General features: G+C 46.0%; 2 protein-coding genes across 2 annotated transcripts; one reads left to right on the top strand and one right to left on the bottom strand.

Annotated features, from left to right (window-relative positions):
* The first annotated feature begins 29,969 nt into the window (after positions 1-29,969).
* DELE1 (DAP3 binding cell death enhancer 1) lies at positions 29,970-50,013 on the top strand. Its single transcript, XM_050905385.1, has 12 exons — positions 29,970-30,069; positions 30,231-30,352; positions 30,582-30,702; positions 31,054-31,197; positions 37,840-37,895; positions 39,515-39,608; positions 40,328-40,470; positions 41,232-41,390; positions 42,286-42,378; positions 45,825-45,981; positions 46,237-46,501; positions 49,950-50,013. Exons 1-11 carry the CDS (start codon positions 29,970-29,972, stop codon positions 46,491-46,493), a joined length of 1,446 nt encoding a protein of 481 aa, XP_050761342.1. The 3' UTR covers positions 46,494-46,501; positions 49,950-50,013.
* Positions 49,962-59,790, bottom strand: PCDH12 (protocadherin 12). Its single transcript, XM_050905384.1, has 4 exons — positions 56,875-59,790; positions 56,264-56,358; positions 54,840-54,991; positions 49,962-50,326 (listed from the first exon to the last, which is right to left on the bottom strand). Exons 1-4 carry the CDS (start codon positions 59,788-59,790, stop codon positions 49,962-49,964), a joined length of 3,528 nt encoding a protein of 1,175 aa, XP_050761341.1.
* Positions 59,791-64,253: the final 4,463 nt, after the last annotated feature.

The following is a 64,253-nucleotide window of genomic DNA, read 5'->3' on the forward strand; positions in this document are numbered from 1 at the left end:
GCAGTGCAGAATATTTCACCCCATATGGTTTGCCTGAAGAGGCTGTTTCAGATAATGGTTCTCATGTTGTTTCCATGGAATTTCAATATTCCCCAGAAGACACTCGCTGGAGCACTCCAGAGCAACCTTGTGTCATTTGGTGCCGCGTGAACTAGCAGAATGCCGGGTACTTACAATTAAAAGTGGATTACAGAAAAATAATAATGAAGTTCAAATTTGAAAAAAAGGGAGCATGAAATGTTTTCACTGGAATCAGGTTAGTAAACCTGACTTTCAACATAATTTTTTTAATGGAAAGTGTCACTCACAAAATAATTTTATGTACATGGATAAAATTAATCAAAATCACTGGAAGAAAAGTAGCGCAAGATTAAGTATCCACAAAATATGCCTAGGCACCAGAGATCTCTTGGCAGGAAGGATGGAAGGAAAGAACTGGGACTCATGCTCCATCTGCTAATAATGAAAATGAAGAGATACAGTGGTGCGAGTACAAGAGAAAGGTTCACTAAGGAAAAGCTCTTCAGATTGAAAGTGCTGTAACTGTAGTTATGAGAAAAGAAAGCCACTGGGCTTTAAGGTACAAAGAACACAAAAACCATCCTACTCGGGCAAATCAAAGGGCCATGGACTCTCTCTGCTCACATTTTGTGACCTGTAGTGGGTGCTATGGAAAAACCTTACAGCATAGGATAAATATATATTCTTTTCCTGGATAATTTTCTGGATTGTCAGTTAATAGCCTGTGGTCACTGAAATTTACAGTCCAAAGCAAACACAAGTGAACAGAGGGAGAGGATACAGCACTACGGCAGGGCTTTGTTAGTCCATGTAGGAGTAGCTGCATGCACGTATCTCTACATGAATGTATTCTGCATGTTTACCTGCCCATATACTCCATCCAGGGACAGCAGAGCGGTGTGAGGAGGCTGGTGTGAACAAGAGATAACAGCTTTGATAAAGGAATGAGGATCTCTGACATATGGTGATAAAGCACAAGGTATACGAGAGTCTGGGGAGCATGAATAGCTTTTGAAAGAGAGGGCAGATTTGCCACCTGAACTTCAGTGATCATGCCATAATCTGTAAGCCCTCTTTTACTCCTTGCCTTACCTCCAGCCCTGCTGACGTTGTATCAGGATGCCTCTCCAGATGGAGGGAGCACAGGTAGCCCTGCCTGGACAGAGCTCTTCCCCAGATACTGCTGCTGAAGAAGACAGCATTCTGGTATCCTCATCCCCTTCTGTGGCCTGGCATCTACAAATAATGAGGTTACTGATAACAGTATGATGTTGTCATCCTTTATAAAGACCTTAAGTAGACTGAGTCTGAACACACACACTGTGCCGGTGGTTTCATATATTTGCTGCCAGACCTGCACAGGAGGCACTGCGTGGAGCTGGGCTCCATTCCACGGTCTCAACAGGCAACACGCTTGAACGAGCACCAATCTTTCCACCTCTATCCTGTAGACTTTCCCTGGCCCCACTTGTGCCTGTCCAGCTATTTTTGCTTCTCTTCCTACCTTACATCTGTTTACCTTCTAAGTCCTCCCACCTGCCTTGCTTCTGAGGTCTGCCGGCACGTACCGGCTCCTCTGCTGTGTGCTGCAGGTAAAATCTTGCTCACGCCTGAAGCCAGGAGTGGTGCTTGTTGTTGGACAAGGTCTCTGTGGAATACATAGCTGAACGCTGGCAAGTCTCAGCTGAACATACATGGACTGACATGGTGAGAGACTCAGGACATGTCAGATTTCAAAGGAAAAGAAAAAACGCACATCTTTCACCGCTGTTATTCCTTTCCTAAATTTCAAGCCCTTAATTCAAATATTAAGACTCTAGCTTGTCAAAAGTGGACTATATGGCATTGTTATTGGGGTTTTTTATTTTTATATATACATATTCAATATTAAACATACATTACAAAGATATATGTACGTATTTAAAACATTGGGAAAATGGTATCTTTTTCCTAATTCTTTTGCCATTTTACCTGACACTTTAAAGAATGTGAAAAATATCAGGCTGAGTCAGACACTCAACACAAAATCTTGAAACAATTGACTCGCGTGGTTAAAGTTTGGTAGTGATACCAGGAAAGAAAAACAAAGACAGAAATGTCAAACACTAGTACTGCATATAACTAGCTGTAAATCAATAGCCAGGAAAACTCCTGACCTACATGAACAGAAGCACGAAACAAAGAAACCTCAGAATAAAATCCATGGCTGACAGAGCTTAGCACAAGAAAGTTGTGTTTGCAAAAGAAATCCTAGCAACAGTACGGGGTCACTGCTCAGTGCAGACAGGAGAATTGTGAAGGATTATGCAGAAAATGCAGAAGTGTTCAAACAGACTTTTATTCGGTATTTGGAAAGAAGGATGATTTGCTTTCATTGCTTGAAGATGATGAAATACTTTCCAGTCTATTAGTAACTGAGAGAGATGTTAGAATCTATCAGCAATGAACATTTTTAAATCAGCAGGCTCAGAAGCTCCAGCATAGTTGGCAGAGAAGCTCTCGGGTCCACTAACATTCAATGTTAATAGCAGCAGATCTGTAAATGCCCAACTTATAAAAATCTATTAAATGCGAAGGGAAGCAAAGGGAATCAATGAACCATCAGAGGAAAGAGCAACTCTGGGTCAAAGCAAGGGAGGGTTTTTTCCCATCCTATCTATCGTTAGGACGGTCAAGGGTAACACGGAGTCCAGTTCTAACACACTGGAGCTATCATCTTTCCCAGGCTCACTTAACCTGATGGCTCTGAGGCACAGAGTTGTCACTCGGTAGTCACTCGGACAAAAGTTTTCTTCTTGGTAAGAAAACTTCGACTTCTGGGTCAGCTTGAAACCTTCTGCTGGAGTTAAGAGAGTCAAATGAAAAAGGATAAAGAGATACGGGCTCAAGCCCTGCTCCCTGTTGTTGCCCACATGCAAGGTCAGATAGTTTTCTAACCAGGATGTAGGTTTCTGTGAAGCTTTTCCTTAGGTGTGTACTTCTCCCAGTGACTGTGCATGAGAAGTGGCTGGCTTGTGGCCATGAAATGTCCCAAATGGGCACACAGAAGCTCAGGGAGTAGCACTCAGGAGTGCAGCACCGCGATGTGGCTCTCCGAGCCAGGAGCCCTACCTCTCCCAAATCGCACAGGCATCCACGCCTTTGCTGGCTTCAAGTGCCAGCAAGAGACCTACTTTAAACAAGCTTGACTCCCTCTTCTTTGTAACGAGTTGCAGTTAGAGGTGAAGTGAATTAAATCAGTGTATACTTTACACCACTGTGTAAGCTAATTCAAACAACTGAATGGGGCTAGAAAGCATTATCAGGTACTAGAAGCCATTACTGCCTCAGGATAGTACCAAAATACATTATACATGCCCAGCTGTGCACAAAACTTTGTCTTTGGAACTTACTGACGCTTTCAACCCCCAAAAAAGTGTTACACTAAACAACCTAGTGCACAGTGGAAGTTGTAATACACTCTGTTTGATCTCCCATTTAATGTAATGAGGCTTCACTGAAAAAAGAAGAGCAAAAAAAAGATTAATCAAAATCCTATGTGAATTTATTTACGGATCACAAAAAATGTTTCTAGAATATCCAAGACATGGTCGAGGGATAAAGTTAGATGAAGTTAGGATTTATCTCGATTACCTAACCTGGCATTAAAATCCTTTCCACTGATCAGCAAACAGAGGGATAAAAAGATTTCAGAGACATTATGTAGGTCTGGAATAATTCCCAGTACGAGTTCCTATAAGAAGAGGAATTGTGGGAGGAATACAAATATTAATCAGAAGAAAAGGTTCTAAATTGGGAAACTGCTCTGGCAATGAGACAAAAGTCTAAGTCATTAGTGTAACAACCTCTAATCCCTATCAGAGCAGCCAGTCTCATGACAGAGATGGACGTGAAATGGCTTTCTCCATAAATATTTCAGTTTTGATTAATTCTAACATTCTATGTCTGGACATAACAAATATGTTGTGAAACGTATCATGAAAAAACAGAGACATTTGGCTGAACAATCCAAAACCGTGTAGAAAACTCATTTTCTAGGAAAGAGAAACAAATTTTAAAGCTGTTTTCTTCTTAACTCAATGCAGAAAATTCCCCAGTGTCCAACTCTTCAAAATAACTTCTCCCCAAAAAAGCAGCCGATCTAATTAAGTCCAGAACCATGCTACCATTTTGACCCTGATTTCCATTGGCAACTCCCTGACAGGCACCAAAATACCTTATTAAATTTTTCCAGGGATAGCAGTTCTGATTTATAAAAAATAAGTAAATATTTTCTAGGTCAGAAAAGGCAAGAAATGCTAGGAACAGTCCTGTGGACACAGGATTCAAACGGAGCATCACGCAGTAAGCTCAAAGTCCTGCTATGGTGACAAGTACTCATGTAAAGCAGATCATCCCTATCCAGAGACTAAAGAACATACATATGCATACCAAAGCTCTGAGATTACTCAGAGCACTCTCTTTCTTGCGTGTAATTACAAATCTTTTCCTTTCAGAGGCTGTGCCAGTATAAGAAGCTCCTGTGACAGCCCCAAGGTTGTGACAGTACAACTGTGTTGGGGCTACATACAGAAGTGGATCAAGGTGGATCCCAGTAAGAATAGCCCTGTTTTGGGAAAAGTATTTTTTAGGCAGCCCCATTCTCTGTTCCAGGTTCCAGGGCAGCCTCATCGTGATCAGAAGGGATTAGGGACAAGAATGGGGTGCGAGCTGCTGAAGTCTCATGCTGGCACTGGAAGAAACGCACTTGTAATCACGGTCTTTGGTTGAGGTGCTTAATAAAGCAGGAATTTCATGTAGGAGCAGGAGGCTGCAGTGTTTTTCTACCAGGCTCATGGACATGAGGCTCAGGCCCTTGGGTTGTTCTGGAAGAGGATGGTACTTCCTCAATCAGCAACAGCAACTCCCACCAGAACTCACACATTCTTGCAGTAAGTTTCATTTGGAGCTGATGAATAGTTCCCGACTTTAAAAAAAAAAAAAAAAAATAATGAAATCCCCAAAGTACTAATGGATTTTACCATGTTGCAGCTCGGCATGCTTTACAATAAAGGATATAAAAGTTGCCATCAAATTTACCCTCATTTAAAGGTTTCCACTTCTGATGTTATTATGGGCTTCTTGTGTAATACTGAAGTGTATTTTAAAGACAGCTGCATTAGATTCCAATTTTGCTTTTAAGTAGTGCTACCAATCTAATTAAATCATCATTCTCCGAGTTTGCACCCTGCAGATGAGCAATACTGCTTTCCAGAGTACTCCGAGTCCTTCTGAGGTCTGTGGAGACTCATGGCTGCCTAAGCATACAGAAAATACCTGCAACCGTTTAAGAGCCAGGTGGAAATACCCTGGGGACAGCTGGCAGAGCAACTCAAAACAGAAACAAGTATTTTTCTAACACACAAAATGAATGATGAAAATATATCCAAACAAAATGGAAAATGAAAGCTGGATTGAAAGAGGTAAGTTTGGAACCACTATCCACAGCTTTATACTAAACTAATCTACAGTGGTAGCCACATTCATAATTCAGTTCTCCCCCGTATCAGAGAGCTAGAGATGTTCTCCAGCCTTACTCTCCACAGCCCTGCATATCTTGTTAGCTATTCCTCTGCGACAATCCATCCAAACTGACCATGTTTGGGTCATTATTGATTGCCTTCGGGATCCCATCTGCAACTTCAGTAATGACTGAAACACCACTGGTCAATGAAACCCAGGGAGTTTGGACAGAGTGAGATAAGCTGAGCTGAATGTGGTTGTTAGCAATTTAAGTCTTCAAAAACCACTAGAGCATTGGTCTAGTAAAGACTAGATTTAGCAAGTGAATTCTAGTACCTACATTTCAAGCCCCAGGCAGGAGCGTAACCAGCCAAAAGCCCTGGGAACAGCTGTACTGCTAGTGGCTTCTAGGATTTTCTTCATTCAGTCAACTCTGAGGTGCTGAAGATCATGAGCTACGAACACTGCTTCTTGTTTCCATGTTCTGGAGATTACCTATGCTAATGGCTATTGGTTTATGGCTATCATCAGTCTCCCTCATTTTCTAAAATTTCTGCACAGGATTTCTCTCCCTCCCTTTCCCTCTCCTTCCCCAAAGTCTACGCTGGAGTATACCACACTTTCTACTCCTGAGATCCCAGTCGTGGTTCTCTCTTCTTGGTGTCCCACCGACCACAAGAAGAGCTATTGGTGGGGTGCACACCAGTTTCTCGCTCACGGTCTCTGTTCTGGCCTAGAAATTGCCTTTATTGTCCTACTTAGCTGCCTCGGAGTCCCTCCCATGTACCTCTACCGGGCTTTCGACAGTTGAATGAGCCTTTGTAATTCTGTTTGGCAGGACACTGACTTCCCATCAGCCTTCCAGAAATTCTTAGTTCATTTATACTTTTGACCTACACAACAGCCTCTGGCAATAAGTTCTACAATTTAATTATAAGTTATATGAGAATGTATGACTTTCTGGTTTAAACCTGATGCCTCATAATTTCATGGGGTATCCTTAACTTCTCCTATTCTTAAAAATAATAGCCATCCCCTCTTCATTGTTTCCTAGCTAGCTAGGAGATCTCAAGATCTCTGTCCCATGCCTGACTATTTTCTCTGTCCTGATATGAAAACCATTCCATCCTCATCCACTTTCTGTGGGTCGAATTCAGACTAAAAAGCTTTGATTTAGTGTTGGAGTTTAGATATCTACCTCATAGATTGACACCTACAGGTAGAAACCTAAATTTAGGTGTCTAAATCTCTGAGCTAAATAACTCTCACCCATCCTTTTTAGTTCTATTTTATTCTTTATGAAGACAGGATGAACAGAACTGCACATATTAATCAATACGTGGGTTTGCCAAACATTTATACAGTGACATAATCACATAATCGTGTTTTTCTTTTCCTTTTTTTCTTTTCTAAAAATTTCTCTCATTCAGTTTGAATTTTTTATTGCCGTGGTCACTGCATCAATGTTTTCACAGAGTTATCCTACAACAGCTCTATTTCTGAGTGATAATAACATAATGTTCAATCCGTAATTGAGTAAGTATAATATATAATTGAATATGTATATTCCCAGACAAACTACTTTGCATTTATTAGCATTGACTTTCACATGCCGTTTCTGACACTGTCCCTCACTGCCATGAGAACCACCTGCCTCTCTTCTCAGGGTCAGCTTTGACTATCTCAGCTAATTTTGTGTCATTCACAAACCTCGTCACTGCAATATTCGTCCCCCTTTCCAAATCATTTATAAGGATATTGAAAAGCACAGGTCCTAAATCAAACAGTGGCATGGCTAAGCTATAGAGCTCCTTTCACTGGGAAAACTCATCTTTTCTCCCACTTTTTGTCCCATTTTGTCTCTGTCTTATTTACTTACAAGAGGACATCTTATTATCTCAGCTTAACTACTTTAAGAGTCTTTGCAGAAAGACTTATTGACATTTGTTTGGAAGTCTGTACACACTTTATCAACTAGATCAGCCTTACCTACAAGCTTGTTGACATCTTCAAAGAGTTCAAATAGATTTATGAGACACGGTCTCCTTCTGCAAGAACTGTAATGACTTTTTCCAAATAAATCACATTTATGAAATTGTCTACTGGTTCTCTTCTTTATTATTGTAGTTTTTACCCACTTATTCAGTTTGGAAGTGAGATTTACCGATCTGTGGTTTTCCACATTTGTCCTGGAGTCCTTTTTCTCAAGGCTGAAGACACATTTGCCACTTTCTGTCCTTCTTGCAGTGTGGTCAACTTAAATGACACTTTTCATGCTACATTTAGCTTGCTCTTAATCTAGTGTTTGAGGTCTTTCAGAACTCTTGATTGAGTATCATCTTATCTTGGTGCTTTCTTACTGTTCATTTTATTGATTTGTTCCAAAATGTCCTCTGCTGAAACTTCATTTAGGGACAATTCCTCATACTCTCCACTGCTTCACCACTAATGTACCCCTTTCCAGCCTTCCTCTGTAATTTGTTCCCTATTATTGCAGTTTCCTACCCTTCTGCCAAGTTTCTGAGGCATTTATTATGTCAATAACTTCCCTTAAAATCAGACAATCTAGTTCACCTCTTTTAGGCTTCAGAGTTGCAGCATTTGTATAGATATATTTCTACATTTTTTATTGATCTAGTTGCCCATTTTTCATGGGGCCTGCTTAGCTGGGACTTTAATTGCTGAGACCATTCTTTGCTATTTCCTCCCTCAATGTTATTGATTTCAGTTCCTTCCATTTTTCTAAATTACAAGAATTTTCTTATTTCTCTTGAAGAGGGGTTGCGATCTTGAACCACGTGCTGTTGCTTATTTGGTGAGTTTCCACAACTGTCAACTATAAAAATACCTCATTGCTTTTGAATGTTAAAACCTAATTTGCAATCTAGTTTCACATTGATTTATATAGATTATCTCTCTTGTAAAAACTACCTCACCAACGACTGAGAATCTGCTTGTCTGGTACTGTGACAATCTATAACACTGTGATCCCACTTTCAAAATTTCTTTCCTATTCACTCCTCTGTCATCGGTACCCACATCATTCACAACACCAGCTCCCTCTAGCACTAAGTGTGGACACAAAAGTCTAGCAAAGGCCTCAACAGCACTGCAGAAAGTGAGACTTCCTCCCATGTTTTAATAATACATTTCATTAACATCTCCCAGTATGAGACTTCCGTGATTGCTCACTCATGTTTAATTTTTTATTTTCTCCAATTCCCATATCTTTTCCTGGCATGCTTCAGGCAGTCAGTTATACCTTTTTTTATATTTTGGTATTTGTTTCCTCTTTCATAAATGTGACACACAGCACTTGTTTCTTTTTATTTCATACTGTTGATTTCTGATTCACTTTCTCCAGTTTCTCAAGATCATTAGAAGTCTGATCCTGACCTTCAAAGTGCATCTTGGTTTATCCACAAAGTTTATGAGTGAGTTCTTTGTTAAATCATATAGGTCATTAATTAAAAAACTGAACAGAACTGGGCCCAGGACATACGCCAGCAGGACTCCAGTCAAAATAACCTCCCAGTCTGACAGTGTACCATTGCCACCCACATTACAGTAATACCACGTACCTTCTAAATGATGAACCTCAAGCTATGAACTGCACGGGGCCTGCCAGGACAATGAGTTTGGCTGTGGTCTCCCTCACTCCTTTCTGGATCTAGACTAGAGCCCACAGGGAGGAGGGCTGCCCGCTGGATGGACTATTTTGAGTACGCTGCGGGCCATCTTTGCTGGGAGCCCATTTAGTGCCTCTGATCGTGGCAGTATGTGAATCTGTCTGCACATATGCAATAAATCTCATTGCCCCAGGAAGCACTGGCTTTTCTACGCTTGCACAACACAGTTATGCATTAGACGAAGGGCTGCAACATATGGTCTCTCCCTTATACAGAAACAAGGTAAGTGTCTCACCCAGCCAGAAATACTGGGCACACTGATACAGACCATATTTCTTTAGTCTGCTTCTGAGAGAATCATGTGGAACAGTTTCAAAAGCTTTCCTAAAGCAAAATATGTCCCATCTGCTGCCTCCTCTTCATCTACTAGACATTATTTTCTCAAAGAAGGAAATTAGAGTAAGATCGCATGATTTATTCTCGGTAAATCCATGTCTTTTTTTTTTTCTTTTTATCTTCCATTTGCTTTAAACTGATCATGTAATATTTTTTCAGACTTATTTCCGGGAAGAGTGGTCTCTAATTCCCTGATTTCTCTTTTTCAAAAGAGTAAACTGTGTTTGCCTTTCTATAGTGCTCAGCGATCTTACCTGCCTTCCAAGAGCTTCCAGGGTAGTCACTAATGCTTCAGTAATTGCTTCAGCTACTGTCTTCATTGCCCACATGGCTCTCACAGCACATACCCAGAGCAGTTTGAGGCCAGAGCTTCTAATCTGGAGAAACAAAAGCGAGAACAAATACAAGGCACAAAAACAGTGTAAAAGGACATGAAGGACTAGGCCAAGCTCAGACTTCTTGCTCACCACTCGCCTTTGAGGAGGCTCAGCCTCCTCTCACAATGGATAGTTTAGCATAGCATAGAATTGCATAGCATAGCACAGAATTGCATAGCATAGCACAGCATAGTATTAACATAGCAGGAAGCTGCCTTCCAGCTGAGGAAAAGCAAGCTGACAACTCCAGGCAGGCTATATCTGAAAATACATTTCCAGTTGAGAATTTTGGTCTACTGTGCTGACAGGAATTTAAGTACCAGGAGCATACCGGCAGCTGCACACGTGATGACAGATTTGCTGACTTACAGGCAGAATATGAAGGGGTCTTTTATAAGACACCTAGGTGGATGCTAGAAAGTGCTGGGGAGGAGCATGAGGTCCTACTGCATGTCACAAATTTTAAAGGGAAATGCAATTGAAGGATCCTGGAAGGCAAAGTCAGACTGCTGGCTAGAAGATTTAGCCCCAGGGTACTGTTGACAGTTTCTCTGAAATCCTTCCAGTTATACACACAACTCCAATTAGGCAGAGGGGAAGAAGACGCTATCCAGAGACGATGGTCTCCATCAAAAGTCAAAAGTGAAATCAGACTTTTCACAAGGAAACCATATATGATGTGTTTAATTAAGTGGGAGCTGGGGGAAATCTGTCATGAGCTAAGGCAAACAGATTGCTAAGGGTTGGTAAAACAAAAATACTCTGTGTATCCAGCTAGTTCAGAGAAAAAGCTTAGTACAGGGATAGGAACAGTTCATAGGTGAAATTCTATTATATCAAAATGATATTGGACTAAGAAGCTAAACAAAGGTGCGCCCCAAATTAAAAACTATAAATGCATGTCTATAAAAACTTTTTTTTAATTAAAAAAAAAAAAGCTAGATGAAGTAAAACACAGGTAATAAAATCAGATCTTGACACGGCAGAAAATAGTAAATCCCAGTGACAAAACCAACGGTATACCATAGTATGTGGCCATAAACTACAGAAAACAGAGTATAAGTCATAAAAGTGAAAGGATTTTTTTTATATCAAAGAAAATGTTTTAAGGAATCTAGTCAGACTGAAATTCTTACTGGAAAAGACTATACGCTGAAACTGTCTGGCAGTAAGAATGTAAATATATGAGTAGAGTTATCCCATCAGTCACCAGAGAAAGAAGACTGAGTGCTTAATGTTGAGAGGTGAAACACTAAACATGGGGACCTCTATTATGCATAAATAAATCGATATAATGCCACAAAGGAAAAAAAGGTTAGAGAACCAATTTATAGAAACACAGTATGACTGCTTTTCAGAACTATTAGATCCTGAACATCCAAGAAGAGGGCTGCTCTCTACTTAATATTATGCAAGGTACAAGAGGAGTAAGTTCAAGAAGAGGCAGTCAATGAACCAACAGAGAATATGGGCTGCTCTTACAGAACAGAAAACTCTATCTTGGAGTGCAACGGTTATGACTTAGGAGGTCTTAATGGGCAAGGAGCTCACCACAAACGCTCAAGGTAAAAGCGTGATAAAATGGGAGAAGTGATTAGAAATAAGGAATCCGTTCAACCTCTGGGTACAGCATCATTGAAACCACTAGTATATCTAATTCTGATGTTCACATTTAAAGCTGTTGAAAGATTAGATTGGGGGCAGAAAAGAGCCATAAAAAGTATATGAGGAGAGGAGAACATGTAACTGGGAAACTTAAACAGCTCAATTGTGGGGCGATTCGATAAATACTTTCACAAGGGGAAAATATCAACCAACACTTTTTAATCTAGCAGAGACAGAAGAAAGACTAAGGGCTGAAAAATGAAAGTGATTCAAACCAGAAATGAAACACACATTTTTTAACAGCAGTGATGATTAAATTTGGGAACAAACTACCACCTGAAGTGATGGATTTTGCAACTCTTGACATCTGGAACATATGTTCCTGTGAAAAGTTCAAGTTTTGATAAATAAGAATTTTTTTTTTCCCTGAAAAACAATTTTGTCAGAAAATTCTTAGCCACTATTTGGGTTTCTTGTCTACTTTAAAAGGATAGAAGATGAGCCAGAGAAACAGCTTTGTACATTGAAAGTTGGTCAAAATGATAATTAAAAGCAGAACAATGGAATTCCTAGATAAGGAGTATGATATGGTAGCAGCTAATTATCACAGTGTCTGTAATGAAAATTTTGCATCACTAATATTTCAGAATTATTCGAACATATCTTTATAATAATAATCAAAAGGGAACTGCTTGACATAATCTACTTGAACATTCAAAAGCCTTCTGACAGTCTTTTTCAGGCAGGGCCTATTCCAGAAGAATCCTGTATGGCCAGATACTGTGGATGCTACAGAAAGCCAAAGCACAGACCAACATGCAAAGACTGCACTAACAGCCAGAACACTGCCTAATATCACAAACAGGTATTTCACTACAAGCTTTGGCTTTTATGTGGAGCTGCTAAGTGGCATTATTCCAAGTATAATTTTTGTAATTGCAATCAAGGCACCAAGAACTCTTGCATAAGTGCTTTTAATACACTACAGGAATGAAATATGACACATAAGGCGCTGACAACTTACAGAGCATCATTAAGCATACCACGATCATTAACAAATGTCCCAAGGAAGGCTAGTACATCTGTATGTAATTCAAGTGGAGGAGTTGGGCTCCACATTATTATTTTTTTTTAATAAAACACTTTAGAAGACTCCAGCTTATCCAGAGTCACTAGAATGTGAAGCATCACTGAAAAAACCAGCCTCTTGGGATTTTTCATTGGACTGAGAATTGTGGCACTTCTCAGTAAATGTCAGGCTTATCAGTGTTGTGAGTAAGCATCAGTTAGCTCTCAAACAAGCTGACTCTGTTCATTTTTCTCAGAACTGTATGTAATATTCTCCTGGCAAGGAACAGCTCTTTTAGTAGACTGCAGCACAAATTTGTAAAAGAAGCTTGCCTCAGCTCTGATCCAAAAACCAAAAGAGATCTAGAATAGATTAGATGGCTGTAGAAAGATCTGCTTTTTGACTACAAACCCTGGATCATTTGGAGTTAAAGGGATACAAGAAATACAAATTTCTCCTTTTCAGATCATAACAGATGCACTAATTGTAAAAAGTTCAACAAGGCCAAGTGCAAGGTCCTGCACATGGGTCAGGGCAATCCCAAGCACAAATACAGGCTGGGTGGAGAATGGATTGAGAGCAGCCCTGAGGAGAAGGACTTGGGGGTGTTGGTTGACAAGAAGCTCAACACAACCTGGCAATGTGCGTTTGCAGCCCAGAAAGCCAACCGTATCCTGGGCTGCATCAAAAGAAGCGTGACCAGCAGGTCGAGGGAGGTGATTCCTCCACTCTGCTCTTGTGAGACACACACACCCCCTGCCCCCCTCCAGAGTACTGCATTCAGCTCTGAGGCCCCCAACATCAGAAGGACATGGACCTGTTGGAGTGAGTCCAGAGGAGGGCCATGGAGATGATGAGAGGGCTGGGGCACCTCTCCTATGAAGACAGGCTGAGAGAGTTGGGGTTGTTCCGCCCGGAGAAGAGAAGGCTCCGGGGAGACCTTATAGCAGCCTGCCAGTACCTAAAGGGGCCTACAAGAAAGCCCGAGAGGGACTTTTTACAAGGGCATGTAGTGACAGGACAAGGGGTAATGATTTTAAACTGAAAGAGGGTAGATTTAGATGAGATGTAAGGAAGAAGTTCTTTACTGTGAGGGCGGTGAGGCACTGGCACAGGTTGCCCAGAGAAGTTGTGGCTGCCCCCTCCCTGGAAGTGTTGAAGGCCAGGTTGGATGGGGCTTTGAGGAACCTGGTCCAGTGGAAGGTGTCCCTGCCCATGGCAGGGGGGTTGGAACTAGGTGATCTTTAAGGTCTCTTCCAACCCAAACCATTCTATGATTCTATGAAAAACTTTCTTCTTAATACTTGTTTACCTACTTCAAATTACATCAGTAGCTTCAAGCATATTTTTGACCTGTGAGTGGTTAATGACATCAATATTTGCAATACATTTTGATCCCTTCATAAAGATCCTTTCTTTATTTCCACCATGTAGCCTTTCTCTTTATATTCCTAGATGAGACCTAGCAGCATCGTGGTGAGATCTTCATTAGCATTCAAATAAAAATTCATTGTTTGCTTGTATAGCAGGGAGATGAGTTCAGTGTTCACTGTTCAGTGTTCACCATTACCATCAGAAGTGTTTACATTCATATCTATGTTTCATTTTCTTTTGACAGAACATAACAAAGCACAAGAAAGGCTGCATTGGGTCAGATCGAAGGTTCCTCTACTGCAGCACCTGGTTTTCAATACAGATGCCTGGGGAAGGAGTTTAAGAACATACCAGGCATGCAGCGATGCTTTCCTGGAATATTATTCTGTTTTCCAACAATACGTGTCTTGGGACTTTTTGAGTCACAATCCTTGATTTTCCTGTTTAACAGGTTATGCTTTAACTTCTCTCCATTAACTCTTCCTGTTACCCCCAGAGCACAAGTAAACTTTGAGCATCTATAATATCCTATGGCAAGGGATTTTACAGCTCAATTACAAGTTTTGTAAAGAACCATCAACCAGATTAAATTGATTTCTAGTTGTTGCTTTGGAAAAGACACTAAAGGGGCTTCTTCGTTTGGAGAGAAGGTGTCAAGGGGGATACGAGTGAGACTTATAAAATCACGGTCACAGCAACAATAGGTGGACTGCACAGGCAGACGAACCACTGGTCTGACCCACTAGAGCATTTCTTATGTTGTTATGACTAGGTCATCTTAGTTGCATCTTCAGGACCCTTTCAAGAGCTCTAACAAATTTGTGAAATGTGGTTTCTCACTAGAAAAACTTTCCCTAATATGTTGGGGTTTATCCATTTAATCATTTTTTTCTTATAATTTCTACTCACTTGCTCAGTACAGACTCCAGTGTGACGGTCTGCAGTTCTCCACTTCACTCCTAGGGACATTCTCAGGGATTGTTGTCACATTTACCACCTTCCATCCCTCCTGCAGGGAGACTGATTTAAGTGACAGGTTACACACTACAGTAGCTCCATTACTGCATATTTGTTTTCCTCCAGAGCTCTTAGTGATTACCATATGGTCTTGGCAATTTCTGACTCTTCATCTTATCAATTAGTCCTAAAATGCATTTTATTGTCATTTAATTTGAGACAATTCCTTACACTTGTCCCCATAAGTTTGGCTCTCATGGGAGAATAACCTACCTCAACCATAGTGAGCACCAACACAAAGCTTCAGTTTACTTTTCGACAGCACTTTTCCTCTCTTACAGTAAGCCTTTTAGAGACCGGTCATCTGTTGACCAAACCTCTGGAAAAGTACCTGATTCTGGCAATTTTGAAAATATTTTTACTAGTATTTTTATTATTCCTTTAGTGAGTTTGCACCTTAAAATTCTCCCTTGCCTGCGCTACAGATTTAGCTTCACAGTTAATGCTTTTTTCGTTTGTTTTTTTTTTTTAATAGTTTATTTGCTCAGAAATCCCTGATTTGAATACTCTCTTCCACTCTGCTGTTAGAATATTGCCTTTTTGGTCCCTTGTAGAATTATTTCACTTAGTGATATATTGCTCTGAGCTTCAGATAGGGTGTTTTTAACTAGTTTCTCATCTTCTGCATCCTTATAGCAGCTGCTTTTAATTTCCTTTTAAGAAGCTCCCGCACTTTTGAATAGGCCCCATTTTTAAGTTAGGTATTACTGTGAGGTAGTTGTGGGGGAAAATCAAATACTCCTAAGATACTCTGTCATGAATCCCTCTGAAAAAAAAGATAGGTGTCCACCAAGGTGTTTTCAAAGAAGGGAGGTTTTGGAGGAAAGAGGACACCTAACACCTCCGGCTGGAAGGGGAAGGATGGGGAGGACTCTGCCATGGCACTGCAGGGAGAGGGGATCTGGATGCCAGGTGAGGCGGGCAGAGGAACCTCTCGCACCAAGCTTTCAAGAGGGGCTGCAAGGAGGCTGTATCCGGGCCAGCTAAAAGACAGGCAGGGAATGTGGAGAAGCAACTCCCAAAGGAGGATTCACGTTCAAAAGCAGGAGTGCACCTGTGTCAGCAGAATGATGTGAACTCACTCATTCAGAGAGGGGAGCTGTTAAGATCTTCTGTTATTACAGGCTCTCTACACTCACACAGGCGTATGGAGCAGAGCTCTCATACGTGGCCTTTCTTCTGTACGCCAGATCTCTCTTCTGCGGCTCTGAGGAGGCCGCAGGGAGCTTGAGGTGAAAGCCCCTGTGCATTTCCCTACACCACAGCTCCCACCTCTGCTGCAGTGCTCAGTACCCTTGCGGCTTACAGGAATTAATGGTTCATGGATGACAGAAAAGCTGTGTTGCTTTTCTGAGTTGCTGGCTCACCTGGAAGAAACGATCTCACACCAAAAAAAGAGGGGGCAGCTCCCACGGGATGCAGCATGGGCCATGCACCTCCCTCTGCAAGGGCAAGCATGCAGGCAGGACAGCCCTCTGGGTGCTGTGGCACTGGCTGGTGTCATCCCACACTTGGATGTGGCAGCAGCTGGTCATCCTCAGGCTACTTAGGATACTGGTCCCTCTTAGGATACTGGTCTGTCCAGGCAGCTTTTTGCTCATAGATGTAAGTGTCCCAGCACAGCAGCACCCTGTCCGTGGGGACAGGCTCCCTCCTCACGCAGACAAGGTTTACAAAATGCAATGTCAATGGAATATAAAGCAGGCAGCTGGCAGAACCCAGGCAGGCCTGCAGATCTGCGACAACTCACAGAAACAAATCTACCAGATGTTTCAGCCTCACAAGGGAGCCACATGCCTGTCCTACTGCAGGAATTGTGTTTTGCCTCCTGTTGTGTTGGCTTCCTGCAAGAACGCTGGAAAATGGCGGTGGTTTGAGAGTTACTTTCCCTTCCTAAAATTGGTGCTACCATAGGTTTGTGCAGTTAGTGAGTATCAACAAGAAATAAATCAGAGCTTGGAGAAATGCTGTTTTCCACTCTTCCTCCAGTGTGGCCTGTTTATGCTGCTGCGCTGCAATCTGAAAAATGACATCTATAATGAATACTAAATAGTGGCAGTCTTTTTCTCAGCAATGTGTTACTAAACCTGATTGCTGTGCGGTATAATATGCTGGGAGAGAGCGGGGGCTTGGGTGTGTTTCTCTGTTTCATGCAGTCATAGAAACTGTCAAGCTTAGGTGCCTCTGTGATCTCCAAGCAGCATGTCTCCCTACACCCTTTCCTAGATACCCATTTATTCTTAAAATGTTCCATTGTTACCGTAGCTCAGCTCTTTCAGCCAATTTTAATGTCATTATTATTACTGTCTCTTTAAAATTTATCTACTTATGAAATTTTAATCTTTTTTTTTTTCCAAACCAATTCATAGTAATAAGTTAACAGCTGCCTTGTAGCCCAAGTCACCTAGAGTTAATACTCAAAAGTCCTCACTATTAAGAAATGACTCACCTCTGTGTTATAAAACCTGTACTGCATTGCCTTGCACCCCTGTCCTCAGTACATTCACATGTGTCTCCGCTTCACCACCAAGAACATTTCCGACCTTGCGGTGAGTACCTGCCTGTGGAGGGAACATGCAAAACCAAAGGATACCAGAAAGCAGGAACTCTTTTCCACACACGAATGACTTCTAGAGTACTTCTACAGCTCCTTAAGCTTAAAGGACCAGGAAGTAGAAGGAGATCTATATTGCAGAAGATGGTGAAAAAAGGGACAAGAGAAGAAAGAGTCATAACAGGGCCCCTGCTCACACTTTAAAATTCCTGCAGCCAACATCGAATACATCTGCCTCTGTCTTGGGAGTTTGATGATACTTTTGATTTCCCTCCTCTGCCAGCAGTTCCATCTTCCAAACAGTTCAAGGCATGACCATGAGGATAATTCTACATAACAAAATGCACAGAGGAAATGGTACTGACCCAAAGGCTTATTAACACACAGCATACATAAGAGTTTGTTGGGTGGTATTTTTTTGCCCTTTAGAATACTGAATTCAGGCAAAATCAAAGTTTCTGAAAAACCACAAATCATTCATACCAATGCAATGCATATTCTTTCTTCCTTCACTCACATACTGGAGCGTTTATATAAATATACATACACTTCCTATACACACAGTATCAAACACTCCAGCAGAAGTGCTACAAGACAAGGTACAATACCTTGTTTTGGTAAGATCAAACTTGCAGTCGTGTGGGCACACTGAACAGGAGATACTAAAACTTAGCACACACACACTTCTCGTTGAGCTATGCAAAGGTTATTCCGTTCTGTGAATAAGCCCGTGTCAACAGTGAGCACATATTAGAGTTCAGAAAACACTTTGCTGAGGAGATCCAGGCTTTCTGGGTTAAAAGGTTATGAAATTTAGTCTAATCTCTATTTCTATTTTCTTAGATGTTCACTACCAATCTATTATAGGCAAAGAAGTCAGTGCATCCCAAAATTAAGCTTTCCCAACTTCTTCTTTTACATGACCCTGACCATATTTCTACAAGACTGTTCAGACTTGTAGTTCAAACTGTTCAGAATTCTCTCAAGCTAGCCTGAAATCTCTTTTTTAAATTAAGCTGATTTGCATCAAAATTTCTCAGACTGAAATAAAATAATTTCTTTTTGTTAAAACATTCCTTCCTTCACTCTCTTGAGAACCTTTTGTGTCTCTGTGCTTTATCGCAGGAATTTCACATTTGGCACAGGGTTTCTCCTGGTGAGAGGTTTGTATCTGTTGCCTTCACAACTGTCCACAAAGTTCTTACACTTTCAAACAACTGGAACCACTAGCAGTCATCTACAAGTCAAACAGAATAACTAAGATACCAAAAGATTTAACACCCAGGAAAAGAAAAACACCAGAATAATCCAAATGATTTCTAAGCACATAGAAACTAATCAGGAGATGAGTACTTGTCAACATGAATTCCTCATGAACAAAACAAGCTGACTCAATCTAATTTCGCTCTCTGATGGATGAGACCTTGTGGATAAGGAAGAAGCAGCAGATACCACATACCTCAATGTCACTGAGGCTCCTGACATTGTCCCACATGACATTCATGAGTGCAAGAATGGCCTGGCTGAAGTCATGACACAAATCTGGTTGGAATCTGCACTCTGAGAGTAGTTTCCAATGGTTCACTGTGAAATGTAAAGGACAGATTGAATGGTTACTCAGCTGTTCATAAGTTCCATTCAATATTTTATTGATAGCCTGGATGAGGGAATGGATTGTGTGTTTATTAAATCTGCCAAGATTAAATCTGCAAAGAGTGGCTACAAATTCATGGGGGATAGCAGTATTAAAAACTTTTGACAACTTGGACAAGTTGTCTATAAATATAGGAGTCACCTCAATTGTAGCATTTTAACTCAGGCAGGAGTAAAGTGCACAAATACAGGATAGACATCAGCTGGGCAGAAAGCAGTCTGGAAAAAAAAAAAAAAGATCTGAAGGTTCTGATAGATCACAAGCTGAACAGAGGTTATTGTCCCGAGCAAAGAGAGAACACTACACAGATATATTAACAGAAGAATTACCTGCAAGACATCTTGCAGGTCCTTTCACTGTACTCATTATTAGTAATGTCTCAGCGCAGAGGCACGTCCAGTCTTAGGTACTGCTCCTCAAGAAAGGTTGACAGGCTAAGCAGCAAGAATAACAATAATGGTTAGAGGTCTGGAAAACATGACCTGAATCAAGAGACTGAGAACAGTGTCTCAAAAGAGAGAAGACCACGGAGAGATGCAATAACAGTCCTGACAGAGTCAGGATCGGTGCAGTAACAGTCCTATAGCAGATAAGTCTGCTACAAAATGGAAGAGAAACAACAGTTCTGCACATGCCAAGAATGTCATAAGCAGATCTGATTCTCTTGTGGAAGAAGGAGATGGACTAAGTGATCAGCTGAGATTTCTTCCAGCTTCAGTCTTCAACGATTCTGTGCTCAGCTGATGCTGATTAGAGTTTGTCTGTACTCAATTTGTCCTGATGTACCCCAGTGACTTCATACAGTAATTGCTCATGCACATTTACATCATTTCTGCATTAACATCATCATTAAGGTTACAGTGTTTTACGTTCATCTTACCATCTTAAGACTATCTGTCTTACAAATACCTTATCAAAATGCTATTTGCCAAACCAACTTGACTCGCAACTCATTAATCAAAAGCCATTTTAATAATTAGTCCTCAAATAGTAATTCACTAAAATCTTTGTGTCTTGATTTTCCTTTCTAACCAGCGCAATGGGCAAAAGGGTTTGTAATCATTTGGCACCACTGCTCTCAGACTCAAAGAATCTAGATCAGAGCTGCTGGTGCCAGAGTCTTCCATGCCACTGCCATAATTTTAGAAGCTACCACAATTTTAGAAAAAACTGTACACATATTGGGCCTCTCAGTTCCAGATTCTTATGGAAGACACCAGATCACTGCTGCTGCCATTAGCATCTGGTCCAATCCCCGGCACAAAAGCAGGACCAGCGCTACCTATGTCCATTCTGACATCGGAAGTGATGTACTTAAAATCTCCCTCAGATTACCCATTTCAGTGATCATACTTCCTATATTAACAACGTATTCCTAATGTCTCTGTTAGTGCAGTTCAGCCTGTTCTCTCCAGCCATCTCCCCAGAGGGCATGGAAAACAGTGTAAATTGCAGTGGCCAGGCAGGGCACTTGACTAACATGACTGCTTCTTAGTCACAATTACTTCTCAGGGTGCCAAAGGAAAGCAGTGCTGCCTTATCAAATAATTATAATCAATTACCAATATTGATCAGAACCAGCTATAGCTGAGCTTCCCACAGGATCCATCAAATTAAATGGTTGTGCTGTAGTATTGCTGGAAGGAGAACAAAGATCGTTGTGAAGTTGTGCAGGTTCTGAGACTTATGAAAATACAGCTCAACTTCACTGGCATACAATCAGTTAAATCAACATTATATAAAACCAGAAATAATACAAGCCACAGACCTTGTTAGCTCTGTATACCCTTACACCATTGTTAAATTGAGTTGATGTGTCAGAAAGTGGAAACCCAAAAGATCCCAGATTTATCATCTTAATTCTTTACATTTCTTCTCAAGAATTCACACTGCTGTTATTTCCTCTTCCATTCTGATTACCTTCTTTGTAACATATTGGCTTTCTTACTTTTACTGAATAATTCCTGGTCTATTATATCTATAATTATACTAATAATTAAGCATGCCTTTTCATCAGCTAGCAGCTAATTACTTCTGTTCCTACCCAGCTTGCTCAGAAAACAGTCAATTCATCTGTATCCATATCACTCTCACTGTTGCTAAGCAGTCAATGCCAGTCAGCAGTTGCACTGTAACCGGCGTTGTTTGGTTCACCCTGGCTTTAAATGTACTTTGTGCAGTAGTTGAGCGGTGGTACCTTTCAACCTCAGAGTAAACATTTTTCACCGGTAAGCAAGCTTTAGTCACACGTTGAAGTGCAGCACCTGCTTGGCAAAGACTGCTTATTCCCACCAGTTTCAGAGGAGCTTTGGAGCTGTTGGTAAGCAGCTACTACTTACTGTAAGGAGTAGTCTATAATTGGAGAGACCCAAAAAGAATCAGCTACCAAACCAGCCTCTACCAACTGCAGTCTTAGTCCTTTTTTGGTCAGACCTTATCCAAGATTTTGTTACATGCAAACTGAAGTCATGAAGCAGTCTAAGCTGTCGATTCTCTACCATTATCACAGTGAATAACTACTTGCATTCACACACTGTCCTTCCAGACTCCTTGGTATATCGGATCATTCCCGTGTTCGCTCATGTGAAAACTGGACATTGTCATCGTGACTCTGCTATCTCACTCTGGTTCCCACCAGCACAGTGTAGATGGGCTCTGCCCTAAAGCACTCAAGCTAGTTAGTATCAGATGTGGTCACAAATCAGCCCAGATTGCTTTTTTTTTTTTTCCAATTGCCTGTCATTTTGTCTGTTGCAGGTTGGAGAGAGAAGCTGATGTTCCTGGGCAGGAATTCCCACCATCTCCAACCCTGGCAAGCCACTTCCTTCCTTGTTTCTCAGTTAATGAAATTAGTGAAACTAACATTAGTGAAATGTTAATGGCAGATATTTCCAGGCTTCCTAGAGACTGGGCTAGGCCAAAACCCTTAATCCTTTTATCCGATTCATGACTGCATACTCTGAAATGAAGAAATGTTGGCAAATGCAGTGGTTGTGCTTGATTCCAGAGAAAGGGAATTAAAAAATGAGGAAATTTGTTAAAAAAAACGCTGAGAGTGGCAGCCAGAAAGGTAAAATGTTTTCAGATGGCAGGTAGACTATTTTAGGATTCTATATTGGAGGCTCAAAGCAAATGCATATAACCTGTCAAAAAAGACTTGAGAGAAAAAACAAAAAGCTAGCATCATAAAACAGCAGGATCAGGGAGGCTGTTGGAAGTTAAAAGGTATCCTGCAAAAAGCTGAAGTTGTGTCTGAAAAAAGAAAACTAAAAAGAACATAAATTCTGGCAGACTAAATGTAAAAGCACAATAACATAGACTGAAGAAAGAGTTTAGAAGCAGTTTGCTACAGAAATAAAAAAAAATGTAATAAATCCTTCTTGAACACATCAAGAGCAAGAAGCTTGCAAGAGCCAGTGAGCTATACAGGTATGAAAGAAGCACTCAGAAAAGATAATGCCGTCGCAAAGAATCCCAAACTCTTGTTTTAAAAATCTCTGTTCACCTGGAGAATCTCGGAGAAACTCTGAAACCAGTATCTTGTTTATAAGGCATTCACAGAAGGCTTGTCTTAATTTACGGTTGTTAAGAGTAGATTACAAACCAGACAAAATGAATAACAACGTATCACTGGGCGCAGATGATATTCATACAAGCTTTTTACAGAATGTTAAATATGAATCATCTGAGCTAATACCCTTAGTATGTAACCTTTTGCTGAAAATTGCTGTGATTATCAAAGGACTGGAAGGTAACTAATAAGAAATCAGTTTTTAAAAATAAATCCAGTGGCGATTCAAGAAACCACAGATCACTAAGTCTAATGTCCATATTGGTCATATTGGCAGAAGCTCTAGTAAAGAACGGAATTAGTGAATACATGAATAAAAGTAACACATTAAGGAAAAGTAAACATGACTTTTGTAAAAGGAATCTGAGCCTCCTAAACCTGCTGGAATTCTTTGAAGGAGTCAAAAGCATGCAAATAACAGAGATCCAGCTGAGAAATTTTCCCTGTATTTCCAACTCACCCCAAGCTTCCAGAAACCTCTGACATCGAAGGTCTCATCAAAGGCTCTTAAATAAACTAAACAGCCAGGGACTACAGGTAAGGACCTCCCAGAGTTAAATAATAGTTTAATATTGGAAAAAGAAGATTAGACTAAACGATGAGTTTTCACAGTGGAAGATGATCATCAGTGGAGTCCCATAGGGATTAAGGTCCATGGTGTTCCATGTGTTCAGAAGTGATCTGGAAACTAAGTGGAATAGAGAAGAAGATTTCTGATAAAAACTAAATTAATTAGGATAATATTTACTACAAAAACTTAAAGATCTCATGACACTGAGCAGCCTCATGATAAAGTGGAAGATAAATTTCAGCCCTGACAACTATAATCTGGCTATCCACGAAAAGCAACGCTAACTTTACACAGAGTGATGGGCTCTGAACTAGTTTGCACAATTTAGGAAATGCATCTTGACGTTGTAACAGCTAGTTCTATAAATATATCACCTCATTGTTCAACAGCAGTCAAAAAAAGAAAATCAAAAGTTCAGAATTCTTAGGAGAGAAAAGTATGACTTTGCCACTGTATGAATTCATGGTGCAACGGCTTCTTGAATACTCAGTGCAGTTCTGGTACCCTCACCTCAAAAAAAAAAAAAAAAAAAGAAACTGTAACAGGAAACAGAAAAGATACGTGGCAGAATGACAAACATGGTAAGTACAAAACTGCTTCCACGTGAAAAACGAAGTTAGCATGCAGAAGTTGAATAGGAAGTGATCACTTGCCATTTGTCTTTCCCAATTGTACTGAGCAGGCCAGGTGCCAGAAAGGGGAGACGGACATGGTACAAGAGCTCTGTCGTGTGCCTTTTCATTCAGCTCCTGAAGCCTTCGTATTCTGTCAAACAAGAATTTCAAGGGATGTGTGAGAATTGTGACAGCTAGGTTTCATACACAATCCCAGCATGTATTCAGGGAAAAATATAAGGGGAAAAGAGAGGAACAAAAGACTGCTGTACTTGCAGTACTTTTTGTTTCCATTACTTCTAAATCATAATTCATTACAGGTCTCCACTTCCTTTCCCATCTGCCCTCCCCAAGCTACAATTTCGGAATTAAAATAAATAAAAAACTACTTAGGCAGCATTTACTAACACCTGACTATGGCAATCCAGCCATGTTGCTTGCCAGCCTCTACAGTGATGCATTTTAACGCAGCTCCTCTCACCTTTTTACATTTCTCTCATTTTTCAAACTCCTTTGAGAGTTTGCAGGTTCGGGTTGTTAACTCAGCTCCTTCAAGGACAGCACTACTTTTCAGTCAGTCATGCAGTGGCTAGTACCAATTGGTCCCATACCTGATAACAGCCTTAAACTACTGGCGAGCTATTAATAAAATGCAAGCAATCATTTTAATTGCAACCGGGTGTCTAGAATTTAGGAGCTGTACGAAGAGTTCCTTCTATCTAAAATATTATTGTCCCATTGTGCATTTTGGAGTTTAGCTCTCATTAAAAGTAATAGAGGGAAATAGTCTGTAGCAAACTGAATGTGTTTGTTTTCACAGTTCACCTCCTGCTCCTCTACACTAAAGCACACTCTCACTCAGTGACAAGACCACAGCTGTTGCCATCTTTTACTTACCTGCTGAGTGCAATATTTAGCTTGAGGGACACTGAAGTTTTCTGTTTGTTAGTTATCAGGTCAATAACTCTCACCTTATCACTTCAGTTTCCATTCTGTTGATAAAACCTGTCAGACTTCCTTGAGGAGTTCCTGGCCCTCAGAAGAAATCACATTAAATTGGCACAACCAAGTAAATCTGTAAGGGATGGGCTCCTGACTTACCGAAGGGAAGGGGGGAGGGCTTGAATTTCTCTCCCTCTTCCTCCTTGCATGGCTCCAATGTCCAAGCGCTTAGAGCTGTGTTGAAATACTCCCTACGGATTCAGCAGTTCAAGTCAGCTCAGGTCTTTGAATATGGCCCAGAGGAGATGTCTGTGGAGCCAAAATTGATATGTTTAAGTGCAAGAGACAATAATCATTTCTTCAAGTATAAGCTAAAAATACCCAGAAGAAAGTGGAATTCATAATGGGGATTTTAAAGATCTGTGACATACCAGAGTGTGCACAAGGGTTTTAATGAGAGAGAAGCCAATTTAATTGGTCAGTGCAAGCAGATGCTTTGCTGGGTGAGTGGGCTATAACATCTCACATTCCCGTTTAATGCCAGGAGCATCACCGCTGCGCTTAACATGGCTGCGACAAGCCCGTGTCAGAGGAGCGCACTGTCAGAATCGGGAAGAACCTTGATAATCAATGTCTCCAGGTTGTCAGATCACAGAGCCGAGACACAAGGAGAAAGCACTAAAAAGAGGAGGCAAAAGCTGACAAAGGAACGTTTCTAAAGGTAATTGCATGACTGGCCATCTCCGGTTGTCGTTTGTTTCATTATTATGCTAGGCATGAAGCTAAAACAGCCCGTTAAGTTTTAAAGTCTGTTAACGCTGCATTAACAGGGAGTTGCTGAGTACCAGGGTTAAAATCTGCAGGCCTCCCCTGTGAAAACACTTCTGGAGTGTATGTCACTGTTCATAGGAAACCCAGAAATAACTTCCGTGAACCATTCAATTATAGGCAATCACCACACAGCGCTCCCTCTACTTGTGGCATGGCTCATCAATCAGGTTTTCTGTCACCATGTCTCTTCTCATAGCAGTCACCAGAAGGCTCTGAGCTCCCTCCGAATTCATGTGACATTTACTGTCAGGGGCTGTCAACACCAAGAGATTCTCCCAGGGCCTCCGAGTTCATCACAAAGCAAGAAGATATATCCCCAAAACGCGCTCCCAGTTCCAGCTCCGGATTACAATGACTGACTGAGGGGCTTTGCAGCAGTCAGGGAAGAGTGAAACGGCAGCACGAGCTACAGCGTATGCCCGAACACCTTCCCTTTCTTATTTTCTTGTTAGAAAAATACAACCGCATTAAGAGAGGTTTTAGGCCTATGATTAATTAAGGCTTCCTCAAAAATGCCCCTTATAAACTTATCAAGAGAAAGATGAGATTGTTTACTTTGAAATTTAGCCTTCCCATCTTTAGCATTGATCCTGCATTCAACGTCTGTTTAACAATACAGTGACCTAGTGGAAAAAATTTATAAAACTTAATAAATTGCAGTTGGCAGTATTGACAGAGTGTGTATATGCACATTTGGTTTTGTATGAACATATTATAAGAAATCTAATAAAGTAAAACAAACACATTTTCTTTGTCTGTGAGCTGTGAAACTAGATCATCTGTAATTACAATGTTTCAAGTGTACTTGGTCAAAGTCACATAGTGGGTTTTTTTAGCCATAAATTTCTGGCTGTAGAAAAAAACTGTTGTGTATCAAAGCTTACATGTTCCACTAAGTTACTTTGCTCAAGATGCAGAAAAAGAAAAATGCAGATGAAAACCTAAGTTACTAGAAGACCACTATGAGACAAGAGGAAACAGCTCCAGCACCCAGGGAATAGTTTCAGTGGCAAACGTGCCTCAAAGAAATAATCAAGAACCTGGAGATATGTTGATTTTGCCTGGACTTTAAGGGGGGACTGGCATTAAGGAGTGTTTAAACCAGTGAATAAAAGAGTGCTTTCAATTACAAGGTTTTTAAAAGACATCAGAATGTGTATAACCTCCTAGAACTTCAATGTTTGTTTTTAACTCGCTTTCTACAACCAGCCTGGTTCCCTCTTTCCACCAAAATAAATATATTTCTTAAGGAGCACAGTATTTATTTCCCTAAGGAGCAAAGTGTTTCTCTTCCTAAAATTATTGTCTGATAACAAACACAGTTTTCTTAACCTCTTCTCTTACACTCTGTGTGCTAGCCCACAGATCACCATCATCTGAGCCCAACAATCCAAGCAATTTTCCATCCAATTTATAGTCCATTTATCCAATCCATACCTCACCAGTTTGGTAAACTGATACTATGGGAGACCATGTCAAAGGCCTTGCTAAAATCAAGGTAAACAACACCCACTGCTCTCCCCTTGTTGTCTGAGCCAGTCTCATCACAGAAGGCAATCAGGTTGGTTAGGCATGATTGCCCTTGTCAAATCCACGCTGGCTGTTCCCAATCACTTTCTTGTCCTTCACATGCTTAAAACAAAGTTTCCAGGAGAAGGTGTGCCATCGTCTCCCAGAGACTAAGGCTAAATAGAGTGGTTTAGAGTTGCCCAATCCTTCTTCTTACCCTTCTTGAATGAGTGTACGATGTTTGCCCTTTTTCAGTTATCAGAATCCTCTTCTGATTACTGTGACCTTTCAAAGTGGCCCTGCAATGACATCGGCATTGCACCCCTGGGTGCAATGGAACAAAATCCCACCACCAACAGTCAGAAAGCTGTAGCAAGACACTCTGCACCTGCAGCAATTCCTCATGGCTTACTGCCTCTTCCTTCTCAATGTCCTTTCCACTCTCTGACTGCAAGCTGCAAGGACGCGAACTAGCTGAGCTGGAAAGGCACAAGAAGCAGCCCTTGCACAGAACGCGCTGTCCTCCTGCCTGCATAGCTCGAGCCGTTTCTCTCTATGACATTTACTCCTTCAGCCACGCTACTCCACGACAGCCGATATCTCTGATCTTTGCTATCTCAACTTTGTCTTGCTCTGGACAGTTTCCTTCCTCGTCTCTCAGAATCCCCCTCTCGTCTCATCTTCATTTGGCTGTTTTCTTTCTCCAGAGTAAAAGACACAAACACACAGCAACTGCACAACGGACATTGTTCAACTCCTGTGGCATCCTCACGATATGAATCAAAACAGATTAGCTCTGCTATTGACTTGCCGGTTGCAGAAAAGACAGAGAGTATCGCACACCAAATGGCTGGGGACTTGAAAGGAAACTAGGACTAACAGCATTAAAAATACAGTTATTAGCTGAGAAGATCTTGCATGAGCCAATACCAACAAATGCAGCTTAAGTTTTTGGAGCATTAATTACTGATAGCAACTTGATGAGCGAGAAAATTAAGGCAAGGTTATAGAGTGGAGATGCTGATATTTCTATTTTGCATGTAATTTTCATCCCCAAACAAACTGTAGTAGCTTAGCAAATACCAGTCTACTAACATGAGACAATTACAGACACACTTACTAAAACGGACAACTAAATGACTTTGCAATTAAGGTATTAAGCCAAATCTGGGGTGAAAAGGGTAAAGGATTTGTGTCCCATATGACACTACAAAAAAGTAAAAGCTATAGAAAACCAAAAGAAATTTGGTAGTTTAAAGCAAGCGTTTAGGTTGATGAAAGAGAGCAATTACATATCTCCTGGAAAGCTACACTTGGAGCTAAACTCGCAGCCAGCCAAGCATAAAACACGGATAATACTGAACAAGAACTACGAGTTCATAACAGGAATTACCAGCAAAGAGAACACCATATTCTGGAAAGAGTGACAAACTGCCAGAATGACCAAGAATTTCTGTGCCTATGGAACGAAGAAATAAACAAGAAAGTACACTGTTCAGCTGCAATGAGCACAGGGGCAGCAATACTCATACTTCTGAAGGAAACCACTAGGGTAAGGAGAATATAAAACATATCTTTTTCTCACACTGGCATGCCACGCTCTCGGTTGGGAATTCTGCCATCTCCTGTTGCAACACCGTCGAAACAAACACGCAGACGTACAGCAGATAGAAGCCATGGAAGGCCTCTGCGAGCACGATCAATCACGAGATCAGGCTGACTGCAGGTTCATATGCAACCCAAACTGTAACCGCATCTTAATGCATTTTTTACACATTTCCATTCACAAATGTTTCACATTTATGCCCACTTCCCAAATATAATCACATCACTGATTACAGGAAGATTAACTGAGTTTCTGATCACACCTGAAATCGCTTTCTTGCTATAAGAAAAGTCCTTTGCAGTATGGAATTTCTCCTTGTCCAAGTCAATTGCAGCACACCCCAATGTCCATCTGCGCTGCTGTTGCAGGCCATTCTGGGTCAGGAAAAGGCACCGTTTATTAGGTAATCACAGGCTCGGGTACACTTCAGCACTCCCCACCACTAATTTGGCCCCTACATTGTAAGTCCTCACCCCCAGGGCTCGTCTCTGGGCTCAGGGACTCCTCACAGGAACCCCAGACGTGCAGCACAACCGGCTGCCCCCACCTGCTTGTGCTTTCCAAGGTGGATTTATCCCCCCGAGCTACAGGGGATGCTCAGGGACCCTGCCCAGGACACCCAGACCTACAAGCGGCCCCCCGGACGTTCAGGGAAGCCCCTCGGCACCCGCCGGGCCTACAAGGGACCCCGACCCACAAGGGGACCCACAAGGGGACCTCCAGGGCCTACACGGGCCCCTCCAGGCGCGGGGGCGGCCCGGCCCTCCCTCAGCCCGGCCCTCGCCCTTCCCCACAGAACGGCCCTGCCCGGGGCGCGCGGGCGCCGCTCCGTTCCCGCGCTCCGGCGGCGGGGAGGGCGGGCCGGGCGCCGCTCTAGCTCCTCTCTATGGTATGGCGGCGCTCTATCCCTACCCGCCTGATGGGCTCAGGCCGCCTGAAACCGCTCCTCGGTGCTTTGCCCGTGCGGGCTCCGCTCTCCCCGGAGCCCGGTGGGGGGGAGGCCGCCGCCGCCCCTGCCCCGCGGGAGGCCAGCCGGGACTAGCCGCTCCCCTCGGCCGCTCCGTCCTCTCTATGGCCCAGGCTGCCGTCGCTCGGCAACGCGCCCTCTCTATGGTCCCGCGGGCGGGATGTGGCGGCTGCTGCTGGGCCGCGGCCTGGGCCGCTGCTGGCCGCCCCCCGCCCGCCCCGCCTGCGCCGCCGAACCGCCCGACGGCCGCGGCCCCAGCCCCGAGCGGTGAGTGCGGCCCGGCCCGGGGCCCAGCTCGCCGGGCGGCGGTGCTGGCCCGCAGCGAGGGTGGGGTGTGCTCCTGCCCTCAGGGCGCTGCTTGGGGGGGGGGCGGGGAATGTCTGAGGGCTGATTTCTGGCTTCACGGTGTTGGTGTTTTCTGGTTGTTTTAGAGCGCCCCGTTGTCAGGATGGACGGCCCCGGGATGGCCGGGAGCGAGGAGGAAGGCAACAGCCCCTGCCCGGCCTGGTGCCCCGCTACTCCGTGCTGGAGGCAGTCACCTGGGTGAGGAGCAGCAGGCAGGGCCGGGTGTCCCTGGCTGGGAGGGATGTCGCCAGAAAACCTTGGGGGTGTGAAAGGGGATGGGAGCAGTGGGCACTGCGGGAGCCCCCAGGGAGGGGAGCCGTGGTGGGAGGGCTCCCCAACACAGAGCTGTGGACAAGCAGCCAAATGGAAACGGGACAGAAAGAGGGAGTGGGGCTGTTTTCCTTGACTTGTGTCTGCTTTTCTTCAGGGAGCACTCGGTGCACTGCTTCTGCAGCTGGTCAGACAGATCTCGTGGCTGAGATCGCTGCCGGACACCAGGAGAGAGCACCGGTCTCTCTGGCTTTCTTCATTGTCCTCTCAGCAGACAGGTTAGCAGCTCTGGCTTGAGAAGGTGTTGTGGGAGGGCCCGGCTGTCGGGCAGGATTTCTGCCTCATGCTGTGTTAACTAAGGCTGGAAGAGAGCTCTTGCGAGAAGCTGACAACCGGCTTTCAAGCTCTCTGGGGAGAGTGAGGGCTGGTGTCTGTCAGGGGAATCTCACTGTTTCGTAACAGTTTGATGCAATCCCACATGCCCTTACCTTTATTTTCTGTTCTGGACTCTGCTCCATGAACTTTCCTCCTGCTTGGCTTTGTGGTCAGAGCAGAGAAGGACACTAGGTAGATATACAGTCTGGTGTGGTCTCCTAAAGCAGACACTGCTTTTGTGCTCTATATTACAGTGGTGACTGAAGCCTCAACCAGCTGTCCCAGTGAGCAGCTGGGGTCCCACTTCCTGCAGAGAGCAAGTCCAGAGGTCGTACCAGAGAATTTATCCTCAGACATCCCCTCGGGGCAAGGAGAGAGCCAGCCCTGGGCAGAAGTAGGTACGTGCAATGTGCTGCGGGGCAGGATACTTGTGGCAGAAGGACTTCTGAGTCTGAGTTTCCCCAAGGCAAAGTTAGGAGCCAAGAAGTGTATAGACATTTATTGACACTTGAGGAGATAGGTTAGAGTGGAAAGACAGAACTTAGAGAGATGAATCAGGAGTCCAGAGACAGGAGGAAAAAATCTCCTGAAGGCAGGGAGGAGCCTGTGCTGTAACTGCAGGTGACATCAGCTTTACCAATACCGGTCTGCCTTAGCGACCTGATTACAGCATGCAGTTTCTGTTCTTTTATTGTGGACAGATGTTTGCAGCCAGAAGGATTCAGGAGAATACTGCACCGTTGCTCTGTGAGACTTGTGTACGTGGTATGAAACTAAAGGAATTATTTTCTTCCTGGAAGATGAGGATGTATTTCTGAGTGCTTATGCTGTAAATAAGACAGTGGAAAGAGGTATCAAAGACATTCTTATTAAAATGAGTTTATAAAAATAGAAAGATATACTCCAAAAAAATTGAAGTCTTACCCAAGAAAGCATGTCCTACATATTAAATTTAAAGTCATATCAAGGAAGATCAGATGGGGCCTACAACAGAGCTACTCATTAGGTGTATAAACACTAATAATGGCTTCAGGAAAATTGTTAGAAGCAGGAAGCCTGCTGGAGCAGGTAGAAAGGGGGACAACATATGATCGTGGTGTAGAAGAGGCACATAAAAAAGCCAGCTCACAGATGTTGGCTAGATAATGTAAAGTGTTGTAGAAAAGGTCAGAGGGGTTCCCCATTCTTTGCTTTCTTCCAGATTTTTGGGTTTTTTCAGTGCTGATTTAAGCTACTGCCCATCACTGCTTATCAAACCCATCTCCTGCCAGAGGTTACCATTCCCATCAGTTGGCAAATGGAGCGTTTTGTTTCCATGTCTCCTAATTAGCTCCAGGAAAACAGCCAGGTTAATTTACCTAAACTGCCAATTAGACTGTTTAACCCATCTGCTTTTGCCTGGAGTGTATTAAGAAGCACTCAGACACACTGCCTAGCTGGCAGATTACTGGACATGGACCTCTGGGAGAAGTGGTGGGGAATAAGTGGAGACAGTGATGCCTTCAGTTGGCACAGCTGAACGTTCAGGAGCGAACGTGTGTCTGTGTCTGACAAACAGTTTCCTACTGAGAGTCAATAGGAAGAGCTTTTAGGCAAACTGATAAATTGAACAGTGACAAGTCACTAAGGCCACATGCTCTTTGTTCAGATGTTCTTCAGAAGCTATGAAATCGTTGAGCCTCTAATGATGATATGTAATCCAGTGCTTAAATCTGCTGTATGACCAGAAGAATGAATACTGACAAATTGGACACTGGCTTTTAAAAAGGGGGGGTTGTTTGAGCCGCAGAACTGCAAAAAAGGTAATTCTAAGTTGATAGAAACTGTGTTATAGAATAGAGATGTTAGATACCTGGATGAGCGTGCTATATCAAGGAATCAAAGGTCTTGGAAGGATTTAGGAAGCCGTTTCTCAGGCCAGCTTGCTTCATTGCAGAGACTTAAGAGAGTTGTAAATCTATTAAGAGTTCTTTGGAGAAGTCAACAGGCATGTGGAGCAAGATTATCCAGCTTTTAGCTTTCTGAAAATCTTTCAGCCAGGACCTAAAACAAAGCTATCTGGAGAAATAAAGCTGATGTGAGGGAAGACAGAGGGTCTACTCTTGGACTAGTAACTCCTTAAAGTACAAGAAACGGTTTTCACAACGGAGAGCCGTTACTGGTGGATTCCCGTAAGTCCTTTGTTGAAACCTGTTCTGTTCAGCACAGTCAGCAGTGATTTGGAAAAAAGAGGTAATGAGTAAGGTGACAGAAGAAGCCAACGGTACAAAATTATTCAGGACAGTCAAATCTGAAAGTCACAACAAAAGATTGCACAAGAACTAAAACTAGGGTAATCCCAAGGTAGGTTACATTAGTATACGCAGGGGAGTGTTGCTGTAAATACATGTACAGAATGAGGAGTGTCAAATTAATAAGCATATTGCAGAGGGAACATTTAAAGTCACCGTGGATATGTTTTTGATAAGGTTAAGTCAGTGCTCAGCAGCAGTGAGGCCAATTAAATGTTAATTATTGTAAAGGAAGGAGCTGAGGACAAGACAGTATCGTAGGTTTGTGTAAGTCTGTGATGCCGCCACATCTTGAACACTTAAGGAAAAGACAGTCTGTCTTAAAAATAGTAACAAAAATGGCATCAAAAAGGATGACAAGGAGACAATTACATACAAATAGAGACTGACTCTTCAGCTTAAAAAAGAAGTGGCAGAGGGTGTGCTACTGCTCTGTGAAACTAGAAGTGTTGAGGGAAGGTGAATAGGGACAATATTTTTCATAATACACGTATTAATAGGCAGCACAGAAATGGTCAGGTAGCAAGTTTGAAAAAAGGCAAAAGACAGTACATGTTTGGCCAGGGCACAGGTAAATTGTGGAACGCATTGCTACAGGCCAGAAGTATCAATGGGTTCCAAGAAGTGATTAGGTAAAATTGCACATTCAAATTAGACTTAATTGGTCCAGCCAAAACTTCCTGCTCAGAAGATCACAGAACAGCTGATTGCTGGAAAGTTCTGCCAGGAAAAGCGTGACTTTATAATCCCTATTCCTTACCGTTTCTGCCCAGGCATCTATAACTGTCGGTTGTCAGAGATAATATATGTCAGAAATAATTTGATTTTGCTCAATACATAAGTCCTCAGGTTACATTCTCACATTATGCTGTGCATTCATTTTGTGGGAATTTATTGAGAAAAGTCAGGGTGAAGAGATTCAGTAATTTTCACTGAAGAGTCTGAAAAAATGCATAGTTTTGTAGTGTGAGAAGTCCTGTGAATCTTTCCATGGAAGGTTTTGAAGTGAAGCTTGGTGATGCCTTGGTGATACCTTTCTCTCAGAGTTTGTTTTGGTTTCTACAGAAAAAGCTGCCTAAGGTTTAGAAATTTTTTTTTTCCTAGTGTTTAGCTACCGAAAGAGAATGAGGCTGGCTAAATCAGAATGCAGCAAGAAGCTGGGGAGAGCAGAAGGAAGGGAAGGACAGACGCCTGGCAGATGATGCAGGGGAATCTGGTAGCAAAGTCTTCCCATTAGAGAACAGACTTCCAGAACTCGGAGCGGAGCAGAATGTACCTTCACTTCTCCAGTTTGCTGTTGCCAGCAATGGCAAAGGACCTTCTAGAGAGAATTCCATGTCCTCACCCTTTCTTTCAGTGTTTCAGTTAATTTCCAGACTTGCTTGTGCTGGTCTACACGTACAGTGACAATCTGCTATTGCTGTCACCTACTTCGTTACCTCAAGTGGCGAAGATCTTTGTGATGGATCCAAACATCCCAGCTTTGCAGATGAGCCGTTCCAGTTTTAACATAACACAATATGATAGGATCTATTACTTTTAGTGTGTTTAAAAAGAAAACTTTAGGAAATTCATTTAAAAGTTGCTTTAAATAGCATTCTGGATATTACTATCAGCAATTCCTCAGCTGCATGATCGCATCCTATTTTTTTTGTGCAATTCATGCCTCACTCGAAGCTTTTTTGCCAGAAGTTAAAGGCACATAGTGAACAAGAAGGTGATTACAGCCAGCCTCAGTGTTATAGCAGCTGAATGCTGCCCTGGGGAGTCGTATTTTACCCCTGGCAGAACTGTAAAATTCCTTATTTCAATTCTGAGATTACAAACATTTCAAAAGTATGTTTTCATTTCAAAGCACAATGAAACCAATTGGAAACACTAAAATTTTCCATGAGGCAGAAATCCTGGATTTTGTCCAGCTCTTATTGTGAATTCATTCTTGTGAAGTGTTTGGATGTTTTGGGATGAGCAATCTAGACTGTCTATGAGAAGACTATTAATTCCTCATTTGGAGCTAGCTTTGAGCAACATTTGATTAGTACAGGATGAACAGTGGGGAAATACCAAATATTTATTAGCTGCTGAATATGTGAGCATTGGGCATCCAGTACACTGCAAGCTGCAAGATTGCATGGAAAAGAGGATGCGTAGTCATGTTACATCATAGGACGTGTTTGAAGAAGTAGAAATAAAGTTGCACAGAAAATTCCAGCTGTGGTATTCCCAGCTTTTGTGTGCTTTGAACATACAACCTTAAGAATAATTTAACGTGGTTCTTTTTGTGAAATATAGCAATGAATTTGTACAAAGCCTAGTTCCTATGAAGTTCTGCTGAAGCTTGACCATTCTTTGGGAAATAAGAAACAAACAGTTGGGGTGAACTTGTATTAACTAATGTCAGGTTGAAGGTTAACCTCAGCTGGTCGTCTCATTCTGCTGAAGTGGGATGGGATTCTTTGCTGCCGGGGGGTGCTTTTATTTCTCTGTTTACTGCTGAAGGAACCTAAGCGATGTGTTTAGATTGTGTGCCTGGTATTGAGACAGCTGCTCTGAAACAGGCAAGTCTTAAAAATCATGATATCCGTGAAGAGATTTGATTTGAGGCTTGTCCAGCCTCAGAGGTGAGTTCCGAGAGAACTCAATAATCTACTCCTTCAGGAGATGGGACTGGGTGTCAGGATCGGTTGGTCCCTGTGTTTTCTTCCAAATGACTCCCCGGGAGTGGTAACTGTAATCTGGGGAGATTACTGGGATTTGAGTGAGGAGGCGGTTCCAGTGGTAGAGGGGCATGAGACGGTTCTGCAGGCTGATGGAATTCAGAATTAGTTTCTTTTTATTTTTCATGGGGTAACGGTTTGTCCAAATTACAGCATGTTTTTCCAGTAAACAATGAATCTCTGATTTAGGAGTAGATGTCTATGTGAAATGTAAAGTTTCTTGAAAGCATGAACGTACTAATGTTGTTTAAACAAATAGTTGGGAGAATTTTTAATACAGACAATTTTTTTTCACGGGATTTGCTGTTCTATGTATGGCAAAAAAAGAAATTACATCATGAGAGAGATACCTGAACAAGAGATAGAGTCTTACAGTGAGAAAGATCAGATAATTTTATGCCTGATCTGAAAATAAATGTAAAGCATAACTAATAAGTTCACAGATTATATTACTTTTGGTGGAATGATGAATAGAAATCATGTTTCCATAGCGATCTTGCTTGTTGGGTGAGTGGGGCTTGTTCCGATAAAATACGTTTTAATACAGCCAGAGGGGAATTGTTTATCTGGGAATAATGAGGCTGCAGTTGGAACATAGGCCACAGCTTTATGCACATTGTAAGACGGTGCAGGCACTGCAAGAAGCAATCCTGCCTGTTGCACACGCGTTTCTGCCACTGTGCCGGCACAAGTGCTTGTGTAGCCATATAGTGCCAGGAATCAAGGAATCGGGCCCCCGAAAGGACTGATTTTTTTTTCACTCATATTAGCTCCCTGCTGTACAGCCACACAGCTTGAGAGGGGGACGAGGAGATGTGGGGAGGGCACGGCTACTTCTTGTGTTAGCAGCACTGGCTTGAAATGATCCAGGCTTCAGCACCTGGTGTTTGGTGCCTGGTGGGATCCAGCTGCTTACGGTGATTCAGGTTAAAAATAATTGGCCTCAGTCAGCCCTCGCCTGTTCATCCTTTTTGCTGGAGGTCACCATCCTCTTAGAGTAGCTGGCATAAAAGCCTGTATAATCACTTCCAGCACAATTCTGTTAGGAGCAAGGTGGCTTAGCTTTTGCTGTAGATGTTTTCATTAGATAATTCTGATTGAAACTGGTCGGATAGTGGCTGAACACATGGTTGTGCTAGCGTATCTAAGAGGGCAGCAACGAGCGAGTGGGGCACATTGGGGTGATAACCTAAGCCTGCATCCAATGTAGCCAGAATAGCCTGTCTGATCATCCCCTTGCAGAAGCAGGACTGTACCCTGGAAAGAAATTACCTGGAAAAGGAGCTAGGGAGGCAAGCACCTAAGCGTGAGATCTCGGTGTGATGCCCTGGGCAATGGGAGTAGAAGCACAGTTCTGATACATGCAAACTAGGCAGTTACAAGTTCGAATAAGGAGGCAATTTTACCCTTCCTGTGACAGTGGTGAGAGGGTCCGCACTTCAATAACAATGTTGAAAATTCAGGAATAGTGGCAAAAAGTCATAAAATTAATCAACTCGGGCAGAAAAGTACTTCAGTTGAAAGACACGAACAGTGCAGTCTGTTTAGAATCACAGACAAGAATCAAGAGAAGTTGATTAGTCATATCAGGACTTTCAAAAGGAGAATGGGCTTTTTAGTAAAAAGAAAAAAAGCCTAGAAGAGCCAGTGCCTGGGAGCGGAAACCAGTTGTATTTTAATTTGAAAGGAAGCACAGAGGTTTAAAGCAGCGATTACAAGTTGCTGGAACAAACTTTCAGAAGAAGCAGGAGATTCTCTACCTTTTGGTGTCTTCAAATCAAGACTGGGGCCCTGTCTGGAGGAGGTGCGTTAGCCAGCTGCAGATTACAGGACTGTATTCATGTGGCATTTGGTTGCTTTTGATACAAAGGTCAGATTGGTCGGTGTTCCTTCTGTTCTTAATGTCCCTGACTGAGTGGGCGATCAGTCTTCTAGGAAAGAGCTATGGAATAGAGAGGATGGGAAGAGAAGGAAGAGGCAAAGATACAGCATTGCTTAACCCTGCTTTTTTTGTTCTTTTTTTTTAATGTAGGAGAGTTCCAAATCCCTGAGAGGTCCAGCTTGGGGCCAGTTCTCCGCAGTGCAAAGGTACACTTTCATTTTTCGCACCCTCCGTCTGCACCTGAGGCCCCTTCCCTACAGGAAGACATCTCAGTGCAACCCCAAGCACAGCCTGAGCAATCCACACACAAGACCATTTTCTGCCCTGCACAGCTGGAGGCCAGGAGAAAGAGAGATGTGATGTGCTGCCCTCTGCTTTAGCCAGAGCAGAGTTCCAGGAACTACAAACCATCATCCCCATCCTTTAAGGTGTCTATGTAACAGGGATGCTAGTAGAGACGCACTGAAAGAAAATGGGGAAAAAAAAAAAAACAACAAAAAACCCCCCCTATCCAGTAGCACCAGTCTGTTCTTGTATATTTGCATTTTGATGCAATCTTTCACTAGGTGATTCCATGCTGTTGCTATTTTGGTTTTCACCAGACAACCCATGACTGGAGAAGGTAGTGTCACACCTCCTAAAGCTGCAAATCAGGACTGGCTCTTGTCTGTTATAGAGAGGAAGACACTTGGGGCTTGAAGAGGGTGCATCAGCTTGAGAGTCACAAGGCCATAAATTATACTATTGTTCTTGTTGTGATTAAACCTGCTAATTCCTTGCAATTCACAGTCTTAGGTGCAGACAATTCCCTATTTTAAAAATCAGTCAGCTGAGCAATTGCTCAAGGACACTGTGAACAGAGTGGAGGTAAATTCAGTATTTAACAGAGTGGGTTCCTCTCTTTGACATGGCAGTGACCTCTGCTCCCCCACCAGAAAGGCATTTGCTTGATTTGCTGCAGGGGTGAGCGTCGAGCTCCCCATCCTGGGAGGTGCCACTTCTGCAGGGCCGTAGGAAGAGTCTGTAGCTCGTTCGTAGGTCATGGGCCAGGTCTCGGGAGGCTCTCAGGAGAGGAGGGGAGTTGGTCCATGTCTTGTCCTCTTGTGAGCAGCTCTGAGTGCTGGCTGAGCAGTAAAGCTGTTGGGTGGCAAGGGGCATTTTTGCTGCATGACTTCCCCCAGTGCAGAGGCATCTCAGCTCGTGTGCAGTGTGCACTGCTGCCACTTGATGGCACTAAATTTGTACGCAAGCTGGGAAGCTAAAGCCGCAGGCCAGGCTAATCCTCCTCCCACCTCCCAGAGCTGTGGTAAAGTAAAAAATATTGTTCATTACTGAGAAAGAAAAGACATTGTCTCTGCTGTGCAGGATTTTATTAGGAGTGTGCAGTGTTCAGTAAGCTGACAGCGTGGGCTCAGCTTGAATTGTGTAAAGCGTATACAAATATGTCAGTGCATGTTTGGCAGAGACTGTTTGTGCTGTTGATGTGATACAGGAGGGTGAACAAGGGCTAACATTACTTTTGAAGGGGGGAGTTATGAGTGGTATCAGGTATTTGCTAAATTCTGAAAGGTCTGATGATGTCCGAGAGGCTACACCAAGCTCCCTGGCCAGAGGGAAGGCAAGCAATGTCCATACAGCTTCCCTAACTGGATGGCTGTGTAGGATAGGGAGATTTTTTTGTGGACACATGACACCAGATTACATCATCCTCTTGATAACTATAGTACAGTACAAATGTGTCTCACTGCTCAGTTTCCAAGAAAGAATTTCCTATAGGGTTTGTATGTTTTTGCTGTCTTAATAGCTTTCTTCTTTAACTCCTCAGGATGACCCAGCTCAGCGAGGGCATTTAGAGGAAGCTACTTTCCAATTGCAGCAGCTTTTCCGGATTGACATTTCAATTGCATTGAATATCCTTGGTAATGTGGACTTGGATTTGTTTTGTTCTTAAACCACACATTTCTCTTTCTGGAGGACCTCCAAATTGTTGCAGGTCTTGTGTGAAGGCAGAGATGGCATATACCCAAGCTGAAGCCTCCTTTCAGCAATTTCAACTGTGCTTTGAGAGATTTATTGCCCTTTGTCCCATCCTGCCACCTGATTTATATCAGCATATTTTAAATCCAGGCTTCGTTGAAGCCTACACTGTTGTCCTGACATCTGTAGTTGGAAATTAAGCCATCTCTGTCTTTTTTGCGACACGAGCTGTCGTATCCTTGTATCCTTTTTCATTGTCTGAGATCTCAGTCTTCCTGGCAAGCTGAAAAAGCAATTGCAGAATTGCAACTCTAAGAAGAGCTGAAGGAAGATGCAATGATCTAAGAAAAAAGTCCCTGCCCTATATACACCACTAGTTGCAGCACTAAAAAAGCGAGCTGCTTCTGTGCGAACCATACGTTGTGTTAGCCCATGATCCTTCTTTGCAATAAGACTAGAAAAATTCCTAAACCAGAGTGTTGCCATTTTTCCTATGGAAACTTTGGTCCTGTGGAGTGAGGGTTGGTGAGCCAGCTGGAAATGAACTGGAGCACTTGGCGTGTGCCAAGGAAGGCCCAGTAGCTGTGGGGGAGGTTGCTGCATTTGAGGCTGCATTCTGTCCGTTTTCTTTTGCCCTGTTTTTACGTTGTGTTCTTCTCAGGGATTGAAAGTATGAGAGCGGGCCATTACAGGATAGCCTATACCTGCTTCAAACTGGCAGCAGATCGAGGCTACAGCAAAGCCCAGTTCAATGTGGGTCTGTGTTACGAGCATGGCAGAGGCACGGAAAAAGACTTGGAAAAGGTATCCACGGCTTGTAGGGTTGTATATGTGTGGCACAGACCAGGAGAGTGGTCTTTGTTGGGTGCACAGGTGCTTTTCTCCTTTTGCATGGGTGTGACAGTCTCTGAAGTCTCATTAGAAAATGCTGGAAATAATATAAACTGCGAGTTTGCAGTGCTGGCTTCAGTGTCATAGATCCCCTCAGAGATGTGCTCCTGAAATCCCCTTTCTCATAGCTTCTGAGGTCTTCTCATAGGTACACGGGCTGTGCCACTAGCACCCAGGAGAGTACCAAGGAGAAACCTGTCATGTTACTGTATTTAAAACACCACTGCACATCCAAGGGCTTCTTTACACCTCGAGCCGTCCAGTTTGTGTACCTTAACTACAGCCTGCCACCTAGTGCGGGCTGCCTGTAGTCAGCGTCTTCTGTAGCTGGAAAGATCTGCAAAGGCAGCTTCAAGTAATTGTGCACATCCCTGTTGGCACAGAGTAAGCTTTGGTATTGTTGGCCCAGTGCCACCCCCTTCAACATGGGGAGTTTTGACTAGAGAAGGCAGGGTGGTTAGAGGGCTCTCGTATAGTCACAGTCCACTGTCTCACTTCAACAGTCTCATGTTCTTCAGCAGGGAGGTGTGGGAGAGCTGCTGGCGTAAGCGTGTGCAGCTTATGATAGATCTAGACAGAGAGGTTAAGCTTGTCCTGGCCGGAGGGGGCTCATGTCATGTTTGAGGGCATGTATTTGTTACCTGAATCACACAAATGTGTTTCTCTTTTTCCAGGCAGCTTTTTATTACTACCACGCAGCCAGCAGCTGTCACCCCATGGCACAGTACCGCTACGCTAGATACCTCTTATGCCACAGACCTGAAAATGAATGGGATGGGCATCAGAAGGCAGTGACTTTCCTGGAGCAAGCAGCAACGGCTGGGATTACAGAGGTTAGTGTCCACAGCATGGGAGTTTATAGGAGAGAGCCAGCAGAGAACCCTGTCTAAAGGATTTGAACCACAAGACGTCCTGGAAAGCAGCATCTGTGGAACTGGAAGCAAAAGTCTTTCTACATATTTATACTCCTGACAGTGTATGGGAGACAGCCCTGCCTGCACATGGGAGGCAGCTAGGTACCCACTGTGTCAGCAGTGTTGGTTGTCTGTTTTGCTGTTGGGCTCTTAGATTAGACACCTAGATTAGACCATTGGCTTAGGAAAACTGACCTACAGTTGAAAATGTAGCTCTGTGTTTCATCTCCTCTCAATTCCGAGAGTACAGGTTGCTTTGGTGGAGGAGGTTCCATGAGATGCTTGAAGTAAGAACAGATCCTCATACTGTATCTGTGACTTTTCAAGATGATTCATCTGCATGGATCTGTGTACCTTGCCCTCCTTTCCCACTCTTTAGGAGATGCATTTAGGCATGTGCCATCTTGTGTCGCGAATGCCAGTCGTTCTGGCAGTGACTGTATCTCATGTAGCACACTGTTCCAGGAAGTGCATCTGCTGTATCTTATGGACAGCTCACGAGTAGGAGCCGTTCTCTGGCTCTGACTTCCACAGTGCAGTTTGAAACGATATTCTGTCTTACGGTGTTAGTATGGTGATGTTAACTGCACGTATAGTGGATTTCTATACATCAATAGTGATTTTTCGTGTTGGACTGATTTTTCCTAGGAGAGCCCCCCCTTCTCTCAACAGGCTCTGCAGCAAGCAGGGTGCTTAGCACACTCCTCTTGCCGCAGTAACCCTGGCGTTTGAGCAACTTGCAAAACCAGTAAAAGTACTGGAGTAATTAAGGGGGAAGATCCTGACTGATTTGTATCGTGTGGTTTTGTTGCAGGCACAGGCTTATCTTGGAGTGTTCTACATGAGGGCGTTGCAACCTAAGGAAAAGAGAGGTCTGAAGTACCTGCTGCTGGCAGCGAAGAACGGCGTAAGTAATCCCTCTGCAAGCTATGATTCTTCTCAGTTTGGGATCATTGCAGATTATAGGTGGCAGATTTCAGGGCTGCTTGGAAATGGGAGCGAGTGTCGGGATGTTACTGCGCAGTCTGAAAGGACCGAGTGGGGCCTTGGTGCATCTTGGAGAGGAAGCAGGCCCTGGGGCGCAGACCCTGCAAAACATGAATGTAGAAACAGTCCTGTTGGGTTGGAGTAGTTCTTACAGCACCAGTGCTTATACTCATCTAGCATAATTTTACAGGTTTCCCATTATGGAGCATCTACACCCTCTTCAGTCAAACTCTTTCACTACTGTATCATTTTGAGAATTTTGTTGTGTCTATCTTGAATCTGTTCTTCAAAATTGACTCATTATTTCTTGCCTTCTATAGAGAGGATGAAAAGACTATTTCTGTTTCTTTGCAGGGACTTTCAATGTACTTAAATACTTGAATCCCCATTCAGCCTTCCCCTGTTGTTTGAGTTTATCCTCACATGTCATGTTGTCTAGATCCCCAACAATTTTCTTGCTCACTGTTGAACTTTCTCCAAGTGACCCAGGCTTACTTTTTTTGAACGGCAGTGCCACAATCTCGGCAGAGTACTACTCCTGAACCTTTACCAGCACCTAGAGTAGTAAAAGTATGACATCCCATGTCTTGCAGCCAGCTTTCTGCATCCCACAGTTCTGTTTCTTTACAGCACTGTGACATTGTTCACTCGTTTTCAGCTCGCACTGCATTGTAGTAGCTAGTTTTTTCTGAAGAACTTGTTCATTTTAACTTCAGTTCCCACAGCTTTTGTGTAATGGAAAATAATGAATAGCTATTCCCTCTTCTTCTGGCTAATACTTCTGATTCTGTGACCCTTTAGTATGTCCTCCCTGAGTCATTTCTTTTGCAGGCTGCAGAGCGCTAGTTTAGTTTGTCTCTCCATGTAGTTAAGCTGTTCCATTTTGCTTCTCAGTCTTCTCTCTATTTTTCTAATTCTCCTTTGACCATTTTGAGATGCTTGGACTAAAACTGGACTCAAGATGGAGGCATGCCAGGGATCTGACATAATGAGATCCTCTGCTTTGTTCTGTATTTCCTTCCAATAATTCCTAATATTGCTTGCCCTTTTGCCTGCCACTGAGCAGTGACTTGATGGTTTCAGGGAACTATCGCAGTGACTCACAAATTTCTTGCTATGAACACTACTTTGCATTTGTCAACACTGAGTTTCTTCTGTGATTGTGTTGCCCATTCTTAGACCTGCAAGATCTTCTCTAATTAATTCTTTACAGTTAATTTGATCACTCTGAATGACACTACGTCACTTGCAAACTTTACCACTTCAGTTTTCACCCACTTTTAAGAATGCAGACACTGTCAGGTCACTGGTGAGACTAGACCTGACTAGCCCCAGCAGCTCAGACATCATGTTCGTGATGGTTGGTACAGTATTTAATTCCAAATCTGCTGAAGATCTCTCGTAAGCTGCATCATTGACTCCTTTCTTCCTGCCTGATGTCAGATGCGTATGCTGCACAATATAACAATGAATTATCTCATTAAATAGATGATTGTCATTTACTGAATGCCTAGTAAGCCCCTAACAACAGAAATCTAGCAGGTAACTGCAGGTCCCAGGGGTACCCCCCAGTAGATCAGTGTTTTGCATGTTTTGGTCACAGCCAGGACAGTTTCAGAACCCAATCATCTTTCCCCATCTCTGCTTCCCAATGGATGCTGGCTGCGGATGTACCACAGCCTCATCTTTGGTGGGAGGCTTGCGCATAGGCTCCCTGGGGTGTAACCCCACGCGTTCTGCTGGGAGAAGGGCTCCATGAGTATGTTCTTTGCCCATTACCCTGGAGTATGAATTTATGTTTCATTGGTTAAAAGAATAGTGGATAGGGGTGAAGCAAGGACGGCATCATTTAGCTACAACTCCAAAAAAGGGAAAACAGGCACAAAAAGTCACGGGTTCAGTGTTTCTCTCTCGGGTTGTTGCTCTGTGCTAGAGCCAAGGGAGGAACTCTAACAAGTGTTCTTCCAAATGCAACGATGCTTCAGAGAACTGTGTTTTACTTTGGTTACCACTTTTTATCCTCCCTTATTTTATGCGTGCAACCACAGAATATAAAAACCATATTAAAGAGTGTTGTTGGAGAACTGAGTCTGACCTTCAGATTTCAAAGTACATCGCGGTCACTTGTGCCATGCTAATTTAGGGGTCTCTTCTCCTTGTGGTCTTGTCTTTGAGGTCTTCATCATATAAGAGACAGCTCATGCTTATTTAACCCTGTCTCTTGTCACATCTGACATGCCTATCCTTCAACATGTTTATCTCATCTCTAAAGAAGTTTATTGCTGTCATAAACTAAGACTTGCAACATTTTGCAAAGCACCCACTCATTGAGTTCTTCGCTTTCCTCTACCAGCTACATCCCAGACAACAACACTTGCAATATGTTCTTTTCTCATGGCTTTATTAAAACTTGCTACTTACTTCCTTTTTTCATTTTTTTTTTTTCTTCTTTTCTTGTTTTGGAAAGCCTTGTTTAGATCATGTTTCTCGCAGTCATACCCTCCAAGTTATGTTGCTGGCTTTTTTGCTGGAAAAGGTCTGTATGACCACTAGCCCATGCAGTCTTTTCAGTGTCTTCAGGACCATTGGCTTGCTTTCTTGCTATCTGTGAGACCCTTTTCCTCCTATTAGATCTCAAAGATGAAGTGCACAGCCAACACGTACACATATCACAGGTTTGGATGTGGCTTCGCTGACCCATCTGCAGTGACATCCTCTACTTTCTAGTTCATTCTCAGCAGTTACATATGTCTGAGTAGTTTAGGTGCTTTAGCACTTATTTGCTTGACTTCATTTCTGCTGCTTGAGATTTCTTCTGGAATATAATTAGGTGGGGCTGAGCAAGACAGTGGTGCACTGTTGTATTGAAGGCCTGATGCTGCCAAGGGGAATCTTCCAACCCTTGGCAGCAAGTACCTCTGTGGCATTTGTTATGTTTTTACAAGACTTCTGCATGAACTATAGTAGGGCAGTCCACAGGGCGTGCTCAGAGTTTGGGTGTGATCAGGATGTGGGTGCAGTCAAGGCTGCCCAAGTCCTCTTAGCTCTGACCCCTGAGACAATCGGGATGCTCTGCGGAGACAGCAGTTCCTTTGTTCCCGTGACGCAGACCCGGATGTTGAAGGGAAATCAGTGAATTTAATTGGAAAGGGACACGAAGGAGCAGAGTCAAAGATAGCTGGTAAGAAATTCCGCTTCACTGTGTGCTCGGAGAAGGGACTAAATTACTGAAGATACGGTCTGAGGGACCAAAGATAGAGCAGTAAACTTTAAAGAAGGTGTTGAAGACTCTCTGTTCTCCTTTCGTGTGCTGTCGTCACTTCTCCATTGTGTGGGGCTGATTGCTGTGCTTTCTCCTGTGGCTAGGATGCCCAAAGCAGGTATCACGTGGGCGTTTGCTATGAGAAGGGCCTTGGAGTGCAGCAGAACCTGGCAGAAGCGATGAGACACTACCGACAGTCAGCTGCTGCGGGGAACAGGAGCGCTCAGGAGAGACTGCGGATGTTAAAAGAGGAGATGGAAGGTACCACGGGCAGCGGGGGAAGAGGGCGTGCAGGACTGCATGGGGTAGTGACCCCACAAAAGCGGGGCCCGTGTTGCCAGAGGAAAGGTAGCACAGGACCATGGCAAGAAGTCGTCCTTTTTACTGAAGGGAGCACTTTTCTTTCTCTTTTCTTTCTCAGTTCTTTCCACTTCTTACCGGCTATTTCCAGTCGAGCTGAAGTGGAGAAGCCATTCCCATATGTGTCATTAATATCTTCTTTTAATGTACTTTCAGATGTGGGAAGAAAGCATCCGTTCCCTTCCGGAATAAGAGCCTCTTCCTCTAGCCCCTGTTTCTGGGCTATTGAGCGTGTGCCTGCAGGCCTCCACGCCACCCAGCCAAGACAATCTGCCCTCACCCTGCCCCACTCTTGGAGTGCAGACGGACTCCACATGATGATGCTCGGCGGTGCAGGATGGAGCCGTGCCCTCGGAAACAGGGCAACGCCACTGGAACTGCAGTGCTTGGAGCCCCACCACTGCTGTTATTAGAGCAGTCAGTAAGTGAAACAAGCAGGCAGAAGGGAAGGCAGCCCTTCTTAGTCTGTGTGGAGCTGGAAGCAGGCTAGCAGTGAGTGGAAAAAGAAAGCTTTCTGTTAATGAAAGAGGAGCCATTTTTAAATACCGGGGTTTTGAGAATAAACCTTGTGATATGTCCTATGCCACCACATCATCTGGCCCTCTACCTTTCAATAGAAGGACCTTTCTTATGCTCCTACATTTCCATATAGAGCTACCTATAGACTTCCACAGTACCACGGTGATATGATTTGGAGCTATAATTGCAGTAGCCCTGCACATCTTGCACATGGTCCCCCAGTGAGGTTTACAAGCCACCATATGGTGATGTTGGCAGCTAACTCTGTGATGGGCCTGGCCTGCACCCTCCGAGGCAATTTGATCTCACTTCAAGGCTAGCTGTTCCCGCAGTGGTTCTGCTACCAGCAGAATCTGGGCTTGTCTCTACATTGTGGCAGTTTAATCCGCTTTCAAACCTGTGCAAGCAAGAGAGTGAATTCGGATTATTAGGGCACAGGTTTTTGTGGGATACGGCTTATGGATCCACCTGAACTGGTGAAAGTAACGGCTGTCCTCAGCCATCCTGCACCGTTGTCAGTGTCCTTCATTCCCCAGTTATTATTCCTTCAGCTGTGGCAGTGAGCTGCTCCCGTGGGCACACCCCTTTGAGTCACTATGAGCAAGGTTTGCTTCAAAATTTATATTGTACATGTTCGCTAAGCACGCCAGCTCATTTTCACTGAAGTGGATAAGGGATGCTCCCAGCAGGCAGTAACCACTGTCAGGCAGACAGCGGCAAGCAGCTGGTATGATAATTTCTTCCACTGGGGCAGCTGAATCCGGAAAAAGACATTTGTCCACACCAGTTTAAACTGGTTCAAGGGCATCTGTACAAACTGTCCAGCTTCCTGTAGCCATGGTGCTCTGGTGCTTTGTGTAAATCAGGCTCTGAAAAACAAAGTGAGTGGCCTCATCCTGAACTTGCTGCGGTCTCCATTCAGCAAGGGAGGGCCACAGCCAGAGCCCAACACATCTGATTGTTCTTCTAGTCTGGTCTCTCCTTCTGCTCAGACCAAACTTTCTTAGACCATTTCCTTTATCAAGCAGGATACAATTAGCAGGAAATTCCTCGGGTGGATTTCCTATTCTGTGATAATCCACAGCATGCTTACGCATTGGTCAGGACAGGACGGGGGTAAGGGTTGGGGGGGTTGAAAGCAGTTTGCAGAATCAGGAAATTGAACCAAGAGAGAGGAATTTGTCTCTTTTTTAATCTGCTTATTATAATGTATTTTTGTGTAAAGATTGTCCTTTGACAGGCACATCAAAGTAACTTTCCAGAGGAAGATGGGAGGTTGTGCCGTGTGTTTGTCCTCTGTGTGTGTTCCCAGGATGCAGAGGAATCTCGTAGGGCTCTATCTCCTCACAGTCACAGATATGCCTCCCTCGCAGTTTGCACAGCTGCATCTCAGTTAGAATTTGGCTCACTGTCATTGTTTTGGTGCAAGAGCCTGTTTTGTTTGTGAAACAAAACAGCAAGATATTTCTGCTAGCAGCGCGGCAGTATAAGCAGGCTGGGGCCAACCCATCAGTGTAGTTTATTGCCAGAGATGGGGTCATCTGTAAAGCACTTTGGAGACTCCAAATACACCAGTGGATATTTTGGATATTAAAGAGTCTACCTGGGGAAATCTTACTCTGTTGCTTTTGTCATTTGTTCCCAAGAGCAACGGAAAGGGATAACTTTCTCATTTACTCTGCTTTAAATTATCTGTATGATTGTCTGCTGCTGTGGCTCGTGTGTGCACACACTAAAAGCAGGACACTGTCACCTCTAGGTGCATGGAAAAATAACACGGGTAGGACACTCTTGAGATGATCCAGGATCATGTCCGCTGGGTCGTGCTGCCTGTTCTTTTTCAACTCAACAATAAAATGAAAGCCAAAAATATCACCCAAAGGCACCTGATGCAACAGCCCCACCATGAGCAAATTAGCTTTGGAGAAACCTGTGTTGTGAACTGCGGTATCTGTGGAGAAGTCAGTGCAGTAGTTTTTAACGTAAAGATGGTGAAGGAAAGCAAGCAGTGTGTATAAAGCACTGCTGGCCCTGCACTGTGACGGAGGGGAGGCTGGCAGTCTCTTCTCAGCCTTGCTTTTGTAGTCACTCAGCAAGCAACGACGTTGTGCACTGCTAGCAGTGGAGGTGATGGCTTACCCTCATTCCCATAGCTTGACTCTCCTCTCACCTATACAGCCACTTTGCCAGCGTGCCCCAAATTTGTTCTGGTGTTTTGTATCATAGTTGGAAGGCACAAACTATGGTACAGAAGAGAGTCCTATGTGTGCATGATCCAGAAGCACTTACCTGCCATCCATGCACCATTGTGTAAGCCTACAGATGCACCCCAGATGCTTATGCCACCGTTGTCTTTCTGTTCTCTGTGAGTGCAAATCCCCCCAGTTAACAACACCTGTGTGCTTCTTCCTTTGTTACCAATATCTGTATCTTAGTTTTCCTACACATGCTATTATCCTAAAACTGTCTTATAGCTCACATACATCCAGATCAAAGTGAAAACCCGTAATATGGTTGAAGCTTGTGACTGAATATTTCAAAACAGTGTTTTCACGCTTCCTTTTTCCCAGGTTACCTTTGGCAGACTCCAGCCATCTGTTGTCTGCTTCTGGGCAAGGACTGTGCTCCAAAATACAATGCCCTCAAAAGAGAGCATGGAGAAAGAAATTGTGGGCACCTAGTGCAGCCACAGGAGAGACGCCAGTGCTGATTTTGGGGCGTTTTACAAAATGCCAAGCTCACAGTGGTAGAAGCACAAAAGCTGAAAGGATCAGTGGGAGACAACAGGCAGATCTCCCCTTTCTGAGTTGCCATTTCAGGCTTTCTGCAGATACGTCATAGTGTCAGCTATACTGCACCTTGTTCCAGAGATAGTAGTGTTAGAAAAAAAACAATTTTATTTAAATAAGAACTGAGATCCTGGAGCCCAACTCTGCAGCACGTTGCAAAGTCCATGACTGTGATATTTTATCGTCCGTGGTGCACAGTCTGTGATCACGTGGATGTAGCTGACTGTGTTGTGCCTGTGGTTAATTTAACAAACCCCATCCCCTCAATCGGCGTGCCCTGGGAGGAAGGGGCCCTCCTGCTGTTGTGTGACTTGAGTGTGATGGTAGGGTGAAAGATGAGAGCGGAAGAGGAGGAAAGCTAGGAAGGCAAGAACAGGCAGGTAGAAGGGAACTAAACAAGGTGAAATCAGTCACAGAGAAATTTGATGGGGTGAGGCAAAGGAAGAAATATGCCTGTCGTGATCAGTCTAGACATGGATGATACAATGACCCTGTTAAAGCACACGTGTGCACCCCAAATGCAGAAAGAAGCTCTGTCTGACTCTTATCTCCTTATCACAGCCACCAAGCTGCCTACAGAACAGGAGCACTGTCTTCCAGTCCAAGGCTCTTCCCATGTGCCGACAGCTGCCGCAGAAGCCCCGAGCCTGTTTCATTGTGGACTTGGACCTTCTGGGACAAAATCATTTCAAAGAGGGTGCTCATTTCTGAAAGGAAGGTGCTGGCCAGTCTTGTCCCAGCGGCATCCGAGTCAGCCCCAGCACCTTTGCCGAAGGTCTCAAAGGTCCTTGGTTTCTCCTGCCTTGCAGCTTCCTCATCCTGAGGCGAATGCAGAGGGTCAGGGGAGAAGACGTTGTCCTTGTAACTACTGGTGAGCGGCAAGGAGAGCCGGGCCACCCATGCTGGGTCAGCAGCCGTCAGCCTCTTGAGGGCCAGCTCTGGAGGGAGTGAAAACAAGAACTGTTGGTGAGACGTGGAGTAGAGGAGACCATGGGGCGGGGGGGGGGAAGTACTGAGAAATGAGGAGACTTCCTGAAATCAACTGTGAGAGGACTGATTGTAAACAGGTCTAGAGATAAGCTACCAGCAGCATCATTCAAGCCAGCAGCTTAAAAAAACCAAAAAAACTAGAACTATTTTAAAACTACTGGCTGTTTTGTTCTGTTTTTTTTAATATAACCATTAGGATCACTTTGCTTTCTCATTTGTTGCAGCCTCAAGTGGCACTTCACTAAATTGTTAGCAAAGCCAGAGAAAGTGAGGGTTTAGGACTGCCTAAAGGGGAGACAATGACGGAAAGCTTTCAAGGGGGAAGTATCGGACAGACAGAAGGTCACTGGTCGACTTCCCTTAAGGGTCACTCTAGGGTGGGAATTTACTGCTAAGCAGGCATATTGAGACCGAAAAGAAATGGGTTATTGTGAAAACAATAACAACAGAAATAGAATGAAATTCTGGATTATAAAATGCACAGCTGGATGGTTGAAGACTAGTAACAAAAAATTGAGCTATAAAGTAGTTTTTCATCAATTGGAAACAGATGAGGAGCAGTGGGAGCCTGGCGTGGGTGTAGGCTGCAGGCTCATTAGTGTACCAGTAATGCGATTCTGCCCCGAAACGGGCAAATGAAATCATACAATGTGTTGGTCAAGGTATTCCCTGTTGGCATGAAGACATATCCGTGGTATTGTTACTAGGTCTGGCGAGACCTGATTAGGAGTATTACATACAAATCTGATTATCCGTCTGTAGGAAAGAGGATCTGAAATGACAGAAGTGCAGAGAAAACTTGAGATGAAAACAGGAGTGAGTCCAGGCTTACACGATGGAGACCCCAAGAGGTAGGGGTTGCTTAGCCTGAGGAAGCAAATGCTCACCGGGGATCTGACTGCAACCTGTCATTATTTTGATGAGATAAGCACCGACAAAGGAAATCTTTATGCTTAAAATAGTGTTGGCAAAAGAAGAAGTGATTATAACTGTCCGTGAATAAACATATACTGGAAATTAAAGGAAGGACCCCATAGGAGGGTGAGCCTGGAATAGCTTCCTCATCAGACGGCAGGAAACGGGGGTTCTTGTTTTTTAAGGTAGAGCTTTGCAGTTGATAAACAAGGCTCCGTGATGTGGTGCACAGACGCTGCCCTCCAGCCCCGCACCGCTTCATTTTCCGAAGCGTAACCGAGAACCACGGGGAGGTTCGAAGCGACCGCCAGGTTTGTGAAACACTTTGAGAGCAGCAAAACAAGTAACTGGTGTCCGGTAACAAAACACAACGGTCCCAATCAAATGGCAAGAGCTGGTGTCATTATAATAATTGTGTGGCTCTGACTTATAAAGTGACCTCTGAAGGGAGGGTCCCCATTCTAATGCACTTATGCTGCTTCCAGAAGATAATCAGTACCCTGGGACACGTGGTCCTCAGTCAGTGGCTAGTCAATCACTGAGACAAGTCTCCTTCCTCAGCCAACTAAGTAATTAGTCCTTTTTCTCTGAAAAACAACGGTGTCCTGGGGTGGGATGGGGGTGAGGGCTGGGATTCAAACCTGGTAAGGAGAGAAGGGCAGATACATCACTTAGGTTTTGTTTCAGCTGAAGCCCCAAAATTGTTTTGTGTTGCTTAACTTCCAGAATTTCTTACTGCAATCTCAGTATTTTCTTTCAGTCACGGTGACTGTTCCTTAAGAGATCTCCCAAGCGTGCTGAAGCCCCATGTTTTTGCTCTAAAACATCCACAGTTCTCTCCTCCTCAGTCTGCAAGAAGCTACTGCATTCCCTGAATATTTTGATGCTTCAGCTCTGGAGCAGGGCACAACAGTAGTCCGCTCGCTGCAGGGAGAGCCAAGACTCAGTGGGCTGATGGTCCTGTGACCATGAAACCTTATAATTAGGTATGTTTAATTTGACCGATAATTCTTTACTGCCTTATTTTAATGGTGTTTCGGGAGCAGGGGTTATTTTTATAATCAATAAAGTTCTCTCTCTCATCTGCTGCTGCGAGCACTCTGTTTCGCTGGTGGGGGATAGGTGTTAATAGACGGTGCTGAGTGCTGAGAGTTCGGCCCGCAGCTCGATGCTCACAGCATAAACAACCAGAGAGCTGGCTGGGACAGATTACTCGCGCAGTTCCCCCCCGCTGCGCCTAGCACAAAGGCCCAGGCAGCCTCAGCCAGCTGTTACGATACTCCTGAGCACAAGCAATGCTTCCTTCCTCCCTCTCTCAGGATGCAAGTCTACTTCTCTGTTTGTGTTTGCGAGAGGAGGAAGGAGTCCAGCAGCTCCATCGTCTGCGCTCCGTTGCCTTTTCGGGAAGGTCTGGGCTCATGGTTAAGGTTGTTTTTCACCACTGAAACAGGGCAGCCTCTTTTGTCATGTCCAGCACTACCGCATGGGCAGGCAGCCGCGCTGGCATAGCCTCAGCATGCACCACTCGTGTTCACTGTGAAATTCCAATAATTTGGCAAAAGGGGTTTTTTTCGTATCAAATCCAAGAAGCATGGAAGATGGCACTTCATGGATACGCCTCGCCATAGCACAGATTTTCTAGGATGCTACCTGTCTGGGCAGGACTGGATCCTGACAGATCTGCTGAGCAAGTCCACCAGTCCCTTCACTGGGACCGGTGCATGTCAGTGCACCCATGGGATGGAGCTGGGCAGCCTGTTCGCTCCCTGCTCTTGGCTGCAGGACCTTTAAATCTGAGGAAGCTTGTAGGTCTTGTTTCACCTAGCCTTTCCTTTGTTTGCTCCTTACTAGAATAAAAGGGCAGGAAGGCAAACGGAGAGAAGCAGCGTGGTTCTCCCTCTAAGCAAGAGCACAGAAAATGCCCAACTCTGGAATTAAAACGACCACAGCAGCAAGCCTCAATGAGTTCCTCTTGCTGTGGAGGAGTGCAGAGGCTCCACAATGAAATTTCTGCTACAGGACGTGAGTCAGCCCAACTCTTTCAAATTGAAATGCCAGTAGAAGAGATTTTTAGAACAAATCAATAAAAGGAACATGTAGAAAATGTCAGGCCCAGATGGTATTCACCCCGGAGTGCTAGAGGAACTCAGATATGAAATTGCTTGGTTTATTAGCTGCTGTTCGTTAACTACTGCTTCAAATGAATACGGTAGCAGAGGAAGGGAAGGTAGAAATTGTGACATGAGTTCTTAAGCGTGTGAAGGTGAATCTAGTGCAGGCAGATTCATAGAAATCATTATATGCGAGACTCGGCAGATAGCCGAGTACCTGCTATTCAGACAAGAACTGACGTGACATTTGCAAGGTGGGGAATTGCGTTTTGCAAATTTGTTGGCATCTTTGGAAGAGGTGGATGAAGACTCCTGGTTGACAGAGGACACCTGAGCTTGCAGAAGAGCACCAGCCAGGCTCGCAGGGGACCTGAGCTGTCCCGGAATTAACAGCCAGGTTCTGTCAGGGACTAGTACGTGTTAAAAGCTGGGAAGCGAGGGTAGGAATAAATAATCTTCCCCACAAAGGGAGGTCATTAGTGGAGGCCGAGAGTATCCGTTCAACGTAGTGATAAATGACGTGGAGAAATGGATGGCGTTGGTGCTGACTCCGCTAAAACACCCAACGACATAAAAGCAGAGGGTTGCTGAAGGACCTAATAATACTGAGTGCTGTGAGCAAAAAGTGGCTGGTGGATTTCTGTGTCACGGGGAACGACACGTCACGTATTGATGACTCTCCCACCATGCAGAGGAGGGATTTGGGAGTCACCGTGAACAGTTTGGTAACAGAGCTCAGCATGGAGCTTGGGCAGGACAGGAATGAAGAACAACCAGAAACCTCACCAGTATCCTAAGCACTGTGCACAATGCTGGTCACCACATCTCAATAAAGATATGCTAAAATTAGTAACAGGTTGGTCACAGGAGATGAGACTGGACTAGTTCAGCCTGGTAGGAGGCTGATGGGGAGGCTTCTCATCAGGAGCCTGATGGGGCTCAAAGGGTATACAACATCTTGAGGGGCTTGAGAAGGACAACTCTTCACCGTTCTCACTCTGCATGGACTAGGAGACCATGAAACGAAGGGGCTCAGGTCAGCATGGGAAGCAGTTAACGTGGTGCATAGTTAAACTGGACTTCACCTGTATGCAACAACAGAGGTCAACCTCACAAATCAGCTAAACAACAGTATATACATCAATGGGAGGAAGGATCTACCAAGAGTGATTAAACACATGAAAAAATCCAACGTGAAGCTCAGCAAGTCCCTTTGCTGTAAACTGCCTGGTACCAAAAGCATAGGACAGTCCATACTTGCTGTCCCAAGCATCTGCCCCTGTCAGAGCCACCCTAGGAGATGAGATGTCCCCTGGCTTGCTGCAGGCCAGCCAGTTTTGTCTTCTGAATGGGGTTAGTGTGTTATTTGAGGAGATCCCGCTGCTGGAGCCCCCCTACCAGCCCCAGCATGCTCCCAATAGCGAGGCCACCTCACCTGCCTGTGGCTCCAGGAGGGTCTCCAGCTCCTCTCCCACCAGCTGCTGCACGGAGAGCTCAAACCCGCTCTCTGAATCGCGGTCCTCTGCCTCGCTCTCGCCGTGCCCGCTGTCCTTTGTGCTCAGGCAGTCAGCATCCAGCCCCGCAGCCCTGCGAGGGGGCCAAAACACTCAAGTCACACTTCAACTCTCAGCACAACCCTGCCCCGCCAATTAATTTGAAGGGGGTCGTCTTTATCCCCCATAAAGTGACCCAGAGGTGGGGTGTGGGCATCCTCTCAGTGCATCGTTCACAGTACCGAAGGCATAATCATTTCAGTCCCCATCAAGTAATGAGTTTTGGGTTTGTTTTTGTTTAAAAAAAAAGCCAGAAAAACCAAACCAAACCACAGACACATGAACGTGGCGCACTGGGATCAGGAGCACCACGGACCCTCTGAAAACTGGGCCCCGGCTGGGTGCTGGGCTACACATGGGGCTGCTCCACGTTTCTTGCCCAAGAGGGTTTTTATCCTTCTGCAGGGAGATCCTGAGCAAACAGAGAGCTGGTGGCTCTTCCCTGTGTATTCGGAGGAGCTGCCCACCTGCAGGACCCGGCAAGGAGCATCACAGCCCAGCCCTGCCCTGGCAGCCCCAGAGCAGCTCTCCCTCCCTCTCCATCCTCAGCAGATGGAGATGATGATGAGAAAGGTGGAGAAAGCTGTGTCTGCCCCTGGCCTGGGCAGGTGGGGACAGGGGGGACATGGCAAGGCAGTGATGAAGCCCTGGCATCCTCAGGAGCATTCACCCAGAGATGTCAACAGCATAATTTAGTGGGAACGCCATAAAGTTTGTCTCTGGGAGCATCTTGAGCACACAGCCGGGATATCTCAGTCCTTCCCATCCCTATTAGCAGCGTCTCCCTTGCTAGCCTCCTGGCCTGGGGACAGATGCCCCGAACTCATGTCAACAGGCAACAGCATCTCTAAGAAAGTACCCAGAGCCATGAGAAGACTCATCCCTGTGCTGCTGCCTCCAAAGCTGGGACCCTCTGTGCACATGAGCGCTCCTTTCCATCGCACTTGAACACATCGGTGTTCCCCTAGCAAGGACGGGCAGATGGTTCGTGGCCACAGAGGAGCTCAGGTGAGTATGGAAGGAGCTGCCAAAGGTGCCCCAGGAAGGAGGCAAAGAGCAGCCCTAGGAGGGTGCTGGATACCAACGGGGAGCCAGGACCAGAGGAGCACAGCCATCCCCTGAAGGGAGGACCTACCTCCCCAATCTCAGGGTCAGCAAAACCGGGGACAAGGTTTTGCCTTCTGTGTCTGCTGCCCTGGTGTCTCCTGCCCTTGGAGGCTCTTGGGGCCAGTGGGGCTGAAGCAGAGGCAGCAGAGACGCAGGGGAACGAGGCGTGGGGAAGGGAAGGGCCGAGAGCCAGCCTTACCTGCTGCCGTTCTTGGCGGTGTACTTGTTTCCCCTGTGGTTTGTTTTGGGCTGGAACTGGCCCTGGTGCAGCAGGGAGAGCAGCTGGGAGATTTGCTGTAAGGCAGGAAAAGCCTGTTGAGCCCCGGCGATGGCCACTCAAGCTGCTTCCTGCCAGGACGTCCCCTCCGAACCCCCCGGCCTTTTTATAGCGTTTCCTCCTCCTGCAGATGGTTCAGCATCCCCACGCAGGGGGAAAAACAAGCGGCCGGGCAGCCCACCTGGTCCCAGCGCTTCCCCTGCGCCGTCTCTGCCTGCCGTTCCCTGCCCGCACGCTCCCCTTGGGAAGCGAGCGTGGGGTTGTCCCCTTCTCCCTGTGACAGCCATCCTCCACCCCAGCTCCCGGGGTGTCCTGGTGGGTGTGGGGAGACCCTGCCCGTGGTGGGGTGGCCGTTCATCCTACCCAGCCCCTGCTGCTGGGGCACCTCTGCCCAGAGCTGGGAGAAGAGACCAACCAAAGACCATCGGGTTGCACGTTCCCACCACCCCAGGGTGTGCAAGACCCGGGCAAGGAAGGATTTGGGGCGGGGGGGCAGGATCCACACCTCCGGCAACGCGTGGGGCAGCTCCTACCTGCACTGGGGGTGACTCCATCGCGAACTCCCCGGTGGGGCTCTGCTCTGCCAGTGCCACCAGCGACAGCCGGACCAGGCTCCTGAGGATATGCTGGTGGGGCTGGGGCTGCCCAGGTCCCCCAGCACCCACGGGCTGGTTGGGTGGCAGCGGGGGCTCTCCCACGGGCCCCTGCGGTGGCTTCACCAAGCTCTTGCAGTGCGGTGGTGCATCCGGGGGGCTCGCAGCCTCTTTCGCCAAATTTTTCAGTCTGTGGGGCTGGCAGGGCCGGCGCTGCAGGATGGGCAGGTTGAAGGTCGCCGGCTGCTCATCTGAGTCTTTTTGGGTCCTCTGATTTCTCAGGGTCCTGTAGAGAGTGGGGGTGAGGTGGAGGGGAGCCTGTGGGGAGCCCCCCGGGGCAGGGGCAGCTGTGCCAGGCAGATCCTCCTGGCAGGGACGGGGGGGCTCAGCCTCCCGGGGCCGGCCCCGGAGCAGCGGGACGAGGTGGATGTCTGTCTTCTGGATCTGCCTGTGCGGCTTCTTGAGCTGCTGCTGCCTGCGGGCATCCTCTGCCTCCCTGCAGTTGTAGGCCATGCCGTCCTTCTTCTCCTTCTTATGCAAAGACAGGGTTAAAGCTAAAAGGAGAAGGCACCCACCCAGGAGAGCGGCCAGGCAGATAACGACCACCACGGATGGGCTCAGCCACCCGGGATCCTGGGCTGAGATTTTGGAGAACGCCCCGTGATGCCGGAAAACTAAGCGGACTCGGGCTACGGTGTGCAGGGGGATGTCCCCCTCATCGCTCACCCGGACCACCAGCTCCCGCTCGCTGCCAGTGAGGCTGCTGGCGTTGCTGGTGTTGAGGAAGACCTGCCCCAAGAGAGGGTCCAGGATGAAGAGCCCAGCATCATCCCCACCCACCAGATCATACCGGAGAGCCCCGTTGATGCCGGAGTCCGCATCCCTGGCCACAATGCTGAAGAGGAAGGGAGCACCAGCACACGACACGAGTGTTGCATTGGTCACTGCTGCAGTCCCTTGGGTGCTCCCGTTCCCAGGGGCCACCCAGAAGCACCCTGTCTCTGCATTGACCAGGACGGAGAGCGTGGCCATGCCTCCCACCAGCACCGGCGTGGTGATGACGGGTGCGTTGTCATTCCGGTCGAGCACAGCCAGCCTGATGGAGACGTTGGACGCCAGCTTGGGGTGACCACCGTCCTCCGCGGTCACCAGGAACTCCAGGCTCCTCACCTGCTCGTAATCAAAAGCTTGGAGGGCAAAAACATCCCCAGTGGTGGGGTCGATTGAGACCAGATCCGAAGCAGAGGAGTCCGGGATGCTGTAGGTGATTTCCCCGTTGAAACCCAGGTCGGGGTCGGTGGCACGGACGGTGAGCAAGAAGGCAGGTCCTTCGCTGTTCTCAGCAATAGCAACCTCGTAGGTGGCCTTCTCGAAGGAGGGGGTGTTGTCATTGACGTCGCTGATGCAGATAGTGAGGTGTTTCATCACGGCCAAGGAGAGGTCACCTCGGTCCCGCACCACCAGCGTCAGGTTGTACTCGGCACGCAGCTCCCTGTCCAGCGTGGCGTTGGTCATCAGCACGTAGCTGTGGCTGTTGGTCCTCTTCAGCCTGAAGTGCTCATACCCTTGACTGAGGGAGCAATGCACTTGCCCGTTGCTTCCCGAATCGGGGTCGCTGGCCGTCACCAGAGCCACAAAGCTGTCTTTGGGGAGGGCTTCGGAGAGCACGGGTGCCCGCGCTGCCCAGGTGATGTGGACGTCGGGAGCATTGTCGTTGACATCCAGGACTTTGACCAGGATCTTGCAGTGCGCTGGGATGGGGTTGGCGCCCAGGTCCCGGGCTTGCACATCCAGCTCGTAGGCGTGGGTTTCCTCGTAGTCCAGCGGGTGCTTCAGGATGATGCTGCCCGTGCGAGCATCGATGCTGAAAGTGCTTAGCACCTCCAGGGGTGCGTGCTTGCTCAAGCTGTACTCAATCTCCCCGTTGGGACCCTGGTCGGGGTCGGTGGCCGTGACCGTCACGAGGAGGGTCCCAGGCAGAGCATCCTCCCGAACCTCGACTGTCAAAGAGCTCTCTGCAAAGATGGGGCTGTTATCGTTGGAGTCGAGGACAATGACTTTAATTAAAGCGGTACCTGATTTTGGCGGCTCCCCATGATCAGCAGCCGTCAGCACGAGGTCAAAGGAGGAGTGCAGCTCCCGATCCACTTCTTTAACCACGACGAGCTCCGCGTGCCTCGTCCCATCGGAGCTGGAGACAACCTCCAGAGCAAAGTGCTCGCTGGGGGAGAGGGTGTAGGAGCAGCGGGCGTTGGGGCCGGCGTCGGCATCCAGGGCTCGGTCCAGCGGGATCCGCGTCCGCAGGGATGCGCTCTCCGACATCTCCAGCTCCAGCTCAGGCGTGGGGAACCGCGGCGCATTGTCGTTGACATCCAGCACTTGAACCTCCACGTGAATCAGAGCCAGGTTTCGGGCGGCCAGCACATCGAACGAGACCCAGCAGGGATCGCTGTGCCGGCACAGCTGCTCCCTGTCGACCCGCCCGGCCGTGCTGAGCACCCCATCCCCGCTCCCCACATGCAGCAGGAACCTCCCGGGGGTCTCCATCAGCTGGAAGGTATCCGCCGTTTCGCCGCTCTCACCCCCCTCGAAGTGCTCAGCCAGCGTCCCTATCACCGTTCCTAGCGGCACTTCTTCGAACACCCGGTACTGCACTGTGAACGTGGCCACCTCCTGGGCATCGGCGGAGAGGAAGAGGTACCACCACAAGGCTGGGAGATGGAGAGCGGAGCGGCTCAGCAGTAGCATGCTGCTGGCAAAGCCCACCACCCCGCTGCCCCGGCACACTGCCGGGGGCTTGCCCGCCTGCCGCCGCATACCCAAACGGTCCTTACAGCGATCGCAAGTCCTCGGCATCCTCTCCCATCTCCAAGTCCCATAGGCGCCAGCCACCGGTTGGAAAGGAGGAGAAATGGCGAGCGAGTCTGGCGGTTGTCCCCCGCCCCGCCATCACCGGGGGACAGCCGGGAGAGCCAGCCGCTCCCCAGGCTGAAACGCTCAGCCCGGAGCAGAGGGGACCACCACCGCCGCAGCTTCAGCCGAGGAGCAGCGTCCGGCCGGCCAGGCCGGGGCCGGGAGGTGGACCAGCCGTGTTTCCTATGGAAACCCCACCTACAGGAAAAGGGAGGACCGGGCTGGTACAATGCCTGGGCGGGGTGGGGGCTCGTGGGGCAGCACCCTTCCCAGCTGGGAGAGGGGTGTGGAAGTGCCCTCAGTTTCCAACCTGCAGGGACCATCACCGCTGCCTGCTGTCACCTGCAAAATGCATTTTACAGAAGGCGCGATTCCTGGAGACCGTCCCTAACCCATCTGCAAAGCCCGACGCGTGCTTCAGGAAGATGTCTGCAAGGACTAGCGATGATGGACTTCTGCTCTTGCCTTAACCCAAAGACTCGTTCCCCACACTGTTAGATTTCTGACTTACTTCGATTTATTTTCATTTCGCCTAAATCCAGTGTGTAATCCCTGCTCCTTGCTCTGCCTTTTGCTGTCGGTTTTGAGGGCGATGCGTCCATGTCACCTTCTCCAACATACGGCTTTTGATTATGTCACTGCTTCATTTTCATCTGGACACACCAAGATGAGCTAATGAATCACTGGGAGAGTTGCCACGTCAAACACGGGCAGGTGGGCACAAGGGAAGAAAGGAGGCTCTGGCAGATGCGAGCTGTGTCCTGTCAGGCCGCTCCCTAACCCCTACATCCGTCTGTCCTGGCCAGCTCCCCCTGTCTTGGCACGTGCTCCATCCCCAGCTTGGCTCGGCTTTGATAAACCCCAGTGTCACTCCTCACCCAGCTCTGATTTTACACCACCAAATACCTTCTTTACCTTATTTCAGCATCTCACCCCGAGCCCCCACCTTCGAGCAGCCTGTGTGAGCTGCACAGCCGTGCCACCCGCTCCCTGGCCAGCTGCACACACACGTGTGCATGCATAGGTAGCACAGGCTCAAGTTGTTCCATGTATTCCTCCTAAGCAGGCAGGGGAGCAGGCAGCTGGCTGCCTGCAGAGCCCAGTTACCCCAAGCTGGGCTGTACTTTGGGTCTCAAGTTGATTGAAGGCATTAGGGACAGGGAAGGTCACTGCAGAAGTTTCCTTGGCCGTTACGGTGAGCAGAGCATCCTCGTGGTGTGGTTTGAGTCCCACCACCCACATCACCTTTATCTTGGCCCCCACATCTGCCAGGCAGCCTCCAGCAGCCCTGCAGCTGCCGTTGGTGTCCCATGCCTGCCTTGCCCTTCTCCTCCTGCCTTTCCAGACTTGCTGGGCACCCCCATACCTCCATCCTATTCCCATCCCTCCCTGCTCCCCTCACAGCTCTGATTTTCCCAGTTGAGGCTCCCCATCACCTGCCTCCCCTCCCAGTTTCTGGCTTTCATCACTTGTCTTCTAGTATGGTAAGTTTTAATGCCACAATGAACAGCAAACGCAAAACGACCCCAGCGCCGACCACCCGTTTCGCCCCGGGGAGGTTAGTGCCACCACTCAGCACACCGGGAGGAAGGGACAGTGCAGCTCGGCCGTGGCAGGGGGTGGCAGGAGACCCAGTGCTATTCCTGGGCTCAGTCCCAGCTCCAGGTGACCTTTGCCAAGTCATTTCCCTGCTTTGTGCTCTCGCTTCCTCCTCAGCTGAGCGAAGCCAGCCCGCAGGCTCTCCTGGAGGGATGCTCTCCCGCTCGCCGGCTGCCCGCAGAGCTGCGGATGGAGAAGCGGATGTCTCCCAGCCCATGCCCTGCTTTCGGGTGGGGGGGTGGGAAGGCTACTTCCTTCTGGGGGGAGTCTCATCCTTCTACCTCCCTTTTTTTTTTTATGCCTTTCCTTTTCAGCGATGGAGAGGAACAGAAGAACCGCACTGAAATATTACCAAGGAAAGGAAATAAATATTATGCCTGAGAACCGTGGGGGTTCCCCAAAATGCCCTGCAAGACGTATCCCTCTCCCCATCGCCTCCCAAGCCATCTGCAGAACGAGCCAACCTCACCAAGTCCCCCATGTTCAGCCCACCACTGATGTCACAGGAGGCGTACTCCCCCCGACACCAGCACCCACGTGTGCCGGACCCCGCTTGGTGCGGCCCCCACCCCACCAGCTGGAAGGAGAATGCCCCTTTAGGCCGCTGCAGCCCCAAACCGCTCCTTTTTCTCCCCAAAGGCAGGGAGGCAGATGGGATTTTGAGCACCAGTTTGTTCAGCCACCATAGGGAAAGTCTGATGTGACAGTCCCGGCGCTGGGAAGAGAAGTCACGGTCACTGAGACGAGGGCTGTGACCCCCTCCTGAGCACTGTCCCCCCCCAGCAGCTATGCTGTCCCCAGTCCAGCTGTACAAATACCAGCACTGGTGACAGATCTGGACTGCCCAGGAGAAAAGGAGCTGGAGGAGCTAATGCATTTAATTGTTACGATACTTCAGGAATAAATCCCGACAGACTAGACCTGTGACCCCAAGCCATCAGGACATTGACGGTTTGCAGGGAGGGTGGCTGCAGGACACTGCAAAAGCGTTTGCCGAGCTGCAAACCACGCCGGCCGCATCTTGGTGGAAGATGGACAAAGTAATGCTAACAAAGAAAATAGAAAAGAAAAATGGGGTTGAGCTGAGACTTGCTAGAAGCACAGACAGTAAAATAAGATCTGGTGCTAAAAACAAAACACGTCTCCTCTTGTTTCCTGTTCACACATGGGCAGGTTTCCAATGTGCAGGTGCTTCAAGACCTCCATAGACAGTGTTGTGTCTATGAACATAAAATTTCCCCCCCCCCCCGGAGGTTGGCTGCACCCAAAACCTTTCATTTAAAGCTCAGAAAGAGCATCAGTTATATTCAATTATTGCAGTAGCATTCTCCAGCTTCTGCGTGATGCGAATCTAGATGGAGCAAGTAAAAGCATGGCCACTTCTCACCAGCCGGTACCCTTACACCAGGGATCATGCTTTTTCTCCTCAACTGTCCCAATTTTCAGCCCTTCAAAGACAGGCTTTGCTTCTCTAGAAGCATCACTCCCTTTTCAGCAGAAAAAAATGTTTTCTTAATCCATTGCTATGCATTAGATGTTTTAGGAGCTGGGTGCAGATGCGCAAGGTGGCCTCGGACCTGCCTCATCCTCAGCTGCCTGCAGGGACTGGGGAGGCCCTTGGGGGACCGTTCTCAGGAGGAAGGATGTGATTCACCCTCTCACACCAAACGGCAAGTGCAGAAATCTGCAAGAGGGGGATGGATCTTCTCTCAGGGGGCCCTGGCTCTCCTCGTGCTCATCTTCTCCGTAAAATCAGACAGTGACACTGCCTGAAAGTGACCTCCACATGCCACCTGGTCCAGCCTCCCACCCCAATCAGGTCCCTTTTGGGCCAGGTTGCTCAGGACCTCATCCCTCTTCACAGCAAAGGCTTCTCCGTATCTCCTTGCAGCCTCCTCCAGCAATGCCTTCCTTGCACCGGGGAGCCCAAAACCAGGCACATCCCTCCAAACACAAGCGTACCCCAGCTGCACTCTCAGCGATGCTGGAGAGAGGCAGGAGAAATCACCACCCCAGCTTGCTGCCTGCACCCCTGCCCGCACCGCCTGCAGTTGGCTGCCTCCACCACAAGAGCCCACTGCTGCTCCGCGCTCGGCTCTGCCGCGGTCCCCAGGCTCTCCCCAGCACCCAGGCCGGTGGGCAGTGGGGTGCAAAGAGCCACCAAGCTCTCAGCAAACACCAAACCTCCAACGAGAGGGTCTCTGACCACCCTCACCCCAAGGCAGAGGTCCCGGTCGGGCTCAGCTGGCTCCCAGCCCTGCAGGGAGGCACTGGGTGATGCTGCAGCTCCCCTCCATCCTCAGCTGATGCCTCCCTCAATTTTTGCACAATTTTAGGCAACCCTGCAGCATTATGAGCCAAGTTTCCTGCAACCCCAGCTCTAAAACCCCTGCCAAATGCTCCTGAGAGCTATGTGCCTGTGCAGGGGTTATATAGGTGCTCCCCCTGCAGCAGGTGAACACCCCAATGAGGAGGGAAATAAAAGGAGGTGCAGGCGATCCCAAATCAGGACAGAGTTAAGGTGGTGCAGCAGCTTTTAAAAAAAAAAAAAAAAAGCTTCCTAAGGCAGCAGTCTGGCTTCAAGAAAAGCAACTAACTGCAAAGTCTCTGCCAGCTCCTGCTTGCTGTGCTCCAGGAGCTCCCCTGCGTAGAGGGTAGGATAAGGAGAGTTATTGTTGCTATGTGTTTGTAAAAAGATTATTGTTAAGGAGGGGAAGAACATTATAAGTGAAATAAATTGGAACAAGCTCAGTGTTTGAATAGAGAATAATAATGTTATGATAATTTGCATGCACAGTCTCTGCCGC

Source organism: Gymnogyps californianus, chromosome 14, assembly GCF_018139145.2.
Source record: "Gymnogyps californianus isolate 813 chromosome 14, ASM1813914v2, whole genome shotgun sequence".
Lineage (NCBI taxonomy): Eukaryota > Metazoa > Chordata > Aves > Accipitriformes > Cathartidae > Gymnogyps > Gymnogyps californianus.

Coding starts and splice junctions, on each gene's coding strand:
- DELE1 (XM_050905385.1), top strand. CDS start 29,970: ATGTGGCGGCTGCTGCTGGGCCGCGGCCTGGGCCGCTGCTGGCCGCCC. Junction 30,070..30,230: donor CGACGGCCGCGGCCCCAGCC/CCGAGCGGTGAG, acceptor TGGTGTTTTCTG/GTTGTTTTAGAGCGCCCCGT. Junction 45,982..46,236: donor GTTAAAAGAGGAGATGGAAG/GTACCACGGGCA, acceptor ATGTACTTTCAG/ATGTGGGAAGAAAGCATCCG.
- PCDH12 (XM_050905384.1), bottom strand. CDS start 59,790: ATGCCGAGGACTTGCGATCGCTGTAAGGACCGTTTGGGTATGCGGCGG. Junction 56,359..56,874: donor TGGAGTCACCCCCAGTGCAG/GTAGGAGCTGCC, acceptor CCTGCCTTACAG/CAAATCTCCCAGCTGCTCTC. Junction 54,992..56,263: donor ACCGCCAAGAACGGCAGCAG/GTAAGGCTGGCT, acceptor GCCCCCTCGCAG/GGCTGCGGGGCTGGATGCTG.